The sequence below is a fragment of the Triticum dicoccoides genome, chromosome 4A, assembly GCF_002162155.2.
Source record: "Triticum dicoccoides isolate Atlit2015 ecotype Zavitan chromosome 4A, WEW_v2.0, whole genome shotgun sequence".
NCBI lineage: Eukaryota > Viridiplantae > Streptophyta > Magnoliopsida > Poales > Poaceae > Triticum > Triticum dicoccoides.
In genome coordinates, this window is record NC_041386.1 from 590462165 (window position 1) to 590534253 (window position 72089).

Genomic DNA, 72089 nt, shown 5'->3' on the forward strand with positions numbered 1-72089 from the left:
CCTAACTGTTGACTTTAAGCCTTCATAGTTACATCGTGGGATTATGAATAAGATGGTGCTAATTATATTTTGAGTGAATTTCTGGTGTGTATTATTCAGACTAGCCCTTGAACTAAATAAAGAGAAGTCGAAGATAGCATGCAGTTGCAGGAGTTGGAATTTTGTTTCTGCTGCTCCTGTCTGTCTTTGAGAAGCACCGATGCACCACCAATATAATAAGTTGTTAAACGATTCAAGAGGACTATGAACCATGGATAAATGCAACAGCAAGGTTAGTATGCATAGGCATGCAGAGGAGGCGCGCCCTGGGCGCGCCCCTGCCCCTAGTACAACACAATAAGAGTGGCACAAAGGGCGAACGCTGGCGAGAGCCACGTCCTCGTTTTTACTGTGTCGAGGTAAAAAAATAAAGCCATTGGAAGTGGAAAAGCACATCGATCCCCACATCCCACCTCCCTTTCCTCCCCAAGCACATGACCTTTCCTCTGGTCGCTGTCACTCGCCTCTCTCTCCAGCGCTCTCTCTCTCTCTCTCTCTCTCTCTCTCTCTCTCTCTCTCTCTCATCCTCTCTCCACCTCTCGGCCGCCAGCCGATTCCGGCCGTTACCGGCTGTCTTCGGCCTCGCCTAACACTCCCTCGTGTTCTCCTCCACCGCTAATGTAGTAGCGCACTATGCTGTCTTGGACGCCGGCGCAGCCCCTCGACGGCAGTGATCTTCCCACCGCCGGGCTCCACAGCCTGCTCACCCTGCCCTACCCCAGGCTCCACTATAAGAAATATGTCAACTAGTGACCTTCTGTTAGTGACCCTGGAAGAAATGGTCATAGATCTATGACCATTTCAGACCAATTGGTCAAAAGCTGTTCAGGGGGCTCCAAACCCTAAACCATTGTGACCATTTTGGCCAGAAAGGTCGTAATTTCCTTACATGAAATGGTCATAAAGCAAACATCGCTAGTCCGCTGCCTTATTTCTAGTTGTTAACGACCAATATAGATGGTCATAGCCTTGTAAATTGTGGTGGGTTGCTATGACTAGGCGCCACCTCATCAGTTTTGCCTATGTGTCATGTCCATGTGGCAGTTTTTGCCCTAGGTCGTGAAGCAACCTATATTTCTGTCATTCCCAAAATTCCCAAAAAAACTCATAAATTCTTTGGGTCATATCTTCGTCAAATATGTAAAAATCTTCCTTGCCTAGTTCAAAAATAATTCAAAAATATTCATTTTCCTATTCTGTTCAGAACAACAGTTTGTGAAGGAAGTACCACTTTGGCATGTCCAAATAGTATCCATTTTCTACAGTGCTTTCCTATGCCCAAATAACCATCCTCCACCAAATGCCAGCTCAATCCATTCATTATTTTGAGCCGAGCTTCAACATTCGTAGTTATGTCCAGTGTGGTAGTTTGCAAAGCAAGTACCACCTAGGCTCCTCCTTTTGAACTGAAAAATTGTCATGACGGTCTTCGTAGTAACTGATCATCCTCAGCCAAAACTCACGCCATTAGTCATGTACATTTCCGTACCGCTAATCAAACACTTGGCTGCTAATTCATGTTCGAGCATCGATCGGTCTCCGCGTGAGAATCTTATGTTGTAATTTTCTTCCTAGCACCTACCTGGGGAGTGCCCAACCCACTAGACATGCCTAGGCCGCCCAGAACACATGGCAACACCAGGGTCACGCGGTGACCGCGCGGCGGGCATGCGAGTTTACGCGCTCTAGAGTTGGGGCCCTCGGCCACCGCCCAAACCTCGACGTATCGCCACCAAACCATGTATTTATGATTAAATAAGTACTTATGTACCTAGAAATGATTTTTGGAAAAAAAATAAATAGCAAACTACGAGACAGCTGCAGTTCAAATTTGACCTGCTTCCAACTGAATCGGCGGGAATTTGTCTTTTTCACGAGAGGTGGATCAAAACTTTTTACACCCAACCATTTTGTCAATTGTGCATTAAATATGGACTAGTATTTTAGAAAAATGATTTGGTCCAATTTTGCAACAATTATTTGGGAGGTCCTTCACAAAAAAACCTCTTTTCGGGCACTCAGAAAATGGAAAATGAATTTTCCTTGCAAAGAAAATAAAAACTCCCTTAGGAAACATTGTTTAGAATTTCAATATGCACCCTTGTGCACAACATGAGATCATTTGAACAAACTATGCCATGAATGTGGCCATAAGATTGATCATTTGGCTTGAAAGCCATGAATCTTCACGCATGATAGCTCATTTCTGAGAACATTTTTTTAAAATAATTGTCGTATTACAAGTTTATTATTTTTCCTGGAAACTTGGTCACATATAATGACACAATGCGAAGGTTTTCCAATTTTTTGATTTTTTTTGAATTTTTTATGCCCGTTTCAAAATGCGGTCAAAACGGCGGGCTTGACCGTTCCTAGCTAGTGGTTGAATCTTGGAAATTTTTTGACGTTTCTCTGATTAAATAGATACTTATGTACCTAGAAATGATTTTTGGAAAAAATAAAGAGCAAACTATGAGACAGATGTAGTTCAAATTTGACCCGCTCCCTACTGAATCGGCAGGAATTTGTCTTTTTCACGGGAGGTGGATCGAAACTTTTGACACCCAACCATTTGGTCAACCATGCATTAAATTTGTCCTAGTATTTTAGAAAATTGATTTTGTCTAATTTTGCAACAAATATATGGTAGGTCCTTCACAAAAGAACTCATTTCGGGCACTCGGAAAATGGAAAATTGATTTTTCGTGCAAAGGAAATAAAAACTCCCTTTGTCAATATTGTTTGCAAATCCAAGATTTAAACTTGTGCAAAATATGATATCATTTGAACAAATATTTGATAGGACTTTCACAAAAAAACTCATTTTAAGCACTAAAAAATGGAATGAAATTTTTATCTTGAATCGATCACGACCAATTTATATGGTCATAAGGTAATCAAATGGTTTGCTACGTTCTGATTGGTCCATGAGCATATCACGCGGATCATGCATCAACCGCCGTAGGATGCTTCCGGATCCGACGGCAGCCCTCACCCCCTCAGCCAACCGCAACCCAACTACCCAAACCCTAACCCACACCCGCACTCCTCCTCCCTCGGCTCCTCGCCGCCGCCACCTCCTCCCCCTTCCAGATCGAGACAGAGCGAGAGCTCGCATCCTCCCTTACAGATCGCTACCGCCACCTCCCTCCGGTGGAGCTCACCGCCGTCCATGGCCTCCTCCATGCCCTCCTTTTCTCACCCCTCCCCTTCCCTCACCAGGAGGGAGAGAAGAACCCGAGGGAGGGAGATCCAACGTGATCTAGCCTCGACCTCCACTGCCTCGGCCTCGCGCCTCGCCAGAGCAGCTCTACCGTCGGCCGAAGTTGCGCAGGTCGCCATGTTCCCCCGCTCTTCTTCCTCCCTCTGTTTATCTCTTCCTTTTTTCTCTCAAGTCTCAACCCCCCTATGTACTTCTCTTTGCAAGGAGGCCGCCATGGACTTCCTCATCGAGCCGTCGCCGGAGTTCCAACTCCGCGCCGCTCGAAACCGTCTTCAACCTCCATCGGCCCTTGTTCCTCCATGCCCCGCCAAGCGCGCACCAAGCCGTCGCCGCGTCGAGCTCCACCGCCCAAGTCCGCCGTCCCGCCGCCCACCGGACCTCCCTGGCTGTCTTCCTCCACTGCATCCCATCGCTCCTCGAACGCACCAAGTCCCCCTGCATCAAGCACCGCCCTCGCCCAGACGCATCGAGCGTTGGTGCTCTTCTGCCTCATCGGGTGGATGACACCCAGCGCACTCACGCGCGTGGGGTCAAGGGCGTTGACCGCGCCCCTGCCTGGGCAGATCGCCAGCGCCTCCCGGCTCGATCCCCTGCTCTACCGCTCGCATGGTACGCTCCCTCACTCCCTCCGTCCCCTCTCCTCGAGTTGATGAGATCTGAGAGAAGCCGACGAGTGGCCGTTTGGTGCGGCACGGGACAGAGGCCATGTGCTCTGCTCAAGGACTTGTTTTAATCCTGATATATCTGATGAAATAGTACTTCTCTACTTCACTGTTCAATCAGGCAATGCAGAATCCCAGTTCCAGAATGTTTTTCAAACTATATTTGCTAGAAAAACGATCTTATATTATTTACATGGGTCAATCTCGACCATCATGATTCCTAAGCTAATAAGGTTGGTTGTGTGCTCTCCGTGCAGCAGCCTGAGCTCCGGCGAGGTTGATCTGGACAGCTCGGCAGCGTCACCGGCGGTGAGAACCCCCCTCCCTTTGCGGCTATGGACGAACTGGTTTGCGTGTTGCCTCCTGCCTTTTGTGCTCGCGTTGCGGTGGTTAGGTTAATAAAAATTGAACTAGTTAACTACTGTAAGCGATTCTGCAATTGTTTGTGGATCTGGTAGCAAGCTGTATGAACCATAGTTTAGCTGCTTTAGATAACTACTACTTAGGTTAATAACAATTAGTAGGACTTCATCATAGTTCTTCTGTAGTTCCCTTTAGCTGCTTTAGATAACCATAGGTCTTATGTAGTTGTAGCTGGACTGTTAATTTGGTACTCCATCACATCGGTGTGGGTTTTGGCAGTACGAGTGTACTGCCACAATGTCACCAGCTGGTGCAATTGCAACCAGTAGAAATGAGAATATAGTATTGGCAATTTGGCATAATATACACCTGAGTCGGATAAGACTTAGGACAATGTCCTTTGAGGCTGCAAAAGATTAGTTGCTAGTTGCTACCATGTGCGTAGGATAAGATCAGATGCTGCTGCTGCAGGATAGTTATCCTCTTCGTATGGCAATATGCTTATTTTCCTTGGTTCCAACTATGCAGCGAATTCTCTTTCAAAAAAAATGTGGCGCATGCATGAGGATCAATCCTGTTGACTGCGTGACAATCATGTTTCTCATCGTTGTAATTTTTAGTTTTGAAAAAAATACATGTTTTCTTGATCTTCTGTTAAGTCTGTTTATTTATAAATCCAACTTCCATGTTTTTTTAGAGGAAAACCTGAAGACTGACCCCCAATGTTTCCGTGCAGGTAGTAACTCTAATAGGACACTACACTTTCCAAATTCCAATGCTCACGTGTTGGTCGTTCCCAAGTTTTCACTACCCTGAGTATGTACTCTACCGTACATTTCCAAAAATTCTTCCTCTCATTCACCTGATTCATACTTGTTCAATGTGTTTCCGTGAAGTTATTAGACATACAATACTTTTGAAATACCCATACTGTAACTGACCAAAGAACTAGAAGCAAAAGACATACAGTACATCACCTTTCAAATGCTCAATACTGTAGCTGACACACTAGAGAACTAGAAGAATAACCTGCATTAGAAACACTCGCTGGGTGCTTCCCTTGCCCCTGGCAATGTCAATGAATCATAGTGGTATTGTAGGCACCGAAGAAATTGTGGCATGTTGTTTAATTTGTTTATTCATTTGTTGCAGTATGTGCACTGTTGTGGTGAAACTCTAGTGTTTCTGCAACCTACAAGTGTGTATGGGCACTGATTTCTAGAAGTATTTGAGTTGACATCTTTGTTGGTTTAGATAGTACATAAATTTTGAAGGGCGGTTGATTTGCTTCTGGTTTTTGAAATAGAGCTGACTATAGTTATGCATGAACGAGAATATGCTTGTAACTGGTGACAAATAGACCAGCTTTGCAGTTTGCCACATTGGTGATGTAAATGCTCCTAAATGATGATATCTTAGCAAGTGCTTTCTGCGATGTTTAACCTTGTTACTATCGTCCATAAGTATTGCCGTTGATTTTGATATATGAGCACTAGTGTTTCCTGCTTACAACAAGCTATGTATTGTACATGTGTCCATTTTACCTGTGTAAATAGTTTGTTTCATACCTAGTAACATGTTTCCTCATAATGAATTATTCGTGCCATGTGAATCATTGTTGCTATCCTGCTACTAATGGATACAGGGACGAAATGCACAGTTTCCTGTCAAGTAGTGTTTGTTTGGTGACAGGATGCTATTTTTTCCTTCCAAGTATAATGCTCCTTTCATGTAGTGATGATACTACATCTATTTCATTTCATGTTTATGCCTCTTCCAGAAAATGTGTTGCACCTACAATAATCAATCTAACTTATCCATTTTATTGTATAGGCCTTCGAGTAAAAGAGGCTACTGCTTGACTATAACAGCGAACACGACCAACAAGCTCCGCCAGCGCAAGGCAAGCGACGACATGCTCGGTTACCCCCACCTGTGAGTCGCGCTCCCCCTGATGGGGAACGTTGCAGAAAACAAAAAATTTCCTACTCGTTTCACCAAGATCATCTAGGAGTTCATCTAGCAACGAGTCATTGGATGCATCTACATACCTTTGTAGATCGCGCACGGAAGCGTTCAAAGAACGGTGATGATGTAGCCGTACTCGACGTGATCCAAATCACCGATGACCAAGCGCCGAACGGACGACACCTCCGCGTTCAACACACGTACGGGATGGGAGACGTCTCCTCCTTCTTGATCCAGCAAGGAGGGAGAAGAGGTTGATGAAGATCCAGCAGCACGACGGCGTGGTGGTGGATGCAGGGCGTCACAGTAGCAGGGCTTCGCCAAGACTACGAGGGAGAGACGTAACGGGGAGAGAGGGAGGCGCCAGGGGCTGGTGTCTCAAGTCCCTCCTCTCCCCCACTATATATAGGGGTGCCAAGGGGGGGGCGCCGGCCCTAGTAGATGGCATCTACTAGGGGGGGCGGCGGCCAAGGGGAGGTTTCCCTCCCCCCCAAGGCACCTAGGGGTGCCTTCCACCACATGGACTCTTCCATGGTGGAAACCCTAGGCGCATGGGCCTATAGGGGCTGGTGCCCTTGGCCCATCTAGGCCAATGCGCACCCCACCCCCTACAGCCCATGTGCCCCCCCGGGACAGGTGGCCCCACCCAGTGGGCCCACGAGACCCCTCCGGTGGTCCCGGTACAATACCGATAACCCCGAAACTTGTCCCGATGCCCGAAACTGCACTTCCTATATATAATTCTTTACCTCCGGACCATTCCGGAACTCCTCGTGACGTCCGGGATCTCATCCGGGACTCCGAACAACATTCGGGTTACTGCATATACATATCTTCACAACCCTAGCGTCACCGAACCTTAAGTGTGTAGACCCTATGGGTTCGGGAGACAAGCAGACATGACCGAGACGACTCTCAGGTTAATAACCAACAGCGGAATCTGGATACCCATGTTGGCTCCCACATGCTCCACGATGATCTCATCGGATGAACCACGATGTCGAGGATTCAATCAACCCCGTACGCAATTCCCTTTGTCAATCGATATGTTACTTGCCCAAGATTCGATCGTCGGTATCCCAATACCTCGTTCAATCTCGTTACCGGCAAGTCACTTTACTCGTACCGTAATGCATGATCCCGTGACCAGACACTTGGTCACTCTGAGCTCATTATGATGATGCATTACCGAGTGGGCCCAGTGATACCTCTCCGTCATACGGAGTGACAAATCCCAGTCTTGATCCATGTCACCCAACAGACACTTTCGGAGATACCCGTAGTCTACCTTTATAGTCACCCAGTTATGTTGTGACGTTTGGCATACCCAAAGAACTCCTACGGTATCCGGGAGTTACACGATCTCATGGTCTAAGGAAAAGATACTTGACATTGGAAAACTCTAGCAAACGAACTATACGATCTTGTGCTATGTTTGGGATTGGGTCTTGTCCATCACATCATTCTCCTAATGATGTGATCTCGTTATCAATGACATCCAATGTCCATAGTCAGGAAACCATGACTATCTGTTGATCAACGAGCTAGTCAACTAGAGGCTCACTAGGGACATGTTGGTGTCTGTTATTCACACATGTATTACGATTTCCGGATAACACAATTATAGCATGAATAAAGACAATTATCATGAACAAGGAAATATAATAATAATGCTTTTATTATTGCCTCTAGGGCATATTTCCAACAGTCTCCCACTTGCACTAGAGTCAATAATCTAGTTACATTGTGATGAATCGAACACCCATGGAATTCTGGTGTTGATCATGTTTTGCTCTAGGGAGTGGTTTAGTCAACGGATCCGCTATATTCAGGTCCGTATGTACTTTACAAATCTCTATGTCTCCATCTTGAACATTTTCACGAATGGAGTTGAAGCGACGCTTGATGTGCCTTGTCTTCTTGTGAAACCTGGGCTCCTTGGCAAGTGCAATAGCTCCAGTGTTGTCACAGAAGAGCTTGATCGGCCCCGAGGCATTGGGTATGACTCCTAGGTCGGTGATGAACTCCTTCACCCATATTGCTTCATGTGCTGCCTCCAAGGCTGCCATGTACTCCGCTTCACATGTAGATCCCGCAACAACGCTTTGCTTGCAACTGCACCAGCTTACTGCCCCACCATTCAAAACATACACGTATCCGGTTTGTGACTTAGAGTCATCCAGATCTGTGTCGAAGCTAGCGTCGACGTAACCCTTTACGACGAGCTCTTCGTCACCTCCATAAACGAGAAACATTTCCTTAGTCCTTTTCAGGTACTTTAGGATATTCTTGACCGCTGTCCAGTGTTCCTTGCTGGGATTACTTTGGTACCTGCCTACCAAACTGACGGCAAGGTTAACATCGGGTCTGGTACACAGCATGGCATACATAATAGAACCTATGGCTGATGCATAGGGGATGACGCTCATCTCTTCTATATCTTCTGCCGTGGTCGGGCATTGAGCTGAGCTCAATTTCATACCTTGTAGCACAGGCAAGAACCCCTTCTTGGATTGATCCATATTGAACTTCTTCAATATCTTATCAAGGTATGTGCTTTGTGAAAGACCTATGAGGCGCCTTGATCTATCTCTATAGATCTTGATGCCTAATATATAAGCAGCTTCTCCAAGGTCCTTCATTGAAAAACTCTTATTCAAATAGGCCTTGATGCTGTCCAAGAGTTCTATATCATTTCCCATCAAAAGTATGTCATCTACATATAGTATGAGAAATGCTAGAGATCTCCCACTCACTTTCTTGTAAACACAGGCTTCTCCATAAGTCTGTGTAAACCCAAACGCTTTGATCATCTCATCAAAGCGAATGTTCCAACTCCGAGATGCTTGCACCAGCCCATAAATCGAGCGTTGGAGCTTGCACACCTTGTCAGCATTCTTAGGATCGACAAAACCTTCCGGCTGCATCATATACAATTCTTCCTTAAGGAAACAATTAAGGAATGCCGTTTTGACGTCCATTTGCCATATTTCATAATCATAGAATGCGGCAATTGCTAACATGATTCGGGCGGACTTTAGCTTCGCTACCAGTGAGAAAGTCTCATCGTAGTCAACCCCTTGAACTTGTCGATAACCCTTAGCGACAAGTCGAGCTTTATAGATGGTCACATTTCCATCCGCGTCTGTCTTCTTCTTAAAGATCCATTTATTTTCTATGGCTCGCCGTTCAACGGGCAAGTCAGTCAAAGTCCATACTTCATTTTCATACATGGATCCTATCTCGGATTTCATGGCTTCTAGCCATTTGTCGGAATCCGGGCCCGCCATCGCTTCTTCATAGTTCGAAGGTTCACCGTTGTCTAACAACATGATTTCCAAGACAGGGTTGCCATACCACTCTGGTGTGGAACGTGTCCTTGTGGATCTTCGAATTTCAGTAGGAGCTTGATCAGAAGTATCTTGATCATTATCATTAACTTCCTCTCTAGTCGGTGCAGGCACCTCAGGAACATTTTCTTGAGTTGCGCCATTTTCCGGTTCAAGAGGTAATACTTCGTCAAGCTCTACTTTCCTCCCACTTACTTCTTTCGAGAGAAACTCTTTCTCTAGAAAGGACCCATTCTTGGCAACAAAAATCTTGCCTTCGGATCTGAGGTAGAAGGTGTACCCAATAGTTTCCTTTGGGTACCCTATGAAGACGCATTTTTCCGATTTGGGTTCGAGCTTTTCAGGTTGAAGTTTCTTGACATAAGCATCGCATCCCCAAACTTTTAGAAATGACAGCTTAGGTTTCTTCCCAAACCATAATTCATACGGTGTCGTCTCAACGGATTTCGATGGAGCCCTATTTAAAGTGAATGCGGCAGTCTCTAAAGCATAGCCCCAAAAAGATAGCGGTAAATCGGTAAGAGACATCATAGATCGCACCATATCTAGTAGAGTGCGATTACGACGTTTGGACACACCGTTACGCTGAGGTGTTCTAGGCGGCGTGAGTCGTGAAACTATTCCACATTTTCTTAAGTGTGTGCCAAACTCGTGACTCAAGTATTCTCCTCCACGATCTGATCGTAGAAACTTGATTTTCCTGTCACGTTGATTTTCAACCTCACTCTGAAATTCCTTGAACTTTTCAAAGGTTTCAGACTTGTGTTTCATTAAGTAGATATACCCATACCTACTTAAATCATCAGTGAGTGTGAGAACATAACGATAGCCACCGCGAGCCTCAACACTCATTGGACCGCACACATCAGTATGTATGATTTCCAATAAGTTGGTTGCTCGCTCCATTGTTCCTGAGAACGGAGTCTTGGTCATTTTTCCCATGAGGCATGGTTCGCACGTGTCAAATGATTCATCATCAAGAGACTCTAAAAGTCCATCTTCATGGAGCTTCTTCATGCGTTTTACACCTATGTGACCAAGGCGGCAATGCCACAAGTATGTGGGACTATCATTATCAACCTTACTTCTTTTGGTACTCACATTGTGAACATGTGTAGCATCACGTTCGAGATTCATTAAGAATAAACCATTCACCATAGGAGCATGACCATAAAACATATCTCTCATATAAATAGAACAACCATTATTCTCGGATTTAAATGAGTAGCCATCTCGAATCAAACGAGATCCCGATACAATGTTCATGCTCAAAGCTGGCACTAAATAACAATTATTAAGGTTTAAAACTAATCCTGAAGGGAGATGCAGAGGCAGCGTGCCGACGGCGATCACATTGACCTTGGAACCATTCCCGACGCGCATCGTCACCTCATCCTTTGCCAGTTTCCGCTTATTCCGCAGCCCCTGCTTTGAGTTACAAATGTGAGCAACTGCACCGGTATCAAATACCCAAGAGCTACTACGGGCACTAGTAAGGTACACATCAATTACATGTATATCACATATACCTTTTGTTTTGCCGGCCTTCTTATCCGCTAAGTACTTAGGGAAGTTCCGCTTCCAGTGACCGCTTCCCTTGCAATAAAAGCACTCAGTCTCGGGCTTGGGTCCATTCTTTGGCTTCTTCCCGGCAGCTTGCTTGCCGGGCGCGGCAACCTCCTTGCCGTCTTTCTTGAAGTTCTTTTTACCCTTGCCTTTCTTGAACTTAGTGGTTTTATTGACCATCAACACTTGATGTTCCTTCTTGACTTCTACCTCTGCTGATTTCAGCATAGCAAATACTTCAGGAATGGTCTTTTCCATCCCCTGCATATTGAAGTTCATCACAAAGCTCTTGTAGCTTGGTGGAAGCGACTGGAGGATTCTGTCAATGACCGCATCATCCGGGAGATTAACTCCCAGCTGAGTCAAGCGGTTATGCAACCCAGACATAGTGAGTATGTGCTCACTGACAGAACTATTTTCCTCCATCTTACAGCTGAAGAACTTGTCGGAGACTTGATATCTCTCGACCCGGGCATGAGATTGGAAAACCATTTTCAGCTCTTCGAACATATCATATGCTCCGTGTCTCTCAAAACGCTTTTGGAGCCCCGGCTCTAGGTTGTAAAGCATGCCGCATTGAACGAGGGAGTAGTCATCGGAACGTGCCTGCCAAGCGTTCATAACATCTTGTTCTGCAGGGAGAACGGGTGCGTCACCAAGCGGTGCTTGTAGGACATAATCTTTCTTGGCAGCTATGAGGATGATCCTCAGGTTCCGGACCCAGTCCGTATAGTTGCTGCCATCGTCTTTCAGCTTGGTTTTTCTCTAGGAACGCGTTGAAGTTGAGGACTACGTTGGCCATTTGATCTACAAGACATATTGTAAAATATTTAGACTAAGTTCATGATAATTAAGTTCAACTAATCAAATTATTAATGAACTCCCACTTAGATTAGACATCCCTCTAGTCATCTAAGTATTACATCCCTCTAGTCATCTAAGTGTCCGATCATCACGTGAGACGGACTACTCAATGTCGGTGAACATCTTCATGTTGATCGTATCTTCTATACGACTCATGCTCGACCTTTCGGTCTTCTGTGTTCCGAGGCCATGTCTGTACATGCTAGGCTCGTCAAGTCAACCTAAGTGTTTGCATGTGTAAATCTGTCTTACACCCGTTGTATGTGAACGTCTGAATAAAACACCCGATCATCACGTGGTGTTTTGAAACAGCGAACTGTCGCAACGGTGCACAGTTAGGGGGAACACTTCTTGAAATTAGTATGAGGGATCATCTTATTTACTACCGTCGTTCCAAGTAAACAAGATGCAAAACATGATAAACATCACATGCAATTAAATAATAAACGTGACATGATATGGCCAATATCACATAGCTCCTTTGGTCTCCATCTTGGGGCTCCATGATCATCTTGTCACCGGCTTGACACCATGATCTCCATCATCATGATCTCCATCATCGTGTCTCCATGAAGTTGCTCGCCAACTATTACTTCTACTACTATGGCTAACGCGTTTAGCAATAAAGTAAAGTAATTTACATGGCGTTTCTCAATGACATGCAGGTCATATAAAAGAATAAAGACAACTCCTATGGCTCCTGCCGGTTGTCATACTCATCGACATGCAAGTCGTGATTCCTATTACAATAGCATGAACATCTCATACATGACATACAGATCATTCATCATTCATCACAACTTTGGCCATATCATATCACAAACCACTTGGTGCAAAAACAAGTTAGACGTTCTCTAATTGTTGTTGCAAGTTTTACGTGGCTGAATTAGGGTTCTAGCAAGAACGTCTTCTTACCTACGTCAAAGCCACAACGTGATTTGTCAACTTCTATTTACCCTTCATAAGGACCCTGTTCATCGAATCCGCTTCAACTAAAGTAGGAGAGACAGACACCCGCCAGCCACCTTATGCAACTTGTGCATGTTAGTCGGTGGAACCGGTCTCACGTAAGCGTACGTGTAAGGTTGGTCTGGGCCGCTTCATCCCACAATACCGCTGAAGCAAGAAAAGACTAGTAACGGCAAGAAAGTTGACAAATCCACGCCCACAACTGATTGTGTTCTACTCGCGCAAGAAGAACTACGCATAAACCTGGCTCTGATACCACTGATGGGGAACGTTGCAAAAAACAAAAAATTTCCTACTCGTTTCACCAAGATCATCTAGGAGTTCATCTAGCAACGAGTCATTGGATGCATCTACATACCTTTGTAGATCGCGCACGGAAGCGTTCAAAGAACGGTGATGATGTAGTCGTACTCGACGTGATCCAAATCACCGATGACCAAGCGCCGAACGGACGGCACCTCCGCGTTCAACACACGTACGGGACGGGAGATGTCTCCTCCTTCTTGATCCAGCAAGGAGGGAGAAGAGGTTGATGAAGATCCAGCAGCACGACGGCGTGGTGGTGGATGCAGGGCGTCACAGTAGCAGGGCTTCGCCAAGACTACGAGGGAGAGACGTAACGGGGAGAGAGGGAGGCGCCAGGGGCTGGTGTCTCAAGTCCCTCCTCTCCCCCACTATATATAGGGGTGCCAAGGGGGGGCGCCGGCCCTAGTAGATGGCATCTACTAGGGGGGGCGGCGGCCAAGGGGAGGTTTCCCTCCCCCCCAAGGCACCTAGGGGTGCCTTCCACCACATGGACTCTTCCATGGTGGAAACCCTAGGCGCATGGGCCTATAGGGGCTGGTGCCCTTGGCCCATCTAGGCCAAGGCGCACCCCCTACAGCCCATGTGGCCCCCCGGGACAGGTGGCCCCACCCAGTGGGCCCACGAGACCCCTCCGGTGGTCCCGGACAATACCGATAACCCCGAAACTTGTCCCGATGCCCGAAACTGCACTTCCTATATATAATTCTTTACCTCCGGACCATTCCGGAACTCCTCATGACGTCCGGGATCTCATCCGGGACTCCGAACAACATTCGGGTTACTGCATATACATATCTTCACAACCCTAGCGTCACCGAACCTTAAGTGTGTAGACCCTACGGGTTCGGGAGACAAGCAGACATGACCGAGACGACTCTCAGGTCAATAACCAACAGCGGGATCTGGATACCCATGTTGGCTCCCACATGCTCCACGATGATCTCATCGGATGAACCACGATGTCGAGGATTCAATCAACCCCGTACGCAATTCCCTTTGTCAATCGATATGTTACTTGCCCGAGATTCGATCATCGGTATCCCAATACCTCGTTCAATCTCGTTACCGGCAAGTCACTTTACTCGTACCGTAATGCATGATCCCGTGACCAGACACTTGGTCACTCTGAGCTCATTATGATGATGCATTACCGAGTGGGCCCAGTGATACCTCTCCGTCATACGGAGTGACAAATCCCAGTCTTGATCCATGTCACCCAACAGACACTTTCGGAGATACCCGTAGTCTACCTTTATAGTCACCCAGTTACGTTGTGACGTTTGGCATACCCAAAGCACTCCTACGGTATCCGGGAGTTACACGATCTCATGGTCTAAGGAAAAGATACTTGACATTGGAAAACTCTAGCAAACGAACTATACGATCTTGTGCTATGTTTGGGATTGGGTCTTGTCCATCACATCATTCTCCTAATGATGTGATCTCGTTATCAATGACATCCAATGTCCATAGTCAGGAAACCATGACTATCTGTTGATCAACGAGCTAGTCAACTAGAGGCTCACTAGGGACATGTTGGTGTCTGTTATTCACACATGTATTACGATTTCCGGATAACACAATTATAGCATGAATAAAGACAATTATCATGAACAAGGAAATATAATAATAATGCTTTTATTATTGCCTCTAGGGCATATTTCCAACACCCCCTGCCCAGCCGCCCCTCCGTGAGTCGCTCTAGATTCGGGATCACTGCTAGATCCTCGGCACTAGAAACGATCAGATATTCAGATGATATGTTAGTTTCTGTGGTTTCTGATAGGCCCGCTGCATCTGTTGGCGTTAACCATTTCCTATGTGGTTCTGTGTGGAACCCTTCCTAATTTGTTTGCAGCCCTTCCTAATTTTTTGTTTTTGTTCTATTTGGAAATGGATGCAGCAGGTGCTCTGCTCTTGCACACGTCTGGCACCGTCTCCAGCGCGGTGGTGCTTCTTGAGGCGACCGGCGTGATGGTGGCTGTGTACGGCAGCGACCACAAGCTCTTCGGTGAGTCGGCTCCATCTTCTAGCCCTAGCTCCCTATTTTCTGCTCCTATAGCATGCTCTGTTGGTTTAGAACACTAGCAGCAGTAGCCTACCGTGTATACACACTAAACAGCAGGAGCTCAATCACCTTGTGTACACTAGCAGCTTGCTTACACACTTGTCACTTTTGCTTGTGGTAGCCATTACGTAGCTGAATCATGTCCATGTCTACTAATCATCAGTTCATAGTATTTGGCTTCTGTGTGATTGTCTACGACTATTTTATGGTGATGTGGATATCCTTTCTGATTTAAAGTTACTAATATTTTTTGTTTTGATTCTTTCTCCGGTGCGAGGAAAGCTGTGAGTAGACGTCAACGATGCCTACTTGCTTGGCTGCTACAGTGATGCATGCGCCGGTCAAGCAAGCACACATGCATATACGTACATGTTAGGATAGTAGCAGATGTGCCATAATTCCTGTGTAAGGAAATGTATTCCTGAGATGATTTTGTTATGTTATCTAAACCTGGGAGATGCGTTATGTGATGTGATATGATGGATGATCTGAATTCAACATTGAGTTTTCCTGATTTGAATATGAAACAATGTCGGATGCGTGTGTGTAACTGGATTAAAGAGGTCTTGTGCCCAAACAATTTTGTCCAAACATTTATTTCTAAATTCAAGATCTAATACTGGACAACTAATTGGGCTGAAAAAGGCTACAACCCAACAAGCATTGGTCTGTTTAAAAAGTGAAACAAAAAAAGCCTTAGAAAATAAAAAATAAATGTATTGCAAAAAAGGCCGAGGCCCCCTAATATGGAAGTATGGCCTGTGCAGAAATTGATAGAAAAAATACACTAAATTGGTTGAATTAATGGGCTCGGCCCATATGAACACCCAATTGGACCGAGCCGATTCTAATTTTTGACCTTTTCAATTGGTCACAATTTTGCCACGTCAGATTGCCACGTCGGATCCGACGTGGCCTGGGCAGATAGCCAATGACCAAACAAAAGGTCATGGGTTCAACGACCTTCTGTTTTGGTCGTAAACGTCCACGACCTTCTCTAATTTCAGTTTACGACTGTCAGCTTTTGACCATCTGTTTTTGGTCAGAAAAAGGTCGCAAATGAAAATCAATGACCTTTCAGTGACCACTAGTCAAGGTCACAAGTTGACATATTTCTTGTAGTGCTCTCTGACCGGCTCCTCCGTGCCGCCCCCGCCTAAAAGACAAGTATTTGATTGTGTTTTGGTTTGATGTGTGGAGCGCGCGCGAGGTGCTCGATTGATTGATTGTGTGCTGCGAGACTCATGGATCACGATGGTGAGTCAGGTGACGGGGTTGTCGCTTTGCACGGGTTCCTCGGGACGGTGCTCCTGTTGTTCTTGTTTTCGCTCCCGTTGATCTTTCCCATGGAGGTTGTTCGTATGACTGGAGATTGCTTCTCTTTGTGTTTTTTAGGGTAAGCTTCTCTTTGTGTTTTGATTCCTGGTGCTGCTGCCTGTGTATTTTCTGATGTGTGTTTTGTGTTGCCCAGGTTCATGTGAGGTGAGCTGGCTGTTTGTTCTCATTACCAGATCGGCAGCGGGTGTTCCTTTTAGTTTCATCCAAGTTGAGCTTCGCCTGCCATTGAGGTGTGGTTCATCCTCTCCATGTATGCATGTGCTGCTCCAGTGGTGTTTTATTAGTTATTTTTTATGGTGGGCTCATGCTCGTCACCTATTCCTTCTTATGTTGCACCGGTCGTGTGGCTTTGTTTGTGATGTAGAGCAGCGGTGTAGGTTTGATTCTGGTGTGGCGTGTTGATGGCTTAGTGCTCTGAATTTTTGCTTTTTTCTCAGGATTCCTGTGATTCGCGGCGGCGTTCATGTTCAGATTGTGGCAAAAGGGCATGGTTATGTCCTGGGAGCTCATCCCGGTGGCCAAGCGGCGGCCTTCTATGTTGGCTGTCATTTCAATGACAACGACCGTTTGCTTGTCTGCTATGGCGTCCAACACGATTTGGAGGTTAGAAGGTTGTAGATCATAGCACCCAGGAGACAACTGTTATTCATCACACATTTAGTGGTCGTCTGCAATCTCAGGGCCCCTTTGTTTTCACATTTGATTTAATGTTTCAATCTATAATCAACGAGTCTACCTTTCTGATTGCTCTATTTTTAATTGTTAAGGGAGCACCCTGTGTACACATGTATAGGCTGTAGTCCAGAGCCGTGTAAGGCCCAGGCCCATGCAACCCTCTACTTCTAGCTTCTTCCTCTCCATACAGAAACTCTGCTTTTTGTCTATCTTTCAAAATATTGAACATGGTATTAGAGCCAGCGAACCCTAGCTTCCGTCCGCCGCCGCCACACACGGAGCCGTCGTCAGCGAGGTGATTCCGGCGAGATCCTTCATCCAGCAATGTCCTCAACTTTGGTTCCTCCTGTATTCGTCGTCATCTCGTGGGAACTGCTCTCCCGTAGCTCCCCGTGCGTCTTCCCCGCTGACCTGTGGTTGGCTTCTTGCATCATCGCCGGCCTTCCAGCAAGCCGGTGCGACATCTCCGCCAAGCCGTTGCCTTCGCATCGGAGGTTTGCTGCTCTATCAAGCAGCTGCTCCTCTATCAAGCAGCAGCTGCTCTGTACGTATTGGGAACCTGCTCCCTATCAGCTGGTTTGCTTAATTCTGTTGTGCTCCAGTAACTGAAGAGGTTTCAATTGCTTGATTTGCTCTCCAGTTAGCTGTTGCCTTGTGGTGCTTTGCTAATTTGGCCTCTAAACTTGCTCCTACTCTGTTCAATCATTGGTGTGGCTGCTGGGATTAGTTTTTCCCCCTTTTGCTAGAGGTCCTTGCTGCCATGGCGAATAATGATTTTGGATTAGGAGCTGGTTCAATGTCCATAGACATCAAACTTGATGGTACAAATTACAGGGAATGGGCTTTCTTGGCTAAAACAATCTTAAGGGCAGCAGGTTTTGTCTCACACTTGTCTGATGATCCACCTAGTCCTATTGATGATGCAGCTGGGAAACCTTGGCAAAAGATTGATGATCGTGTCATGGGCGCTTTAGTTCTGGGTGTTCATCCCTCACTTAGAATGAGTCTTGAGCATCACACTTCAGCCAAAGAAATGTGGAAGTATTTTGAGCAGCGGTACATTCAGCCTAGCGGTGCTCTCCATTTTTCACTGTTGCAGAATTTACACAACACTCAGCAGCAGCAAGACATGTCCATCGAAGAATATTATGGGGCTTTTACTCGCATTACTGGTCAGCTATGTTCCATGGTTCCGAAGAGTAGTGTTGGATGTAAGTCGTGTGTGGCCAAGGAAGAATATGAGCATCAGACTCTTGTCTTTCAGTTTGTGATGGGTCTGAAACAAGACTTTGAGAACATTCACACTCAGTTGCTTAGTCGTACTCCTCCTCCTACCTTGACAGAGGCACTTGCTAGCTTGATTGCTGAGGAGACTCGATCGTCTTCGTTCCCTTGCTACCACTTCAACACCTTCTCTACACAGTGTTCTGGCTTTTCCTCAGCGGCCAAGTGCTTCTAGGGCTGCACCTTCAGGTGCTTTCTGCTCGCACTGCAAGAGGACAGGACACCAACCTGATAATTGCTTCCAGCTTCATCCAGAGCTATTAGACGAGTATCGTGCAAGAAGAGACCTGCAGCGTCGTGCAACCACCAAATCTCAGTCTCGGTCTTTGAGGCCGTCTACAGCGACTGTCATCGAGCCGCCTGCAATGAGTGCTTCTGTGTCTGCTCTCACTCAGTCTGCATCTACTTCTGCACATCCTTGGGTCTTGGACTCTAGAGCATCTTTTCATGTGACCTCTGATCGCTCACAGCTTGTGTCTTGCCAGCCTGCGCAAGATGGTGCCTCTGTTCAGACTGCCGATGGTACACCTTGTTCTGTCACTCATCGGGGTTCACTTTCCACATCAAAATTTTCTGTTTCTTCCATATCTTTTGTTCCTCAATTGTCCATGAATCTTATGTCAGTTGGTCAAATTACCGACCTGAACTGTTTTCTTGGTTTTGATCCCTCTTTTTGTTATGTGCAGGATCGTCAGAGCAAGAGGATCATTGGAACTGGCCATCGCCGTAGAGGATCCTCGTCCCTCTATGTTCTTGACTACTTACACCTTCCTTCAGCTTCCACCGCTTCCATGATTCCGTCTGCTGCATCAACAAGGAGATCCACTTTCTCGTTTTCTTTTGCCCAGTGGCACCATTGTTTAGGTCACCTATGTGGTTCTCGTTTATCCACTCTTGTTCAACAGGGTGTTTTGGGTCGTGTACCTATAGGTGCTGGTTTCCACTGTAAGGGTTGTAAGCTAGGGAAACAAATACAACTTCCGTACTCTTCCAGCACTACTCATTCTAGTCATCCTTTCGATTTAGTGCACTCTGATGTATGGGGTCCCTCTCCCTTTGTTTCCAAAGGTGGTCACAAACATTATGTTATATTTGTTGATGATCACTCCCGATATACTTGGGTATATTTTATGAAGCATCGTTCTCAATTGATTTCTATATACCAGGCTTTTGTGCGTATGATCCATACTCAATTCTCTAGTGCTATTCGTGTTTTTCATTCTGACTCTGGAGGGGAGTATCTATCTACTGCTTTTCATGAGTTTCTCTCTTCTGAGGGTACTCTCCCTCAGCTCTCATGTCCTGGTGCTCATGCTCAGAATGGTGTTGCTGAGCGTAAGCATCGCCATATTATTGAGACAGCCCGCACCCTTTTGATTTCTTCATTTGTCCCTATTCATTTCTGGGGTGAAGCTATCTCAACTGCTGTCTACCTTATAAATGTGCAACCTTCTTCTCGTCTTCAGGGAAAGTGTCCTGGTGAGGTTTTGTTCGGTTCTCCTCCCATGTATGACCATCTTCGTGTTTTCGGCTGTACTTGCTATGTTCTTCTAGCGTCTCGTGAGCGTACCAAGCTAACTGCACAATTTGTTATGTGTGTTTTCCTTGGATACAGTCTTGAGCATAAGGCTTACCGTTGTTACGATCCTTCTGCTCGCCGCATTCGCTTTTCTCGTGATGTCACTTTTGTTGAGGATCAACCCTTCTTCTATTCCGATTCAACTAGATCATCATCCTCGACCACTTTAGAGTCTACCTCCTTTCTTTCTCTTCCACCAATCTTTTCAGATGAATTTGTCTCTGGCCAGCCATCATCTGTCTTGACATCAGATCCACCTTCATCACATGTGTCATCTCCCCTTTTGCCAGTTCCAACTCCAAAATTTCTTCCATCAGCTCCACCTCTAGATAGCCTTCCTTTCCATTACAGCCGCCGCCCTCGAGTTCCATCTGATATACAGTCATCTGTTCCCTTGTCTTCTTCTCCTCCGGCCAGTACTATTGATCATTGCACTGGCGATTCCTCCCAGACAACAAGGTATGCTCTTCGTGATCGTTCCTCTCTTGAGATTCCTGACAGATACAAAGAGGACTTCTGTGTAGGGGAAGTGTATGAGCCTAGCACTTACCATGAGGCAGTTGTGTCACCTGAGTGGCAAGTGGCGATGTCTGATGAGCTTGAAGCCCTAGAGTGTACTGGTACATGGGATCTGGTACCATTACCTCCTGGGTCTGTCCCTATCACTTGCAAATGGGTGTACAAGGTGAAAACCAAGTCAGATGGTTCTGTTGAACGCTATAAGGCCCGACTAGTTGCAAGAGGTTTTCAGCAGCCCCATGGGAGAGATTATGATGAGACTTTTGCTCCAGTTGCTCATATGACTTCCGTTCGCACTTTGATTGCTGTGGCTGCGAATAGGTCATGGAAGATTTCTCAAATGGATGTGAAGAATGCCTTTCTTCATGGCGATCTGCATGAGGAAGTTTATATGCAGCCACCTCTGGGTATTGAGGTTCCACCAGGTCATGTTTGTCGCCTTCGAAAGGCTCTTTATGGGCTCAAGCAAGCCCCTCGTGCCTGGTTTGAGTGGTTCAGTTCAGTGGTTCAAGCCGTTGGTTTTTCTCCTAGTGAGCATGACCCTGCACTCTTCATTCATACATCTAAGCATGGTCGTACATTACTTCTGCTTTATGTAGATGACATGTTGATCACTGGAGATGATGTTGGGTATATTGCTTTTGTTAAAAAGAAGTTGAGTGAGCAATTCAAGATGTCAGATTTGGGGCCTCTCAGTTATTTTCTAGGAAATGAGATCGAGCACACAGATGATGGTTACTATATCTCCCAACAAAAGTATACTCAAGATTTGATTTCTCGCTCGGGTATTACCGACTCACGCACTGCTGTGACACCCATGGAGATTCATCTGCAGTTGCATCCTACTGATGGCACTCCTCTTGAGGATCCCTCTCGGTACCGTCACATTGTAGGCAGTCTGGTGTATCTTACAGTGACAAGGCCTGACATTGCTCATGCAATCCATATTCTCAGTAAATTTGTCAGTGTTCCTACCTCAGTTCATTATGGACATCTACTTCGAGTGCTTCGATATTTAAGGGGGACTGCATCCCGCCGCTTGTTCTATGCTCATTCGAGTCAGCTGCAGCTTCATGCTTATTCCGACTCCACTTGGGCAAGTGACCCAGTCGATCGTCGCTCCGTCACTGGCTATTGCATATTTCTTGGGACGTCTCTTATTGCATGGAAATCCAAGAAGCAAACTGCAGTGTCACGCTCTAGCGCTGAGGCAGAGCTTCGGGCACTTTCTACTACGACATCTGAGATTGTGTGGCTTCGTTGGCTATTGGCTGATCTTGGTGTTCCATGCCCTACACCCACAACTCTTCTTTGCGACAATACTGCTGCCATTCAGATTGCTAATGATCCAGTGAGGCATTAGCTGACCAAACACATTGGTGTGGATGCCTCCTTCACTCGATCTCATTGCCAACAATCAACTATTAATCTCCAGTATGTCCCATCAGAGCTTCAAGTTGCAGATTTCTTCACAAAGGCTCAAACTAGAGATCAGCATAGGTTTCACATTTGCAAACTCGGTGTATCAGATGCTACTGACCCACCTTGAGTTTGAGGGGGGGGGGGTGTTAAGGGAGCACCCTGTGTACACATGTATAGGCTGTAGTCCAGAGCCGTGTAAGGCCTAGGCCCATGTAACCCTCTACTTTTAACTTCTTCCTCTCCATACAGAAACTCTGCTTTTTGTCTATCTTTCACAATATTGAACATTAATCAGCTCTAAATTCTTAAGGGATCTGTCTTTCACTATGCATATGTTACAATTCATCATATGCCTAACTTTTGAATGGCATGTGCAGGTTCACCTTACTGCATGTAGAATGGTCTCAAATTGCTATGAGAATATGACGGATGGACTTGATTGTTGAAATTCAGTTCACTGCTGTAGAGTGGCTTGATGGGGACAATAAGCCCAAATGTGATGGGTAAGTCCTATTTACCGCATCTATACACTTCTATTACTTAGAAAGAAATGTTCCAGGTTTATATTTTGATCTAAGATTTAGATATTATCTTTCTTTGCCATACATGTTATGCTTAAGTTCTTAGAAACAAATTAAAAAAAAATCTTTTCATAAAGTCATAAAGGAACATAAAAACTGAAATACTTATAAGTAGCAACAGAATGACAACTAAATCTGTACGTACAATTTTGGTAATCTCTTCTATAAACAATCTGGATGATTGTTTCAGTAGGTTAAAACTCTCTCTGTTCTTATTGCTGCTGTATACAAGCTGTGACATTGCTCTGTTTTCTTTCTTGGTTGGATTTCTACAACCAGGACACACATCCTGCTACGTCCCAAAGTGTTTTTTCCTGATATAGTGATGCCGAAAGAATAAAAAAATTCAGAGTTAAGGCACATAATCTCCATGTCCGATACGGGGCTGCCTCCTTGAAATCTCGATGCATGGCTGTGCTATAAGTGTTGGCTTTGTCTGATTGCGCGCAAGATAAGAGCCTCTTCACCACCTTCAATATATTAGTGTTGGCTTTGTCTGTCACTCAAAACTATTTCATTGGCATGTCTATTAGTTTGGGTTCGTCCCTGTTTTAGGTGTTTGGTTTGAGGATTAGTTGATCGATTAGTCAAATGTATTTCTATATTGGTTTGGGTTGGTCCCTGCTTTAGTTCTTTGGCTTGAGGATTAATTACATGGATGCTTATTTCCAGGGATTATGCCTGTCATAGTTGCCGTTCTTAGATGTTTGGTTGATGTCTGTCAGGCAGAGGGGGTGAGATGGGTTGTGCATGACCTTGTGTTTTTGAAAATTGTTTACCTAAGTTGATTAGATGGTGTGTTGTTGGTCTACCAGATTCGATAGCCTACCTTGATGCCGGACCAAATAAAAAGAGGTCTCAACTCAGTTTCTTTAGATGCAGGTTCATCTCGAGTTGACCTATTATCTCGACAATAGAAGCTAGAGAAATTAATCCATTAGCATTTTCATGCATATGATTTAATCTAAATTTTAGTTGTCCTAATTTAATAACAATACTATTTATATTGCTTATATATATAATACATCTTTCAGCAATCAATAGTTCACCAACCTATTTATTGTATGCATTAATTGGATTAATAAACGACAAATGCGGGATTTTATTGAAGTCAAGTTACTAAATATTCATGATGGTATCTTTTCCCTGAACTTATCCAGAATGAACTGAGAGTCGAATACTTAAGTGGTTTAGGAAAGCTTCAAATACAATAGAAGAGGGTACACAGTAAGTACTTTGTGCAGAGGCTAGCCATCCTTGATCCCATCACCATAACATATTTTGTGTAGGATGGGATGGATGGGAGGTGCGACACAATTTTGTAAGTACAGACAGAAAAATGCAGTATGTTTGATAATTTTATCACTGTACGCTCTCTTTTCCTGTTTGCGGGTGGATTCTGAATATATTCTAGACAGAGGAATTATCACTGTACAACTGCACTTTTGCTGCTATCTTCTGCAGTATTTTCTTTTTTGTTCTTCTGCAGTATATTTTGTTACAAAGATTTAAAAAATAATATTGGTAGATATAACTTCCATTTGTTTTCCATGAACCTTGCAGTTGGCTTGCCTCTGCACTAGGGGAATGCTTGCATTAGACCATCAAAGTTAATTTCTATTACATCAGTATCCACATGTTAAATGCGTTTATAGTGATTGAACAACTCATTAATAGATGAAGCCATCGAACAGAAGGCGTTTTTTTTTACTCTCAGTTATAATGATGGAATCTTACCATGTGTGGAATTAACTTTGTATTATTTCTCTTTACTAACCTTTTAAAGGAATAATGAGAGTATCAATTTAATTGTGCAGTTTGTTGATTAGACAAATTATTGTTTTGTTCTAACCTTGTCATGGTGTGCTAAATTGTTTCTTTCTGTCTGAACATGCCTGTTCTAAGTGCCTATGTTTTTAATTATTTTGTACCTATACATAAAAATTCTAATTTTCTTACTCCTGCGGTTATGCATGACCTGCAGCTTAATCACACGGATCTTAAGCCAGAGAACATTCTCCTTGTTTCATTTAACCTCAATACAATCAGGGTTCATGATTAGAAGGTACTAAACATCTCTCCTTGTTTCATTTCACCTGATACAATCAGGGTTCAAGATTATAAGGTACTAAACTTCTAAATCAGAGCCTGGCCTAACTTTGAGATTTCCCAAAATGTATACTTTTGTATTTCGGTCATTCTTTGGAGATGATCCTTTGGTTACTTAATGCTCTTTACGGTATGAGTAAATTTCTTTTTCTTTATTTCTAAACTCAATTTTCTTTTCTCCATGAAGATTCCTATTTGCTCACCCAAGGATGGTTCTGTTTTCAAGACCTTACAAAATCTGCTCTTTTAGACATGGATATAGATGGTGATATATGCATACCCAATCTTTGCTCCTTTAGACATGTATGGATGCAAAGACAACACCCAATCTGCTCCTTTAGACATGTATGCATGCAGAGACAACACCCAATCTTTACTTCTATTTTAACTCATACTGATACAGATTTCAATAGTATAAACATGAAATTACTTCTGAAATGCCTAAATATTGATATCTGCATGCTTGTAAATTTACTTCGTGAATCATTTTTATGCTGCTACTTTTCTAATTATTGTATCTCTTTCGTCCAAAGCGTGAGTGCATTGCATTTGTACTGCTCTATCTTATTGTTATATTTGCATCTGCCATTGCTTCCATAATCTATATTTTGGCTCTGATCTGAAGCATAGCATTGCTCCGAGCGGAACTAGGGATCAAACAAGGCAGCCCAATGTGCTGAGAAAAGATAGGAGCGCACATGAACGCCTCAACAGGTGCGCCTCCAGTCTTACGAACTACCTCCATGGGAAAGATAAACCGGAGCGAAAACAAGAACAACAGGAGCACCACCCCCGAGCGAACCCATGCAAAGCGACAACTGTGTCACCTGGCCCACCATCGTGATCCATGACTCTTGCATGACACAATCAATCAGTCGAGCACCTCGCGCGCGCTCCACGACATCAAACCAAAACACAATCAAAGACTTGTTTTTTAGACGGGGTGGCATGGAGGAGCCGGTCGGAGAGCCTGGGGCAGGGGAGGGCGAGCAGGCCGTAGAGCCCGGCGGGGGGAAGGTTGTTATTTCTTGATGCATCTTCATTTGGATTTAAGTGCGCTACTGCTGGTCCTCTCTTGCGATTGCGTGCAACTTGCTTCTGACAGAGCCAAGTCATGCCCTGATGAGGTTCCTTTCTTCAGCCAAACTGAATTTTAAGCGTGCCTTTTGCATTTTGCTCGTTCAGGTGCCAGATTTCCCAGCTCAGTTATGCGGCGAACACTCATGTGCTTGGCGCTGAGGTATGTGTGTGTCTCTCGACTCTCGTTTCAGTGCTAAAATATATCAACATCTATCCAATATCTCTTGTTTGCTGTCTATCAGAGTTACCAAACTTCCTGAAGATGTGAAGAAAGAACCCGAAGACCCGAATAGCAGGTACTAACCGGCTATATGTATTATGACTGCTACACTTCAGACATCAGAGATCCTAAGTTTTAATTGATATACAACGTGTGCTTCCGTTCATGTCCAATTTGATAGTTGGAAACAGTTTTAAGGGAGGACTTCAAAGAATATTTTGCCAAATTTGTTAAGTGCGGGTAATTTGATTTTTGGCGGTCCATCTTTTTTCTTTATAATTTGTTCTCATACCATGACTAGCAATCTTTTTTTACATACTATTACTATGCGAGTGTATGACCTGTCAGATAACCTATATTTGCTGTGAGATTATTCAAGATTTAACTCTTAAGCTTACTAAAATAATAGGCAAAGAAATCAGAAGTTTTAACTCAATTTTCATAACATTTTATTCACATATACCTTCACAATTAAGTTTTGTAGTAAAGAAAATTTTAACTCCCAAGCTTGCTGGGAAAAGCATAGAAATCAGAAGTCTCAGGAGGCACACACACTGAGGCGTGCGCACCGCACAAGTATTTAAAGTTGGTAGCATGTTTCATATTTTGTGTGCTGAAATTTATGTTTCAAAACATTGTTGCAAAGTATGAAATGGGCAGTGAAATCTCAACCATGGGCCATGATATTGTTCTTCTAAAAATGCTAACACAGAAATGACCTACTGATGAAGAATTCAATGATGGATTTACGCTTCGCAAGTATGTAGAGGCGTCTCTTTCACCGATTGAGGACATTCTTCACCTCAACCTTACCTGAGAAATATGAGATCAACCGGTCGATCATATCCCTAACTTGCAAGAATACAAGAATTTTATGCCGAAGGATATATGTGCTCTCCAACTCTTTAAATTTGGCATTTTATGCTCTGCAGAATCACCAAAAGAAATACGCATGCATGAAACTTCTATGCTTGCTCTGCTTTATCAACACTCTTGTTGCTGCAGTTCTATTTCTATGTCTTGTATTTTTAACAATCAACATGCAACTATCGCTCTTTTGGACTGCATGTCTTCTCGCTGAAGTAAGAATCATGTCATACATAGACGTTAACTAATACGCTAGCTTGATTAGTGTGTATAATCCCGCCTCAAGAGGCGCCACTAGGTGGCGCCCCAACCACTAGTCCCTATCTAGGATAGGTAGGTTCTACCTACTTGTACTGTTCAGATGGATTATATGAGGGTTTTATTGTTCAATCGTAAATTTATGTTTGGCACAATAACACCTTTGGATCCTGATCCCGTACCCGATCGTAGAGTGCCTAAAGTCGCTTCCACCAACCAAATCTAAACTAGTATGGCCTCCTTTTCCTTGTGCTTATTGTAGTGTTGCTTTCGCCAAAATCTAAGCTATAAGTGTTAGGGAAACTCCAACGCAAACCTCCAAACTATTCCCGGTTGTCCGTTCGGGCCAAAACGGATGGATGGATCGGCCCAACGCGCGGCTGCATCCGCATTTTTTCCCGTTTGGTATACGTCCCGTCCCATTTCCGACACAAACATGAGCCCGGTTTGCATCCACATGGACGTGGAATGGACGGGCACGCGCTTGCTCGTCGCTTGTCTCAGGGACGCGTGGCGACCGTCCACCTACGACCACTGCCCAAAGTAAATGTGCTCACACTGCGGGCCCCGGTTGTTAGTCACACAATGCTTGGTCGTCGTCCTCCTTAAATTGGAAGCCATGGACCGGCCAGTCCACAGCTTCCACTTCCTAGCCGGCCTATCTCCTCTAGCCTGCACCGCCTGCCCCGCCAGCTTTTGAGATCGCGCCAACGGCGGCCGGGCATCGGTACAGGCCGTACATCCACGTCGACGTCTGCTAGCGCTACTGGGAGACGGCGACGCCATTGCCGTGGGGAGATGTCCACCTGCTGAACAACTGGCATCTCTCCGCCAACCATGTGCCCATCCCTCCAGTGCCCGTGAGCGGCGCGCCCGCCGCCTGGAGATGAACTGATGATGCGCCCGCCTGCCATCGGATCTGCTGGACGACGTTGTAGATGCGCCGCTGTGGGATATGTGGCTCCGCGACGAGCATGACCTGCGGCGGCAATCTTTTTTTGTCAGTCGTCCTCCGAGCCCGCGCCACCCGCGTCCTCCTCGTGCTGACAGCCCTCCCCAAATGCGGGGCCGTAGGCGTGTGCACGGCATCACGCCAATGCCTTCTCCGTCTCCGTCCCTGCCACCGACGCCGCCCATGACCGAGAGGAGGAGGCCCATCTCATGAGGCGTATCATGGAGGACTCCATGAACACGTGCGACGAGCGGTAACGGCATGGCCTAGAAACCACGCTGGCCCTCTCCGCGGCCGGCGATTTGGCCATCCCGGAGCTGGACCTCGACGTCAAGGAGGAGGTGCAGGAGGAGGTCTTGGAGGAGCCGCCCGTCGCCGCGTGGAACCCTCGTCTGGTGGGCCAGCGGTGGAGCTGCTCATGCACGGCGCCGGAGATGGCCGACTCGGTGGGTGTCGGCCCATGGTCAGCCACGCCGCCGCGGTCACCAGAGCAGGAGTAGGAGCCACGGGAGGAGGTAGTGCAGGCGCCGCCGGCGCCTCCAGTCTGCCAGGGGCCACCAGCCTACCTTTGGCAGCCACCTTCGTACGCCGATCTCACTCGAGACGATGACTAGGAGGAGTAAACAGCGGCCATGGGGGCATAGAAGACGAAGGCGGCCATGAAGCGGCCATTATCTTTTTTCTATGTTTTATTTTTTTTTATGTTTATGTGCTGAACTTGGGTAATGTGGACGTTTGAATGTTTAAATTTATGTTTTAAGTTATTTTTAATATGTTTTTGTTTTTTTGGTTTAAATTCAAGTCCGACGAGGCAGGCCGTTTGAGGTGCGGTTGGCCCGTTGAACGCACCGACCGCCGGAAGTACAACTGCAAGCGGACGAATGTGTCCGTTTTCCTGTCCCAAACAAACGAAAAGCGGATGAAAGAAATGTCCGTTTAGGATCGTGCGTTGGAGTTGCCCTTAGCTTGGGCTTGTGTCGCAATCACGAAAATCTAAACTTTACGCTCTGCCTCTGCTCTGCTCCTACCCCCTATAAATATATCTCATCTGATGCAGAAGTGAGCCTCTTCAACCAACCCAACAAACTAAAGCCCGACGATGGCCATCATCAAGCAGTCGCTCATTGTCCTAGTGCTGCTCATATGCGGAGCAGGCGGCTCCACCACACCGGCGCCGGCGCCGGAGCCGGCGCTGCTGACGCAGGATAATCTGTGTGTCGGCATAAGGTCAGTACCTACTTTTCTACAGTTCATTCATTTCAGAGAGGGCACGTGAAAAGTAAGTACTGACACAGGATAATCTGTGTGTCGCATAAAGCACTACCAACGAAGAGATGGTCTGCGTCGCCGACGGCGCACTGGCGTGCTTCGCCGAAAATGTAGTCACCGACGAGCTTACCTTCACGCCATGCTTCGTCACCGCCGCCGGCGAATGCTTGGCCAAGGATAAGGAGGAGCCCAGCAAGAACCACTGCATCGGCCTAGAGATCAGCGACCTGAAATGCCTTGGAGATAGCGCCTGGACCTGCTACAACAGCTTCACCGGGTACATCCCTCCCGCCTTCATCGCGTGCTTCCAAGGCAGAGCCCCCATGTGCACCCCACAGTGATCGTTGTCAGGATTTTCATTCCATCACCTACACCATGATCAACTGCTTGCTTGCCGACAATAAAAGGGTTTGTCTGTGTGTGTGTGTGTGTGATTTAGTATGTGGTAGTAGTAATATGGTATGGTTGTGCCATATTTCTCGGATTTTTGTTTTGATGATTGATGATGATTTCGCTGGAAAAAGAAAATAGAGTGAGAAGCATTGAGCCTTCCTTGTACTGATCTCATCAGAAGGAAGTTGGAAATGGAAAACAAAAGAATGGTTGGTTGTATAAGCACGGGATTGATTGATTGATTGCTGCGTGCTTTTATTCCATTCTCAACTTGTACTGTAGCGCATTAATTGATGTGCACTCCGTATTCCCTATGTTCCTAAATATTCACTCGGTCCCTAAATATAAGTATTTTTAGAGATTCCAATGCGGACTACACACGGAGCAAAATGAGTGAATCTATATTTTAAAATATGTCTATATATATCCGTATGTAGTTCGTATTGCAATCTCTAAAAAAACTTATATTTAGGAGTGGAGAGAGTAGGAGCATAAGACTTATATTTCAAATGTTCAAATATAGCGGTAGTTGTACTTAAATAAGTTCAAATATTACGCTCAAATATTATTGCCCTCTTTAACCGCCCATGAATGCTCGATCAGATTTTCCTTGGGTTGCTCATGAGTTGCTCAATGCCAGATACGTTGATGTCTTTTAACAAATTTTTTAAGTGTGGTCGGATTCTGATCAAGAAGATTGATAGGATCACCCACGTTCTCAAATTCAAGACTTACGGCAGCGACGTCATCCTCATCCTCGACGATCATGTTGTGCATAATCACACAACAGGCCTTCACCTCCCACAAGGTCTCTGCATCCCATTATTTAGTTGGTCCATGAACAACTGCAAAACGTGCCGGCAGGACTTCAAATGCCTTCTCAACATCCTTTCTAGCCGCTTCTTGTCTTTGGACAAAGGGAGCCTTTTTCTGGCCAACTGGGTTAGAGATGGTGTTGACAAAGGTAGCACACGGAGGGCAGATACTGTCAATCAGACAATAACCCATGTTGTACTCATGTCCATTGACAGTATAGTGGCAAAGAGGAGTTTTTCCTCCAATTAGCCTCACAAACAATGGTGATCGATGTAGAATATTGATGTCGTTGTGAGATCCGAGTATGCCAAAGAAAACATGACAAATCCAAAGTTCATGTAATGCAACAGCTTCAAGAATGATGGTGGACTTCTTAACATGGCCCTGATATTGCCCTTGTAGAACTTTTGGGCAGTTCTTTAATTTCCAATGCATGCAGTTAAGAGATCCGAGCAAATCTGGCCACCCACTTGCTTCCGATATTGCTAAGAGCCTCTCGGTGTCTGCGCCATTTGGTTCTCTCAGGTATAGAGGTCCAAACACCAAGACCACGACAGTTGCAAACCTGACCATTGCATCTCCGCATGTGCTCTCAGACATCAGTAGATACTCGTCCCACGAATCAGCGGTCGTGCCATATGCAAGCATCCGTGGTGCAGCCATGCGCTTCTGATAACCAGAAAATCCAATCCTTCCCACGGTGTCTTTCTTCAAGATGAAGTAGTCATCAAAGAACCGGACCCCATGGTACGATCGAAGAAAATTTTGTGCACCCGAAACCGGCGGCGGAAATTGTCAGCGAAGAGGGCATTGGGGGGCAAAGTATCCAGACATCAATGTCAAATGGTCGCACGCCCTATTGCGGTTGAGCACTCGATGATCCTTAATCAATCCCTTGAAATTGAGAACATGCTCTTCCGCACGCTCCTCTTCTCCAAGGACAGTCTGCATCATCGCCATCTCATCCGTGTAGCTCTTCTTGTCTGACAAGCCGTCTGACGACTCAACATAGTGCTCATATATGTACTATGTATCTGAATCCATTGCTTCAAAGAAGAAGGGACAAAAAAATTAGCTCAGCCAATTCAACGGACATTTGCCGGGCATGGTGAGCAGCGTAGGAGCGGATGGTACCTGAGTGGTGGTCGGAGGAAAGGCTCGTCCCGACAATAGAGAATAACCGGCTTGGATCCCGGGTGTACAGCTGGAGGTGACGGGCATGTCGGGTACCAGCAGGGGTGTGCAATGGTGGTGGAGTGACGGCAAAGGCAAGCGACAAAAAGGCAACGAGAGAAAATGGAAGGATGGAGGCGTGGTGTCTGAGAGGGATTTTTGATGGGCTAGGTGTCAGAGTCCTACGTGTCTGCTCTCCGAAAAAGTACGTCCGGACCGCTCGGCCGATCGATACATGCTCGTGTAGGGTGTCATAACACGTCTGGCAGACCGCACAATCCGGACGGTTTGAGGGTTCACTTTGGAGATACCCTAAAGAAGACGATCCGACTGTATGCGGGCGGTTTGAGTGTCCTTTTTGGAGATGCCCTAAAAAAGAACTGATTTCAGTCAATAAGCGGTTAAGATAATTCCAACATGTTACGCAACTTGCAATGTTTGAACAGGTTCTATGACTCGAAAACACAGATGCTGCGGCACCTATCAAGTTAAGTTGTAGTTTCCAGTTTAAGGAAAAACATCGGTAGGGCAAGTACGAAAACTATAAGGGAGCAACACAGACCTTGGCAAGAACATACATCCATGTTTCGATTCAACCGGAACTATTTGGGAACAATGATTTTTACACCCTCATCATTCTCGATGGGAACACAAAGAGAATATATCTCATTATGGTATAACTAACGAGCAAAAGATGAGTGTTATTAATCTATAATCTATACTTACTAATAAAAGCAATAGGTATTTTTAATCCGTTTTCTTATTTTATAGAAAACCCCCTAATGTTTTTGACATTAAATCCGCAATACATATTAAATGTTTTTTAAAATACTCATATCTTTTAAACCGTAACTCCAAATTTAACATGTTATATATGGAATTTGACTAGAAAAATATGTAGAATCTGAATATGATGTTATTTTTCCTGTTAACAATTTTAAAAATACTATTTAGGCTGTAATGTTAATCAACAATGCATTATCCGTCTTTTTTCATACTGGTACAAGTTCAGATTGTGGATGAACATCTCAGCAAAATCAGGATTGAACATGAAATTGAAGATAAATTTGCTAGAGACACCCAAAAAATAAGGATATGCATGACAAGAAATAAAAGAAGGACCCAATAAAGATGGGATGTCCGCTATAAAAGAAATAAAAGGGAAAATGCGGAGGAGGTCCGATAAAGATGAGATGTTGCGCTATTCTCCTATATATAAGAAGAAAAAAGAGAGGAGATGCATGAAAAAAAGGTAAAAAGGAGGCATGCATGACAAAAAATAAAATAAAAGACAAGTTTGATAAGATATAAATAGTGATGAAACAGAGACCAATACCTATGACATGTATGGCAAGAAATAGTGATGAAATAGGGGCGCAAGTACCTGCGTCCACACGAGACCATACAAAAAATGTTCTTTTCCAGACAAAAAAAAAATCTCCTTTTATGATTAAAAAATCATGTATCTTTTAACAACTCTTCATGTATTTAAGAAATATGCATGTGAAAAAAGTGTTCAAGAGTTACCCTAAGTTGGTGATTCTTGAACTTGACATGAATAAATGCATGATCTTACCCGTTTCTTTGTATGGATTAAATCTACATGCAAGCCATGTTGAAATAGAACACATGTAACATGTAGAATCTTAAACTGCGCTTTTATAGGTTAAGACCATCTTTGTTTGGGCCGTAGCTACAAGTTCTCAGATAATAGATTTTTTTTATAAATTAAGAGTGTGTGGTTTTTTTTCTCCCGTTGCAATGCACGGATCTTTTTGCTAGTCTAATAAAAAACCAACTAACCCATCTAATCTACTGAAAGGAAACAAGATCCAAGATTAAACTTGGGGTTCGAAGATCAAAGGGCTAGGCCGGCGTATGTCGATGAGGTTCTCTAGGGCAGGGATCGGAGGCTGCAGACAAGATCGGGATGAACTGATGGGCAAAACACAAGGAAATAGCCAGCAGCGGACCGAAGATGGCCGTGGGTGGTGTCAGTGTCCTTGTGCTTCCCGACTGGATCATACCAGCGCCATGCATGTGCACTGCATTGGCCAGCAGTGAAGAGGGCAAGACCACGATGGCAAATTAAGATCAAATGGAACGCACATAGCACATGCCATTGATACGAGTCAGGGGTATGAAGATGGATGCTTGGCACGTCACACGGCCGCGTCAGTCATGGATTGCTCAACTGGTTTGGGCAAAAAGGTTTCGCTCGCTCACTAGAGCAAAGGAACATGGAGGAGACTGAGGTCGACGGGTCCGGTCCGGTCCTTTTTATAGATAGATAGATAGATAGACGATGCAAGCTAGTCTTGGAATTTCGGTTCACACAAGAAACAGCCCCACGATGCATGGCTTGGCTAGCTTATTAATGGTTCACACAAGAAACAGCCCCACGATGGCTTGGCTTGGCTTGGCTACAAGAAACAGCACCACCAACAGCCAAAAGAAGCTGGTCCTTAGGCGCCATATTCTTTTGGAGATCCCGGAAATAATGAATGGTCCAACACTCCTATGTCGGAAACAGATATACACATATAAGGGAATCCATGATTTCCCACGCACGTACTCCCTACGTAAAAAAAATATAAGAGCGTAACGCAGTAAACAAAACACAAAAAATAAATTTCTTTACTGTAGGAGTATTATGCAAGGTTGGGAATAAATAAATCCCCAACACATAGCCAAGTCGTTTTTCCTTTCTGTAGCATAACAACACATATCTAGCAAAAAAATTGACTAGTAGAGGGTCTGCACTTGTAGCATAATGGAGATGGAAAGTTCAATTATACATGAAGTGATCCAATTGCAGAACATTTCAGAAAAACAAAATAAAATGGGAAAAATAGTTTATAGTTGCGATTGGTTTACAAGGAATCATATGTCTTGGGTGACCAGAGCTATAGTGCTCCTTAACTCCAGTGAGATATGCAGCCAAATACAATCAATAAGAAACTGATCTTGTGTTTCAGAAGAAGAAAAAAATTGGTCCTCCAAGTTGTAATCAACCATCCATAGCAAAATATTTGCTCTTAGACAAAAAGTTACACGTCATCACTAACTTGCGATCCGGTAGGCTGTTCGATCCAAATAGCAATGGCGTAGATTTTTAACCCGCAAAAAAAAAAAGCAATGGCATAGATTTTTAGTGACATGCCACCAGTAATGATATAGTGGTGACATACCAAATATGCCAATGCCACCACTATTAAAAAAATAGTGATGACGTGGATTGAAAATGAGGCGCCACCAACTAAATTTGTGGCTAGCCCTTTTTTCCCCTAGTGCATCACCTCACCCTCCTAAACAACCTCAAGGAGACGTTCGCCAACCTGCGCGAGTACCAGATTAACCTGAACCCGGAGAAGTACGTGTTCGGCGTGCCACCTGGCCAGCTCCGTGGCTTCCTCGTCTCAGAGCGTGGCATCGAGGCCAACCCCGAGAAGATTAAGGCGATCGAGCGCGTGCGCAAGCCAGCTTGACTGCGCGAAGCTCAGAAGTTCACCGATTGCATGGCCTCTCTCAGCCGGTTGGGCGAGAGGGCTTTGCCCTTGTACCAGCTGATGAAGAAGACGACCGCGTTCAACTGGACCCCGCAGGCGGACGAAGCCTTTCGTGACCTCAAGTGCATGCTCTCCATCGCACATGTCCTAGCCGCGCCGGCAGGGAAGGAGCCCATGCTAATGTACATTGCGGCCACCACCCGCGTGGTCAGCGTGGTGCTAGTGGTGGAGCGCCCGGAGGAGGCAAGGCGCAGCCGGTCTAGCGGCCCGTGTACTATGATACTATCTGAGCGAGATGCTCTCCCTCTCCAAGCAAAATTACCCCCACTACTAGAAGATATGCTACGGTGTGTATCTGGCCTCCAACAAGCTGAAGCAGTACTTCTAGGAGCACTCATCACCGTGGTGAGCATGGCTCCTCTCGGAGAGATCATCGGCCGCCGGGACGCCACTGGCCGGGTCACCATGTGGGCCATCGAGCTGGCTGCCCACACGATTTTCTACGAACCTCGCACGGCTGTCAAATCCCAGGCGCTGGCTGATTTCCTCGTCGACTGGCCTAAACCTTCCAACCCAGCCGGCTCCGGCCCGTGGAAGCCGCCATCCTGGCGGTGGTGGAGGCACCATCCTGCGCATAACCAATTCTCACTTTCCTCCTGAGCGGCGACCTTCTTCATGCGTGATGGGCTAATATGACACATTAGCTTAGAAGATGCTAACTGAACAGGCTGCGCGATCCGAGCTGTTCATTTTGCTTTTAGAGACCTCCAATATGTGCATGCTTGCAGCCACTCGATTCTCTTTAATTACTTTCATTCCTGGCGGGGTGCGGTGACATTTTGATAACTAATAAATGTGTACGTGCAATGCATGTTAATATGAAAGTTATATTAGGTAGGATACCAATTCACCTTATTGCATGTTTATATTTGATAGAAAATTAGTTACACATTAATTATGTGGTTAGCACAAACATTGATATTTTTATGATATTAATTGCATGTTAAACATGTTGAGTGGTTTGATGTTTAAGATTAATTGGATCTGCCCCTTTGGTCTTTTTATATTTTGATGATAAAAATGAAAATGATGATTGGTTTGATGCCAAAAATTGACATGTCAATATTCTACAATTTTGTCAACCTAACATATTTGATTCTGACAGTGATATCCTCAGCCTATCAGGGTTCAAGTCCTGGTGCATTTTTCGGTGATGCGCGTTCCGTGGGAGGAGACGTTCTCGTCAACTACGAGGCGCCTATGGTATCAAGATCATATGCCGACTCAGTCTCTCGGAGGTGCTCATAGGGATATGGTGTGCATATGTGCGTTCATAGGGATGAATATATGTACGTATATATATGAGCGTTGTGTTCAATTTATCATTTTTGGCAATTTTGTCAACCTAATATAAAGTTATCAACTTATGGCAAGTCTTGCAATTGCCAACACGTGCGAACCAACCTGTGGTTGGATGGTTAGAGGGACTGTGGTATCCCAGCCCACCATGGTTTAAGTCCTGGTGCTCGCATTTATTCCTGGATTTATTTCAGGATTTCCAGCGATGCGCATTCAGTGGGAGGAGATATTCCCGTCGACGACGAGGTCCCTTCGGTGACTTCGTAAATTTCAAGATGTTATGCCGGCTTAGTCTTTCGGAGGTGCTCATAGAGGTAGGGTGTGCGTGTATGCGTTCATAGGGATGAATGTATGCGCGTGTATATGAGCGCTTACGTTTGTACTATGTTCAAAAAAATAATTTGCCAACACGTTGGCTAGCCAAATTTTGGTTGTAAATCAATTACCCTGGGCGTATTTATGTCAACACACAAATGCAGATCGATGTGCTAAATAATCGCGTGATATTTTTGGCTTGCAGGTAAGCTCGTACACAGCTATCCTCTTTTTCAAATTAACCGAGAAAACCCCCCAAAAAACATCACGTTGATTTCACCCATTAATTTACAGCATGTATAAATACACACAAGATTGGTTGCTTACCACGATAGTTCGTTGAGACACATCGTTCCTAGCGCTCTTCTTCGATCAAATCAGGAGAGTGTGCCACAGCTGATCATATTGGTGGTACTACCAACCATGGTATGTGTAGGTTTCATCAGCTTAATATCTCAAAAGTATATATGCATGTGTAAATTTTGTTCCGATCAGCTGTGTATGTATACTCTTGATTGAAAACGGCAGAGGACTGCAGCACAACATGTCTCCTTCGTGCTGCTGCTGCTCCTTGTGTCAATGGCCGCAGTTAGATCGACCGCCGGAGTGCAGCAAGGACAATGGTACAGCGTCATGGATTTCCATGCAGCTGGGGACGGCGCGACGAGTGATGTCGAGGTAACAATTGGAACACCATAACCTTTATCTATGATTCTGAAATCGTTATCATGTATGTTGCCCATCAGATTCAGATAGTTAATCTTTTGCTTATTTGTGCGCTGGAAGGCGTTCGAGGAGACATGGAAAGTAGCCTGCAGCAGCCACAGCAGCGAGGTGATCATGTACGTACATCCCCGCAGGAAAGGAAAGACATTCTTGCTGAACCAGACGAGGTTCAACGGACCCTGCAAGTCGCCCATCACCGTACAGGTCGGTTGACTTGACGATCGGTCCACTCTGAATAGTCTATCTTTTAATTGTGTAGTACTCCCTTCATAAAGAAATATAAGAGCATACTGGAATTGAGGTTAGTGTTTGTGCAGCTGGAGGGCGACGTGGTGGCGCCAAACTCCTTCTATTTAAAGCCATCAGACGTCCTGACCTTCTATGGCGTCGACAACCTGACGGTGAATGGGAGCGGCCAGATAGACGGGCGAGGCGCCCAGTGGTGGGATTGCTGCAACCAAAAGGTAATTAAGCCCCAAATATATAGAGTATAGCTGTTGCTTCTTCAATATATATATTTATCTCCATATATTTGCAACAATCTGATCTGATATCTCTCTCGTATTGACAAAAATGCAATGACCGGCCAAGGGTATGTAAGCGTGCACTTACAGACACACAATACTTCCTCCCATTGTCCAACTAAAATAGAGATCCCTCTCATAGTCGCTGTCGTTCGCGCACTGCAACAATCTACGGGTGACCAACATACGCCTCAAGGACGGCGCCGAAAAGAACATGATCATGTACGAGTGCACGCAGGTGCAGGTGCACAACGTCTCCATCACGGCGCCGGGCGACAGCCCCAACACGGACGGGATCAATATGGGCTCCTCCAACCATGTAAACATCTCGTCTTGCTCTATGCACACCGGTATGTACGGATCGACAACCACCCTCCTTCCTTCAGATGGTACTAGTATATATTGCACTCTGTCTGGCCTCGAACGTAGGTATTTTGTGCATGCAGGTGATGATTGTGTGTCGATTCTATCAGGAACCACCAATGTTAACGTCACCAACACCACCTGCGGGCCTGGTCATGGCATCAGGTATACAAACAAACATACATACATACATACCACACCCATGCGTATATTGTACTCCCTCCGTCCTATAATGTAAAATATTTTTTGACGGTAGTATACATTGACCGTAAAAAAGTCTTATATTATAGGACGGAGAGGGAGTAGTATATTAATGCACGCACGTGCATGCTCATAACCTTCTCTAGTGAGTAGCATACGTTGACCTTTTTGTATTCTGTATCTACGTATGTAGTGTGGGAAGTCTTGGAGGTGTTGCTGACGGCCCAACGCTGGTGGAAAAAATTACAGTGTCCAACTGCAGCTTCTTCAATACCACGACCGGTGTGAGGATCAAATCGTGGCAGGTAACATGCATCTACTGATGGTAGGCAGGTAACATGCATCTACTGATGGTCGATCCGTTTCTGTACATGTATGACTTCTTTCTTCTATAATGCAAAGGCAGAGCTTCTATTGTTCACGTCAAAAAACAAGCATCTACTAGTACGTACATGGTTGTGCCTTGCATGTGTTTAAAGATATAGTTACTGACGGTGGCATGCATACACATGCATGTTCCATGTACATATCATAGGTTACCTGCAAACCATATATAGTAGGTATATATATCCCCTAATATATACATATGGTATGATTCAATGGATACAGGGATGGCAAGGCACTAGCAACCAGATTCCTTTTCATCAAACTCAGAATGACTGCCGTCCGGTTGCCTATCGATATCGACCAGTTCTATTGCTCCCAAGGAAACTGTCCACCACAGGTGAGGGATCCTGTCCGCACCACCACTTGATCAATGGTTGCCTTAAAGAAAGAAGGGAACAATTTCTGAAATTGAACGAAACCTTGTATATTGCTTTTGCCTTTGCAGGATGGTGGTGTGGCCATAACAGACGCTCGATTCATCGACATCCAGGGGACGTCCTCAGAACGAGAGGCCATCAAGATCATGTGCAGCAAGAGTGTGCCATGCCACGACATCTACCTCAAAAACGTCAACCTCTCTTGGGCCAACCACATTGCCCCGGCACAAGCTATTGTTCAGAATGCCCATGGAAGCGTCACGGGAACGGTGAAGCCACAAACACAGTTTGCTGGCAATTGATCACAAGTCGTTAATGGACATATACGTCATCAAAATGTAACATCTTAAATATAAGTAGATATCCACCATTACATTTGACACGGAAATATACAATATTTAATAAACTAATTAATCTAAGGAGTCCTGGAAAACACCTCATTGGACACATCAGAGTGGGCAAACTCGGTGTCGGCTGGAGCAGCTGGGGCCCAAGAGGCGACTGGTGTGGCAGTGACGATCTTGGCTTTCTCGTTGGCATAGAAGCGTGCGTGGCCGCATCTCATCCTACCCACCTTCTTCTATTGGGCAGGCCGATCAAGGGTGGCACAGGTTTTGCATGCCGCGCCTTGGATCGGGCCTTGTGACAGGCCGCGAGCGCCTCCTCCTCTCCTTTGCACGGGGGATGGGACCACGCGACCCCGAGACGGAAGTGACAACGCCTGATGAGATCAAGGAAAAGATCAATGAACTTGAGAAAGTCTCCAAACCATGTGCAAATACAATTGGTCCAGAGATTGATTTTTATTGGATGATGAGCAAAGATCTCGAAGCCAAGGTGAATAGTCTCTACAGTAAGATGGATACCCTCTTTGATTTTACCACCAAGCTCTTTGCAGAAACCAACCTTCTTACGAAGTTGGCCACCGAGCAATAACGAGGAATCTCTGTGATGTGTCATTTCAAATGTATCGGTCTCGCACGCAACGTGAAGAAGGCGGAGGAATCCAAGGAAGCTAAGGAGGAAGGAACCTCGGCCAGACCCAACACCCGGTCTAAGGGCTGTGGACTTTTCTTGGCCACGCATCGGCGTTGAAGATGCCCTAGGTTCTCTTTGCTGGTCCGGCCTGCCATGCGTGACAAATGCATGCATGCAAAGTCTGACAGCTGTGGACCTTTCTTGGCCACGCATCGCAGCAACAAGGACCAACGATACGTGCCTGCAGAGTTCAAGTTCACCCCTACCTCTTCTTCAGCCAACCAGTGACTTGAGACTTGACTTGCAAACACACTCATTTCAGATTTTTCAGGCATGCGCGGACTGACCAGACCACTTACGAGGAGAGCCACGTACCGGTTTGACACCGTGCGTGCAGTTTTGTGCCTAGATCGGACAAATTAAGCTACACCAACTCGAGTTGACGATGCACCTAGCTACTAGCTAGGTTGATGAATGGTGAACGTGAGCAGCGTCTGGTCCGGTGTGTGACGCAACAGCTGCGATTTGGGACTCGGCTAGCGGCCGCTGCATGCATGTCCTGTCACGATTTCACCAGCACACGATCCACGAGACTGCATGCGCCTGGCTTTGGACTTGAGCGAGCTCCAGATGACTTGGCTACGGCGGCCGGACGAGATTGCATGCGTTTTTGCATGCGTACGTATTTGGCTACGGGTCAAATCAAGTCGGCGTGACGCGACTCTTCATCTATTGCTCCTCTATAGTCCACTAGCTAGCTGTAGCTAGGCCTCACTACCTAAGTGCCTGACTTGCTTTGCTTAAAGTTTGACTGCTGCTTTGGTTCTACTCTTCATCTCACAGTTTGCACTACCCAGCTGGTAAGTACGTACTAGATTACCTAGCTAATCAGAACGAATTTTGCGTCATGATCAGTTAGGATTCACCAGAACTCGTCAAGAAGCAACCTATAGCTGCCGTCTCCCCTAAAAAGTTAAGGTTTCCTTGCCTCCTGTCGGCGCCGCCGTCAGTTCGTCTGTCTCCGGTGGCCTTAATTAGGGCCATAAGAGCAGAGTGGATCCCGGCCCTTGCCGTGAGAGGGGCTCCATTTTTAGATATTTCTTCAAGTTTTGTTAGGGTTTGTGTCATATTCAAAAAAACAGGACGACGGCGGCTCCCTGAAGATGAAATAAAATTCTCCCCGTCTAGTCCTCGTTTCGGTGGTGCTTGCAGCATCGTCGGTGGGTGTATGGAGGTGTGTCTCCGGAGGATACGTTCATAGTTGTCGGTTTGGATACGTTCATAGTTGCCGGTTCTCCCCCATTGACGTTGTTGCCCGTTCTGAGACCATCCACATTTGCACGTGCCTGCGGCACCGCCTAATAATTATTTTCTAAGTGGGAATAAAACGTCTTTGAAATGGGTTGAAAGTTGACGTGTGGTCTTAATATATTGTAGATACACCGTTTGTCAAATTTCATCGCATTTAGAGGTCGTTTGATATCCGAATTGTTAAACTATAGCGGCACTACATAGCTAGTGAGCAAGTACAGGGATTGATCACCGAAATACATATTCTGTTGCATAATTAGGCCCCTTGTATTTCTATGATTATTAAGTTTCGTGACCTGCTTGCAAGCTAATCGATCTTGTGGCATATCCTCTTGAACTCCGCAAGGTGGTCGTCGAAGAGGGCCACGTAGGCCTCCATGCTGCCGTCGCCCAGGGTGGACGGCACCAGGAACAGGCTGCCCTCCATGGGGTAGTACGTCGGCATGACGCGGAAGGGCCCGCCGCCGCCGAAATTCAGGCCGTGGAAGTTGATCCCCAGCCACGCGTCCACCTCCAGGTCCGGGCACAGCACCGCCTGCTCGCTGTTCGCCGTTGAGACCAGCCCCTCAGCCTCCACAACGCCGGAGGAGGCAAGGTCCACGAAGGACCGGAAGTAGGCGTCGTCCACGTCCGCCACGGCGCGGTAGACGAGCTCCGCCGCGTGGCCCACCGGCCGGGACATGAGGTCGCCGGCGTCCGTGCGCGGGAACGCCCACAGGACCACGTTGCCGAAGTAGTCGCGCGGCATGGGCGGGCGCATGCGCGTCCGGCCGTTCACGGAGATGCGGACCTTGGTCGTCACGTCGGCGCCCAGGCCGCGCGCCGCGGTGATCGCGCGCCAGAGGTGCGCCACCACGCTCTGGAACGTCGTGTAGCCGCGCCGCGATGGCGGGAGCCCCGACGAGGCCCGCGCCTTGAGCCGCGCCACGAAATCCTTGCTCAGGTGCATCATGTGCACCTTCACCTTGTCGTGCCCCGCCACGCCAAAGCCGATCTCCTCCTTCTCGTCCATCGTGTTTGGTGCCGGCGCCCTGTACTCCACCTCCCGATGCGGGAACTCCACGAGCGGCGGCTCGCGCGGCGCGAACCGGGTGCCGCGGTCGCAGACCGGGAGCGGCGACACCGGGAGCTGCCGCGTAGCGAGGCCCCACGCCGCCAGGAAGTTGGCCGTGGCCTGCCCGTCGGCGATCTGGTGGTGCCCCGCGAAGCCCACGGCCAGCGACCCACAGGAGAAGCGAGTCAGCTGCACCTGCACCAGCTCCACAGGGCCGTCGTCGATCCTCGGGTGCAGCCGCCTCACCTCAGGCGACGGCCCGGACGGCACGGACACCGCCATGGGCGCGTCCACCTTGGCCTCCACAAAGCGCGCCCCGGCGTCGTTCAGCAGCACCGACCGGCGCCCGTCGGGACCGTCGCCGATCTGCCCGGCCCACTCCTGGTACACGGCGAGCGCCTTGGCCAGGCCCAGCTCGACCTCGCTGTTGGGCGGGTTCGGCGGCCGGAACGCGAAGATGATGGCGACGTGCTCCCCGTACGTCACCTTGTCGAACACGGAAAGCGGCACCCACTGCGCACGCTCCGGCGCCTCGCCGTCCTCGTACAGCGGCTTGACGATCTTGGAGCTCTCGATCTTAACCTTCATGCTGGTGCTTACACTGTCAGCCTGTCGAGATCTCTGTTTGATTTTGCTTGCACCAATGTGCATGCATGCATGACGTACGTACTCTGATCTGAGTCCGAGTGAGGAGCGTACGTGCTTCACTCCTTTGAGTCCGTGTCACTGGCTAGCTGTAGTAGCTTACAACAGAGACGATATGCTATATATGGAAGCAAGGCCAGGCTATGTAGCCTCTTTTTTGCGGACAAAAATGTGAACGTAGAACGGAAAATTGAGACGCGTATGTATCCCGTACTTACGTAGAGACATTGCTTTTGAAGACATGATCGAACTGGCCCAGCTCGATCGTCTACGTACGTCTTCGGAGTTTCACATGTTGATCTGATTAAACGTCTGGCTAATTAGTTTAATTCGATATCTCAAGTCTCAACCATATATATACTGTATTTCGCGTGCGCCATTCTCTCATTAGTTAGTTAGCTTCTCGATCGGCGACTCTCGCCTGTTTGCTTACCGCAGCAGACAACGATAGAGTTTAGTGCAGGAAATTACGTACTTTACGTAAATTTCATCTGGTGCATGCCATTGTTAACTCTCGCCAGGTAGCTTAGTACATCTCGTTCGTGGGAACGGAGTGTCCGAGGTTGGCTAGCTTGTCTTGTCTGAAAGAGTGGCGGCGTTCCGGAGTTTTCCAGGGAAACAACGATGCGATGGTGCATTGCATGCATGCCGCTGCCAGACACACACACGATCTAAAAATCGAATTCTAGTGCTAGCTAGTGCAGCAAACTGTGAGAGCATGCATGCATGCATGCATGCATGGATTCGATACGGTTACGTAGTACTAGACTACTAGTACGTACGGCCGGAGCAGCAGTCAAATTTTAAGCAAACAAGTCAAGCATTGAGGCAGTGAGGAGTTGATCGAGGATATATATACTACTCCCTCCGTTCATAAATATTTGTCTTTCTAGACATTTCAACAAATAACTACATACGAAAAAAAAAATGAATCTACATTCTAAAATATGTCTACATACATCCGTATGTGGTAGTCATTTGAAATGTCTAGAAAGACAAATATTTAGAAACGGAGGGAGTATACAGGAACAAGAAGATGAAGAGTCGCGTCGCGCCGACTTGATTTGACCTGTAGCCAAATACGTTTCTGCCAAACATTTTCTATACTTCTATACTATTATTAAAAGAGCAAACATAAACTCCTCTAAAACCACACAACAAACTGTACACGAATTAATCAGGACCCTTCGATTAAATAAAGTTAAACACATCCTACTGTCCATATTACACCGATGGTTAGCTAACCAGATCAACGTCTCAGATCGAATGTTCTGCCAAGCAGACGCTATGGTCTGTGAATCGTACGCGCTCGGCAATCCTCGATCCCCACGGCCCACCCCGCCTAATTTGCGGAAAGCAATTAGTCCGTGATCTCCCTCACACGATCCCCTTAATTGTGGAAACAACCGGATATTTTCCTTCTTTCTCTCCACCTCTTTCTTCCAAAAAGAAAATTGCTCCCTTCCCTTGCCCGCTCACCTCTCCCCACGCCCCGTCGCCTGTAGGTTGTTTGCCGCCGCCCCACGCGACGCAGGAGGGGATCTCCCATGCTTCCGTCTTCTCTCATCCCCACGACAAGCGCGCGGCAGAGGGCGGAAATGGCGACCACCATCTCTCTCCTCTCCCTCGCCCCGCTCCGACTCACCCACAGCCGCATCAACCATCTCCGTGCCCGGTGGGGGCATGGGGAGTAGGCTGCTCTTGGTGCTCGACCGGGCGCTCACCGACGAGCAAGACTATCACGAGCGCGCCCAGGTGCAGCACAAGGGCATGGAGGCGGACGTCCTGCTGCTGCCTTGGTCTCCACCCCATCGTCGTTGTCTTTCCCCTTCCTCCTCTGGCCGACATCTTGTTGTTGTGTCCACCACGTCCGGTCTTCGTCCGGCCATCCAATCTCCTCCTTCCCTATGAGGTATGCATGAGCAGCTAGATAGGTTGTTTCTTTCTCATCCACCGCGGCATCAATTCTCTGTCTTGTTAAATCAAATCTATCAATTCCACTAGGGTATGGATGGGGCCTTCACACGATTTCTTGGCCAGATCACCCCCTGGGTGTATTGTCCATGGCAGGATCATGCATGTTGTTGTGCTCCTTGATTCCATTTTCTGGATGATATGTGTACGATTGGTGCGCTATCTTATCTTGTGTGGTTACAAATTCAGGTTCTTTTACAATGGATGATGTATGATAGCTTGGTGTTTTTTATTATGGTAATAATAATTAATTAGTACTATGCATCTGAATACCCTTGTGCATACAATTGTTGTATATTTGCAGAATTTGATAGATAGATTATAACTGCTGCTCTTTGTAGATTTTGTACGAAGGAGAGAAGTCGAACCATGGGGAAGATAAAGGCGGCCGCTAAGCCACCCCCTAGGAACCGGATGCACAAATGCGATACGGTCTTTTCCTGCCTATTCTGCAGTCATGGGAGCAGCGCTGAATGTCGGATGATAGTACCATCTTCACGTATTTTTACTGTTAGTTGGTTTATACTAGATGGTTATCTATCCATTCAACATTGTAACATGCCTTCATTTTTCTTCAATGATACAAATTAAGAACTTGATTGGTGAGGCTAATTGTCAAATCTGCCAGGAAAGCTTCAGCGCCACTGCAAAATGGTATGTCCAAATCATACATAAAACTGCATACTGTACCTCCTAACATGGAAGTAGATGCCGTACTGATTGGCTCTCATCTAGAAAATTCCACACCAGGCATCTCATTTGGCTTTGTTCCATCTCAACCTAATTGATTGCAACTCTGGGAACAGAGTATAGCTTATGTATAAATTTCGTACAACCATGTCCATTTCATATACTCTTGGTGGCTTAGTCATTCTAATCAACTATATTACTCCCTCCGTTCCAAATTTCTCATCGTGGTTTTACTCACCGTGGTTTGAACTAAAACCACGATGAGTAATTTGGAACGGAGGGAGTATAATACAGCATAACTGAGGTAGTAACTCATGCAGGGTTATATACGGATTCGGTTGCCATTAAATGATGTCTGTAAGATGGAAATCAATAAATAGCGTCCATGCCATTATCTCCCCATATACACTTGCACTGAACACCAAATATGGCTGCTACTTTGATTCAGAACGGGTCTTGCCTAATTCTCTTGATCAAAGCATTGTACTACACTGCTACCCTGCGTGAAAACAAAAACTTAGATTTTGTACATTTCCTTTGCTATTTCTCAGTTCTCAAAATCCTGGTTTTTGTTTGATTAACCGGTGAGGCAAAGCTTATGCTTCCATTTCAAAATCATAGTTTTTTTGTTTTCAAAATCATAGAAAATCCATGGCATCTCTCACAAAGTCACAATGCTTGTGTGTTCGATGATTTGAAACAAATAGAACACTTTTTGGTCACAGGAGCACCCCTCCGCCTATTGTTCTTAGCACAATCAAAAATAAGGCAAAGCGTTTGGGTCACTGCGGGTGCCAAAAAATTAGGGACAATAACATGAAAGAGTAACTTTTTGGTTATAAGTGTGTCTATTTTAACACAAACTCTGTTATCTTCTCAGTTAATCGATATGGCGAAGCTTATGCCTCCTTTTGAAAAAAAATAAAAATTAACTGTTAGAGATATTACCATAATGCTATTTGATTACTATTATGGATATGTGATCATTGACTCTTTGCCTTTTGTACATTTGATGATATATTTCAATTGCATTGCATAACTTTATTTTACGATAAATACCAAGGTGCAAATTCCTGGCTCCGCCACTGCCTGCATTCATGAAAATTTATGAATGGGACAATCTTTTGTTCTGGTGTATCAAATGTCTTTGAACATCCATGCATTGAGACTGAAATGAATGCAATGATAGTTGGCATTCACGCTTCAGGTATGAGATCAGCTCAATAATTTCCAATTAGGTATCTTTCTTTGAACAAAGGGGTGGATAGGAGAACACGGTTTGAACCCCTCTGTAGAATGAAATTTTTTCATGATACATAGTTCACAATTTTCATAACTTAAATACAAGTAGGTTCCAGTTGCGATTCCAATGTATAATCCGATTAGTTTTTACTCATGTTGCTTTGTCATCCTCTTTGCAAGCATGTGATTTGATTCCGCATATTTATTTGACATGTCCGGTTGTATTTGGTAACCTATATTTTAGTATATGTACATTTAATGTTGTGATTGTATCTCCATGAAGAATTGTCAATTTCACGTGACATATTATCTTGGAAATGTTATATATGTGTGAGGTTTGGCATGCTATTGGAAATTAAAATAAAGGGTCTTGAAATTGTGTCCTTCAGTTTTACCTTATTGATGTTTTGTTTTTAATGAACATTAGTCGAGATGTGCATAGAAGAAACATGAATGTTAGCATCTTGTTACAGCATAGTTACTTTATGGGATATGATTAAGTAACTAATGTAAGACATGAAAATACGCGTCTACTCTTGCAGTCTGTTTCCTTGTATAAAATTTAATGCAAAATTTAATGCTTCAACAAGTTCATATGCTAAATATCTTTTTTTATTACTTTGTGATATAATGTATGGACATATTATCTGTTGGTAACTATCGGGAACATCGTTTCATGTATGGCAGCAGGGAAGGATAAATTTGAAGCTTTGCAGATTGTATGCCTGGGTGAGAGTGAGGAGGATAGCTGACTCTACATTGTGTAAATTATTGTGTATCCAAAGAAGTAGGAAGGATGCATTCCATGCCCTTAATGCATGGGTGAGCGAGTTAGGAGGAAAACACATTGTACATTTTTGAATTTGTGGTGTATCGAGGTCCTGAAGTTCATGCAACTATTCTACGGTATTTTCGTTGGTAAATTTGTTTCTCACACATCTTGTTTGCCTCTTTAAATTGTTTGAAATAGCCTATGATATATTTGATCTTCACATTTTTAGCACTTTATTTACTCTTGATCGACCATCTTGACATTGTTTGATTGCATTCCTTTGAACCTTCTTGACCATCTTACATCTCATAATATATAAGACAATGTGCATATGATATAGTGAACAACTATTGTGATCCTTTATATGTTATCTAAATGCGGATTTTTGACAGTTCATGTATGTGCATGATGCTTGGATAGTGCGCACTAGGTAGGGCTTGCGTTTGGTACTGATTTAGTATACCCCATAGAAGTAAGATGAGATACACATTTTGTTGTATCAACAAAGGATAAATCATCAAGATGTCAGCTCAATGAGTACAAAAATCATTGCACATCATGCTTGTAGATATACGAGGACTGAAACTATGAGCTTAGAAATTAAAATTCTGAATTATACGTGCGTTGCACGTGCACGCTTACTAGTCACAGCAAGGTCTCCCCTCGCCGAGTCCCAAATCGCAGCTGTTGCGTCACACACCGGACCAGACGCTGCACACATGCGCATTGTCAACTCTGGTTGGTGTAGCTTTGTCCGAGCTGGGCACAAAACAGAATGCATGGTGTCAAAGAATTGGGGCCACGACCGCCACCTGTACGTATCCACTATGCACCACGTGCAGCTTACTCATGCGTCGTCTCGTCAGTGCGCGCATGCATGCCTGAAAATCTGAATCAAGTGTGTGTGCAGGTCAAGTCTCAAGTGACTGGTTCGCTGAAGAAGAGGCATGCATGGGTGGTGAACTTGGACTCTCGTACTACTCCCTCCATTCCAAATTACTCGTCGCAGAAATGAATGTATCTAGAACAGCGTTGGTCGTTGTTGCTGCGATGCATGCGTGGCCAAGAAAGGTCCACAGCCCTGAGACTTTGCATGCGCTTGTTTGACAGGCAAGGCAGGGCAGGCGGCTGGGGCGAGCAAAGGGCATCTCCACGTATCTGGACGTTTTTTACTGTCCAAAACGGCGTCGTAAATCTGGGAATTCACGCAAACCTAATGCAAATTTAGAGGAGGTTTGCGGGAGGATGGAGCGGGCACGTGGTGCGCCTCATGCCTCCGATCGTTATACTAGCTCTGTTGAACATTAACCCAACAGACACGTGGGACTCAGTTTGGAACTTAACCTGTCCAGCCAAGTTGCACGTGGGACTCTGTCGTGCTATTTTGACGAACAAACATTTGAAGATAAACCCGAGCCGCCCTGCGTGCAACTTGGCCCGAATACAACAAGACACCTACTATTTGAATGCAAGGCTGACGTGGAGGTTTGGAAGCTCCTTGGGATCGATGAGATCATCAAAAAGGCCTTGCTAGTCGACAAGGCAGGTGAAGTGACTTTGGAGCATCTGTTGTGCATTCCTGAGCAAGATGTCCAAGTGCTTGCTTGGGCTACCAAAGTTGAAAGAAACAGTGGCGACACCGATGACAGCCTGCTACTTGTGGTATGAGCACTGTAAGTTGACACACAGAGAAGGAACACGAAATGCTACTGAAATTAAGATGGCAGTGAGATGTTTGGCAGCTAACTATATTATCTCATACAGTCCTAAGGCCGAAGTGAGATCAGCCGCTTGGTTGAAACAAAGATATGACTACGTTAAGGTAAACATTGATGCAGGTTTTGATGTGGACACGCTCCAGGAACGGTTCATACGAGACCATCATGAAAAGTTCATTGCAGCTGCAAATAAAAAGATTGATTTTTGCTTTGACTCATTCACGACGAAGGCAGTTGCAGTGAGGTTTTGAATGAACCTGACACGTATAGTTGGATGCAGTAAGATCGAGGGGAAAATATCTGGTGCTACCGGCTCTTAGGTGCTACCGTGAAACGGGCATCCGAGAGCCATTGGATCTCATATCCGACGACATCTAAGAAGCTATTGTATCTGCGCGTAATTTTCAAACTAGGATGACGTTGTTTGACCGAAAACTACCAAAAATTTCTGGAGTGTTTGAGAAAAAAAAACTACTAGTTTAGGGGTCGGCGTCCCACAAAACTACCACTTTTAAAATTTTGACCGAAAACTACCGAAAATTTCTTAATCTGTCCCTAGAAACTACCAGTTTCGGTTGATGATCGTTTAGACTATTTAAACAGAAAACTGACAGGACTGGCCCGGGCGTTTGAGGCTCGTTTAAGGCGCCCGTCTGGGTCGAAATTTCGTGGCCGATCAGTAACCGGCTTGTCCGCCCGGGCGTTAGAAGCAGGTTTGGGGCACCCGGCTGTAGATGCTCTTAGGGAATCTCCATGGCGGTGCCATAAAACACCCGCAACCGTTTGAACGGACGCATCGGGACGTTTTTTTACTATCCAAAGCGGTGTAAAATGTCGGATGCGTTTGCGTGTCCGAATTCCCATAAACCGAATGCAAAGTTAGAGGATGTTTGCGGGAGTATGGACCGGGCATGTGGTGCGCCTCATGCCTCCGATTGTTATACTAGCTCGGTTGAACATTAACCCAACAGACACGTGGGACTCTGTTTAAGGAAATATAGCTCGGACTAAAATCCATCCAAACAGCTTCTTCTATACATAGCAATTTTTTGTCTTTTTTGCCACAAATATGTTTTCTGGTATTCTTTTCATGAAATTTCACACGAAAGTAGATTGGAGACCCAAGTTTGATATCCCTAAATCCCCTTTTCTTTTCTTGGTATTTTTTTCAACTTAACATTCATATAGGGGCTGGAGCACCCCGGTGCTACAAAACCTCTTCCCGCTGTAGATGCTCTAATAAATTTCATAGGTTGCATATATGCTCTTCTCAATGGGTAGTAATTACTGTAAAATTATGGAGTAAAAGATGGAATTAACTGATGAGCCTAAAGGTGTTGGAAGGAGTAGGACAGGACAGCATCACATCTGTTGTTTATCACTCCCTAATTCCAAGTTTAGAGGGTGGTTTGATAATTCTGATGAGTGTTGTTAAGCCTGCACACGTGTTCCTATCCTATGTAGTCATATATCTCTTATAAATGCAAATACCTGAGGCAATAGTGGGCAGAAAAGAGTTGGCTGCCTCTGCTGTAGGTGGGAACGTCTTGTGGGCCCTATGTGCATATGGACACCACCATCGCCATCCCTCCACCTTTCAACTTTTCGTCGCATCTCTTTATTTTAACCATCCGTCCGACATAATCAATCAATAGTCAGAGACTCATAGTAACTGGTTCCTCAGGCCACCACCAGCGCCATTGATTGTCTTTGCAACGGTGTGTGTCTGCTCCTTGTGATTTCAAAAGTAAAAAAAATAAAAAATTGTTAGGTCCACATATATACTAGTGTTGAACAGAATCAAAGAAAAACAAATTTACCTCCTAGCCTCCTACTCCCTCCGTTCCAAATTACTCGTCGCAGAAATGGATGTATTTAGAACTAAAATACATATAGATACATCGATACTTGCGACAAGTAATTCGGAACGGAAGGAGTACAAAAGTTGGAGAATAACACTGTTGCTAATGAGTGAGAGAGAGGGGGGGGGGATATGTCGGTGGTCTGTAGCTAAAATCGACCCTTCAATCATAGTTCACTCACCAGAAAAGAAAATGCAGTCACAACACACGCGATCCCTTGATTTGGAATGAACTTGCCACCTTTTTACCATATATCTTAGTGACCCTACCACTGATTTGGAAGCAACCTACCAGTCTTCAGACCAAAAGTAGACAAGAGCACATGCAGGTAACTTTTAGGCGATGCCGAGCTCCTTTCCTCGACCCTCCTACTGCTCCATCTTGTAAGCAGACATGGAAGCAGCAGCAGACGAGGAGAGGCCCCTGCTACATCTGCAACCGCTGCTTAATCAGGTATACTGTCTTACACTCCACTTCTCTTCTTCTCTTACTCCTTGTCAGTCCTCCGCGAGAGATTTACAGTTTCAATTTTCCAAACTGGATGTCCTGGTACTGTGATGTAGGATGTAGGTTCAGAATACACCAGCGATGGATCTGTTGACATCAACAATCAGCCTGCTCTGAAGCACAACACAGGCAATTGGAGGGCGTGCTACATGATTTTAGGTACCAGACAAGAGCGATTCACTCATGCAAACTGCTCCTGTTTTTTCTCTTCTTCTCTTTTTGCTGCTGACCCCCTCAACGCATCTTAGGCGTCGAGTTTTGCGAATGCGTCGCCTTCTTTGCAATCGCGTCCAACTTGGTGACCTACCTCACCACGGTGCTCCACGAAAGCAAGGTCGCCGCCGCGCGGGATGTCTCTGCCTGGGTTGGCGCATGCTTCCTCGCGCCACTTATTGGGGCCTTCTTGGCTGACACATATCTGGGAAGATACTGTATGATGGTTGTTTCCCTTCCGGTCTACACCATTGTAAGTACGGCTAGCACAACACAGCTAACCCACCAGATCTCTGTAATGATAATTGTGACTCTCAACACTGCAAATTTGACAGGGGATGCTCGTGCTCACGGTCTCAGCATCAGTCCCGACATCCTACTACCATGGTGATGTTCATCATGCTGTGGTGGTGTACCTAGGACTTTATCTTGCCGGGCTTGGGAGCGCTGGCATCAAACCCTGCGCGTCGGCCTTCGGCGCCGACCAGTTCGACAGCGGGGACCTGACAGAGCTGGAGAAGAAGGGCTCCTTCTTCAACTGGTACTACTTCCTGCTCAATCTCGGCTCCCTTCTGTCGAGCACACTGCTTGTTTGGCTGCAGGACAATGGTTGGTGGGGGCTCAGTTTCGCGATCCCAACGGTGCTCATGGCTTTGGGCCTAGCAGTGTTTGTTGGTGGCTCCAGAGTGTACAGGTTCAGGAAACTGAGAGCAAGCCCATTCACGAGCATCTGTCAGGTGCTTGTTGCGGCCGTCAGGAAGTGGCATGTGCAACTGCCAGATGATATATCGTCCTTGTACGAGCCGACCAGTTCGTTATCAGCACCTGAATCAAGTCACAATATTCAGCATACGAATCAATTCAGGTACTTCAATTATTGCATTACTAAAATCAACCCATAGTCTAAATTTGACATTTAGAAACAAGTTATTTCATTGAGCTATGGCATCTTTTTGTGCAATTGTGAGGTGTGACATCTTTTTTGCAAGCACAAAAGATATCAGAAAATGAGTAGGGCGTTTTGGTGACCGAGCACCATGGAGCCCTTTATTTTTGAAAAATTCAAAATTCAAACTTTTTGACTTCAAAAAATTCTGAAAATAAATATGCAACTATACACGGATGAAATGTATGTGCATGTAAAAATTCAAGATGAAATACTTCGAAATGCGACCTACACAAAAAAGACAAATTTCTGAACTTTGAGAATGAATAGTAACATGTGTTAAAAAGCCTCAGATTTGTCTTTTTTGCACAGCCTTCATTTCAACGTATTTCGTCCTAAAAATTTACACACATGTGTGTTATGCCTCCATGTATATCTGTAATTTTTTTCAGATTTTTTTGAATTGTAAAAATATGAATTTTCATGAATTTTGTGTTTTTCAAAAACCGGCCTCCATGGAGGCCGAGCTCCAAAAGGCATTTTCGTCAGAAAATTTGCTACAAAACGATATCTAGAAACTGCATCTATGAGTAAACTTAAAGTGCGAGACCTTACCTCTTATATATAAGTTATAATTATGTGATTGCATTCTTCAGGTTTCTAGACAAGGCTGCCGCGGTGCTGCCCCCGTTAGACAAGACATGCACGGCGTTGCCGATGTGTTCATGGAGTCTCTGCACAGTGACCCAAGTTGAGGAGCTGAAGATACTGCTACGGATGTTACCCGTCTGGGCGTCATTCGTGATCTTCTACTCAGTCGCTGGGCAGAGCGCATCGACATTTATCGAGCAGGGGATGGTCATGGACAACCACGTCGGCCAGTTCGCAATCCCACCTGCCTCCCTCTCTATTGTCAGCGTGTTCAGCGTCCTTATTGGGGTTTTCATCTACGAATCCGTGCTAGTGCCACTCGTGCGGCGTTATACCGGCAAGGCGAAGGGCTTCTCGCAGACGCAGCGCCTTGGAATTGGCTTTGCACTGTCCATGCTGACCATGGTGTACTCAGCAATGCTTGAGATGAAAAGGCTGGCCATCGCGCAAGCCAGTGGCCTGGCAGACCAGAATGTGCCTGTGCCAGTGAGCATTCTGTGGCAAGTTCCTGCATATGTAATGCAAGGTACAGCTGGGGTTTTCGCAGGAATCGGAATGGTGGAGTTCTTCTACGATGAGGCCCCTTACACCATGAAGAGCCTTTGTGCAGCATTCTCGCAGCTTGCAGTTGCGTCCGCGGCTTACTTCAACGCACTCGTATTTAGTGTTGTTGCGGTGGCCACGAAGCACGGTGGTGCGCCTGGATGGATCCCGGATAATCTGAATGAAGGGCACTTGGACTATTTCTTCTGGATGATGGCTGCTCTTAGCTTACTGAATCTGGCGCAATTTGTGCACTACTCCATGAGGCATAGAGAGAAGACAACTTCTTGACACAAAATGGTGGACACTGGACAGAAGCTTATTGACTTTCCTACCATATCACAACAAAGATGGCTTCTATGCAGTATCTGTGGATGGCGCACAGCATTATCCATCAGAATGATAGATAATAAACTGAAACTTCAATTTTTATCATTGTATATATGGTTTTACTTCCGCCTATTCTCTGTACTTAGCAGCCAACTTCAAACCAAGAGAAGAATTTGAGACAAAATTAAATAAGTTCTTTGGTGTGGGCGGATGAGCTGGTTATGCCCCCACAACTTCAAGAGATCATTTGATGCAAATCAGAGTATGGTTAACTGATGAGATCATTCAAAGTGGTATTTTTCATGCAAAAAATAAAGGACCCCAAGTGGTTTTCTTTTAATAAAGATGATCCAGTTAGGGGGTTGTTGTGATAGAATATTCTGATCGTCTTTAAGGTTACTTTCATAGTCAATTGTACCAGGACAGTAGACTGAAGCTCACGAACAGGGAGGCATACTGGCCTGGATCCCCTACCTAGAACCTCTGATTCCCCTGTAATCTGAAACCTTACCACTTGTACCCCCCCTATGCAGTGGGATTTTTCTGCTGCTTTGCAGGTATGAGAAATATATTCAGGTAGGGCTTCTCGTCCGCTTATAATCTAGTAGGACAATAATTCGAGAATGTAATCTGGTACCCCTCCGATTCATATTAATCGTTAACTTTGTACTAAACCAGCGACAATTAATATGGATCGGAGGGAGCAATAAAATTGTTCTGTGCACTTCTCTGGAACTATAAACTGTAGGTATGGCTGCAGAGTTATTTGCACAAAACACAAACCTTGTAAAAAAATCTGTTGGGTTCCAAAACTACCATTAAGAAAAATGACAATTTCAGGATTTTTCTAATGAGCATATACGAGTCCTGCAGTTACCTGAGCCTCAGGTGCAACTTCTTCCAAGCATCTCAAGCGTCAGTCCGTGCGTAGGCAAATCGCCGAACACGTTGGGCGCGTTCCGTGGAAAGGGCAAAAGTAACCTGCTGGCTGCTGCCGAGAGGCGCGATGCGGCGGCGGTGATGCTCATCCAGCGACAGCAGCATGTGGCGGCTGCGGCGAAGGCCGTTGCAACGAGCGCTCCTCCACGAGGGTGGCGGCGGCGGCGGTCTGGCACGCACGCTCTCGCCATGGCGAGTGCGGAGGCCGCACGGCCGGCTTGGGCCTCTGTACGAGCACAACTGTGTCCACACGGATACAGTAATGGCTTTTTTTTCTCCCTCATCATGTAAGACGTTTTTTGGCACTAGTACACTGTCAAAAAACATCTTACATTATACTCTCTCCGTTCCGAATTATTTGTCTTGGACTTGTTTAGATACGGATGTATCTAGACTCATTTTAGTGCTAGATATTTCCGTATCTAGACAAATCTAAGACAAGTACTTTGGAACGGAGCGAGTAGGACGGAGGAGGGAGTATTATGGAGCATAAATTCATATTTATTGTAAAACAAAATGTAAAAAAAAGTAGAACAAACTGTAGACAACTCATCATGTTTATTTAAAAAATACGAAAATGATAAATCTCGAACGTTCATATTTTAAGCATGACCATCCGATCGTTTTTTATGACAATTTTAGTTCACGCGAGATTGATAAACATGACAATATTTCTGCCAAAAAACAAACTACGACAAAGTTGTCATGTTTTAACAAGTAAAGCCGCCACCTCGTGTCAACTTGCTGTCACATCCCTATAAATTCTTTGCAAATAGTTGTATCTTTATCCATGCATCATGTTAAATTCAAAGAAAATTGAGTCGACGGAATTTTCAGAAGCCTCGGAAAATATTAAATAAAGGGCAAGGACCCTGAAATTGCATTGAATGAATCCAAAATGCCTTAAAAACAGTTCTGAGAATTTTGGCAGGACTATATATCTAACCAAAATTATTTAGGCCCTGTTTGTTTAGACTTTTGCTTCTGTTTTTGCAGCTTTTCCACTTTGGCTAAAAAGCCATAAAAGCTCTAAGTAGATGCTTTTAGAGCTTTTTTGGCTTTTGATGAATCAATATAACAATATTTAGCTTCAAAAGCCATAAGAGCTATAAAAGCACCTATTTAGGAGCTTTTATGGTTTTTTGGTCAAAGTGAAAAAGGTACAAAAGCATAAGCAAAAGCTCAAACAAACAGGGGCAGTATTGGGCGCCGGTGCGCCGGCCCAACATTTCGGCCGGTCGCCTAGCACCCATCGGATTGGCACCATCTGAACCGCTTAGGCCCTATCTTCTTCGTCCAATCTGAAAACGATTCCCGCGGGTGAAGCTTCCTTCCCACGCGCATGACAGAAGACGCCTGAAAATCACCTCGTGTCCTCCAGCTTGTAGCACCTTGGGGCTCACCTTTCGTAGCAAACGACGGCACACGACCCCGTCGCCGGCCGCTTGGAGCACCGCTGCTCGCCACGCCCACACCCAAGGTCGTCGCCGCAAAAAACGTGGAGGCCGTCGATGTATCTTATCTGTCCATCGCTGTCATTGGAAGAACTTGTCCAATAGCCTCACAGCTCCACCTCCCAAAATCCTTGTAGCTCCACCTCCCATGACGAGCCCCCGTCGAAGCAATCATCGACGCCAGTCATGGCGAAAAACGGCGATGGATGCAGCAAAATGTTGTCACCGCCGTCACAGGTTGGGATCATCATCATTAATGGTTGCAGCATATGTCAACGCGGGTCATAGCAAAAAAAGACGATGGATGCAACAAAAATGGCATCTGCCGTTGCAGGTCAAAGCTGTGACATGAATGGTTGAAGCTTTTTCCATTGTCGTATGTAGCTTTTGTCACCAACAGTTGCAGCTTTCTTCGTCACCCATAATTTGCGATATCTATTGTTGGAACTTATTTCGTCGCCGGTTGAAGCTTTTCTCGTCGCTGGTTGAAGCCTTTATCATCGCCGGTTGAAGCTTTCGTGTTTGCGTAGTGCCAACACCCCCAAAAATTGGTTCCATCAATTGAAGCTTTTGGTGACGCTGGTTGTAACTTGCTCGATCACCCTATGCAGCTTTAATGTTTTGAGCAATGGCTAACCGCATATTTTGGTCGTCTTCTTCTTTTTTTGAAAAATCACCGGGGGGAGCTCCCCACCTGAATACATTTCTCAATTTTGTAACCAAACGTTTGTCTGATTACAAAGGTGAATTACATAAGCATGTGTAGACGTGATGAGAGATAGGAGCGCCATGAGGAGGCGACCTGTTTATGCTCTGGCTTCTTGATCCGGTGCGTCCAGAGTATGAGGTTGTCGATGATTCGCTTGAGGGTGAAGATGTTGTGGTGACTCTATTGCTTGAAAGTCATAGCGTTCGTGGAATCCCAAATATTCCACAGTATGATGAGGAGGACGGAGTGCCAAATTAGCACATCCACCTGGGGAGGGAGATGGCAGTCCCAAAGGTCGTCGATGGTGTCGGTTGCAGCACCATGGAGGGGTAGCTTTTAGGTTTCATGGGGGAGAGGAGATGCTTGCAGCGGAGGGGGAGGAGGTGCTTGTGCAAGCAGCAAGGGGGCACGCCCTTAACGCTGGCGAACTCGTAGCGCGGGAGGCGAGATGGAATCAGCAGGAGGCGAGAGGAAGAAGAAGCGGAGCAGAAAGAAGAATAAAAACGTGAAAAGGACGTCTAGCTTAAGGCTCACTGATAACCCACAAGTATAGGGTATCGCAACAGTTTTCGAGGGTAGAGTATTCAACCCAAATTTATTGATTCGACACAAGGGGAGCCAAAGAATATTCTCAAGTATTAGCAGCTGAGCTGTCAATTCAACCACACCTAGAAACTTAATATCTGCAGCAAAGTATTTAGTAGCAAAGTAATATGATAGTAGTGGTAATGGTAGCAAAAGATAATAGTAGCAAAAGTAGTGTTTTTGGTATTTTGTAGTGATGATAGCAATAGCAACGGAAAAGTAAAAAAGCGAAGAACAATATATGGAAAGCTCGTAGGCAATGAATCAGTGATGGAGAATTATGACGGATGCGGTTCATCATGTAACAGTCATAACCTAGGGTGACACAGAACTAGCTCCAATTCATCACTGTAATGTAGGCATGTATTCCGAATATAGTCATACGTGCTTATGAAAAAGAACTTGCATGACATCTTTTGTCCTACCCTCCCGTGGCAGCGGGGTCCTAACGGAAACTAAGGGATATTAAGGGCTCCTTTTAATAGAGTACCGGACCAAAGCATTAACACATAGTGAATACATGAACTCCTCAAACTACGGTCATCACCGGTAAGTATCCCGATTATTGTCACTTCGGGGTTAACGGATCATAACACATAATAGGTGACTATAGACTTGCAAGATAGGATCAAGAACTCTCATATATTGATGAAAACATAATAGGTTCAGATCTGAAATCATGGCACCCGGGCCCTAGTGACAAGCATTAAGCATAGCAAAGACATAGCAATATCAATCTCAAAACATAGTGGATACAAGGGATCAAACCCTAACAAAACTAACTCGATTACATGATAAATCTGATCCAACCCATCACCGTCCAGCAAGCCTACGATGGAATTACTATGCACGGCGGTGAGCATCATGAAATTGGTGATGGAGGATGGTTGATGATGACGATGGCGACAGATTCCCCTCTCCGGAGCCCCGAACGGACTCCAGATCAGCCCTCCCGAGAGGTTTTAGGGCTTGGCAGCGGCTCCGTATCGTAAAACACGATGGATCCTTCTCCTTTATTTTCCCCCGAAAGCAAATATATAGAGTTGGAGTCGCGGTCGGAGGAGCTCCAGGGGGCCCACGAGGTAGGGGCGCGCCCCCACCCTCGTGGCTAGGGTGTGGGCCCCCTGGTCTTCATCTTATGTAAGGATATTTTATTATTTCAAAAAAGACGTTCCGTGAAGTTTCAGGTCATTCCGAGAACTTTTGTTTCTGCACATAAATAACACCATGGTAATTCTGCTGAAAATAGCGTCAGTCCGGGTTAGTTCCATTCAAATCATGCAAGTTAGAGTCCAAAACAAGGGCAAAAGTGTTTGGAAAAGTAGATACGACAAAGACGTATCAACTTCCCCAAGCTTAAACCTTTGCTTGTCCTCAAACAATTCAGTTGATAAACTGAAAGTGACAAAGAAAAACTTTTACAAACTCTGTTTGCTCTTGTTGTTGTAAATATGTAAAGCCAGCATTCAAGTTTTCAGCAAAGATTATGAACTAACCATATTCACAACAACGCATAGGTCTCATGTTTACTCATATCAATGGCATAATCAACTAGCGAGCAATAATAATAAATCTCGGATGACAACACTTTCTCAAAACAATCATAATATGATATAACAAGATGGTATCTCGCTAGCCCTTTCTGAGACCGCAAAACATAAATGCAGAGCACCTTTAAAGATCAAGGACTGACTAGACATTGTAATTCATGGTAAAAGAGATCCAGTCAAGTCATACTCAATGTAAACTAACAGTAATGAATGCAAATGGCAGCGGTGCTCTCCAACTGGTGCTTTTTAATAAGAGGATGATGACTCAACATGAAAGTAAATAGATAGGCCCTTCTCAGAGGGAAACAGGGATTTGTAGAGGTGCCAGAGCTAGCTCAGTTTTGAAATAGAGGTGAATAATATTTTGAACGGTATACTTTCATTGTCAACATAACAACCAAGAGATGGCGATATCTTCCCTGCTACACACATTATTGTTGGAAATATGCCCTAGAGGCAATAATAAAAGCATTATTATTATATTTCCTTGTTCATGATAATTGTCTTTATTCATGCTATAATTGTGTTATCCGGAAATCGTAATACATGTGTGAATAACAGACACCAACATGTCCCTAGTAAGCCTCTAGTTGACTAGCTCGTTGATCAACAGATAGTCATGGTTTCCTGACTATGGACATTGGATGTCATTGATAACGAGATCACATCATTAGGAGAATGATGTGATGGACAAGACCCAATCCTAAACATAGCATAAAGATCGTATAGTTCGTTTGCTAGAGTTTTTCCAATGTCAAGTATCTTTTCCTTAGACCATGAGATCGTGTAACTCCCGGATACCGTAGGAGTGCTTTGGGTATACCAAACGTCACAACGTAACTGGGTGACTATAAAGGTAGACTATGGGTATCTCCGAAAGTATCTGTTGGGTTGACACGGATCAAGACTGGAATTTGTCACTCCGTATGACGGAGAGGTATCACTGGGCCCACTTAGTAATGCATCATCACAATGAGCTCAAAGTAACCAAGTGTCTGGTCACGGGAGCATGCATTACGGTACGAGTAAAGTGACTTGCCGGTAATGAGATTGAACGAGGTATTGGGATACCGACGATCGAATCTCGGGCAAGTAACATATCGATTGACAAAGGGAATTGCATACGGGGTTGCTTGAATCCTCGACATCGTGGTTCATCCGATGAGATCATCATGGAGCATGTGGGAGCCAACATGGGTATCCATATCCCGCTGTTGGTTATTGACCGGAGAGTCGTCTCGGTCATGTCTGCCTGTCTCCCGAACCCGTAGGGTCTACACACTTAAGGTTCAGTGAAGCTAGGGTTGTGAAGATATGTATATGCAGTAACCCGAATGTTTTTCGGAGTCCCGGATGAGATCCCGGATGTCACGAGGAGTTCCGGAATGGTCCGGAGGTAAAGAATTATATATAGGAAGTGCTATTTCGGCCATCAGGACAAGTTTCGGGGTCACCGGTATTGTACCGGGACCACCGGAAGGGTCCCGGGGGTCCACCGGGTGGGGCCACCTGCCCCGGGGGCCACATGGGCTGTAGGGGGTGCGCCTTGGCCTATATGGGCCAAGGGCACCAGCCCCAAAAGGGCCCATGCGCCTAGGGTTTGAGGGAAACCCTAAAAGGGGGCGCCCCCTTGCTTGGGGGGCAAGCCCCCCACCCCTTGGCCGCCGCCCCCCTAGGAGATCCTAGGGCCGGCTCCCCCCCTAGACACCCCTATATATAGTGGGGGAGATGGAGGACATCACACCTCAGCCTTTTGGCGCCTCCCTCTCCCCTGTTACATCTCTCTCTCGTAGTATAGGCGAAGCCCTGCTACTGTGACGCCCTGCATCCACCACCACGCCGTCGTGCTGTTGGATCTTCATCAACTTCTCCTTTCCCCTTGCTGGATCAAGAAGAAGGAGACGTTACGCTGACCGTACGTGTGTTGAATGCGGAGGTACCGTCCGTTCGGTGCTAGGATCTCCGGTGATTTGGATCACGTCGTGTTCGACTACCTCATCCCAGTTCTTTGAACGCTTCCGCTTGCGATCTGCAAAGGTATGTAGATGCATCCAATCACTCATTGCTAGATGAACTCATAGATGGATCTTGGTGAAGCCGTAGGAAAATTTTTGTTTTCTGCAACGTTTCCCAACAGTGGTATCAGAGCTAGGTCTATGCGTAGTTCTTCTTGCGCGAGTAGAACACAATTTGTTGTGGGCGTAGATGTTGTCAACTTTCTTGCCGCTACTAGTCTTATCTTGCTTCAACGGTATTGTGGGATGAAGCGGCCCGGACCAACCTTACACGTATGCTTACGTGAGACCGGTTCCACCGACTAACATGCACTAGTTGGATAAGGTGGCTGGCGGGTGTCTGTCTCTCCTACTTTAGTTGGAGCGGATTCGATGAAAAGGGTCCTTATGAAGGGTAAATAGAAGTTGACAAATCACGTTGTGGCTTTCACGTAGGTAAGAAAACGTTCTTGCTAGAGTGCGTCTAACTTGTTTTTGCAGCAAGTGCTTTGTGATATGATATGGCCAAAGTTGTGATGAATGATGAATGATCTATATATGATGTATGAGTTGTTCATGCTATTGTAATAGGAATCACGACTTGCATGTCGATGAGTATGACAACCGGCAGGAGCCATAGGAGTTGTCTTTATTTTTGTATGACCTGCATGTCATTGAGAAACGCCATGTAAATTACTTTACTTTATTGCTAAACGCATTAGCCATAGTAGTAGAAGTAATAGTTGGCGAGCAACTTCATGGAGACACGATGATGGAGATCATGATGATGGAGATCATGGTGTCAAGCCGGTGACAAGATGATCATGGAGCCCCAAGATGGAGATCAAAGGAGCTATGTGATATTGGCCATATCATGTCATGTTTATTATTTGATTGCATGTGATGTTTATCATGTTTTGCATCTTGTTTACTTAGAACGACAGTAGTAAAAAAGATGATCCCTCATAATAATTTCAAGAAGTGTTCCCCCTAACTGTGCACCGTTGCGACAGTTCGTTGTTTCAATGCACCACATGATGATCGGGCGTTTGATCCAAACGTTCACATACAACGGGTGTAAGACAGATTTACACATGCAAACACTTATGTTGACTTGATGAGCCTAGCATGTACAGACATGGCCTTGGAACACAGAAGACCGAAAGGTCGAGCATGAGTCGTATAGAAGATATGATCAACATGAAGATGTTCACCGACGTTGACTAGTCCGTCTCACGTGATGATCAGACACGGCCTAGTTGACTCGGATCATGTTATACTTAGATGACTAGAAGAGGGATGTCTATCTAAGTGGGAGTTCATTGAATAATTTGATTAGATGAACTTAATTATCATGAACTTAGTCTAAAATATTTACAATATGTCTTTTAGATCAAATGGCCAACGTAGTCCTCAACTTCAACGTGTTCCTAGAGAAAACCAAGCTGAAAGACGATGGCAGCAACTATACGGACTGGGTCCAGAACCTGAGGATCATCCTCATAGCTGCCAAGAAAGATTATGTCCTACAAGCACCGCTAGTCCCACAGAACCAAGACGTTATGAATGCTTGGCAGACACGTGCTGATGACTACTCCCTCATTCAGTGCGGCATGCTTTACAGTTTAGAGCCGGGGCTCCAAAAGCGTTTTGAGAGACATGGAGCATATGAGATGTTCGAAGAGCTGAAAATGGTTTTTCAAGCTCATGCCCGGGTCGAGAGATATGAAGTCTCCGACAAATTCTTTAGCTATAAGATGGAGGAAAATAGTTCTGTCAGTGAGCACATACTCACTATGTCTGGGTTACATAACCGCTTGACTCAGCTGGGAGTTAATCTCCCGGATGATGCGGTCATTGACAGAATCCTCCAGTCGCTTCCACCAAGCTACAAGAGCTTTGTGATGAACTTCAATATGCAGGGGATGGAAAAGACCATTCCTGAGGTATTTGCAATGCTGAAATCAGCAGAGGTAGAAGTCAAGAAGGAACATCAAGTGTTGATGGTCAATAAAACCACTAAGTTCAAGAAGGGCAAGGGTAAAAAGAACTTTAAGAAGGACGGCAAGGGAGTTGCCGCGCCCGGCAAGCAAGCTGCTAGGAAGAAGCCAAAGAATGGACCCAAGCCCGAGACTGAGTGCTTTTATTGCAAGGGAAGTGGTCACTGGAAGCGGAACTGCCCTAAATACTTAGCAGACAAGAAGGCCGGCAAAACAAAAGGTATATATGATATACATGTAATTGATGTGTACCTTACTAGTACCCGTAGTAGCTCCTGGGTATTTGATACCGATGCAGTTGCTCACATTTGTAACTCAAAGCAGGGGCTGCGGAATAAGCGGAGACTGGCAAAGAACGAGGTGACGATGTGCGTCGGGAATGGTTCCAAGGTCAATGTGATCGCCGTCGGCACGCTACCTCTATATTTGCCTTCGGGATTAGTTTTAAACCTTAATAATTGTTATTTAGTGCCAGCTTTGAGCATGAACATTGTATCGGGATCTCGTTTAATTCGAGATGGCTACTCATTTAAATCCGAGAATAATGGTTGTTCTATTTATATGAGAGATATGTTTTATGGTCATGCTCCTATGGTGAATGGTTTATTCTTAATGAATCTCGAGCGTAACGCTACACATATTCATAGTGTGAGTACCAAAAGATGTAAGGTTGATAATGATAGTCCCACATATTTGTGGCACTACCGCCTTGGTCACATAGGTGTCAAACGCATGAAGAAGCTCCATGCTGATGGACTTTTAGAGTCTCTTGATTATGAATCATTTGACACGTGCGAACCATGCCTCATGGGTAAAATGACCAAGACTCCGTTCTCAGGAACAATGGAGCGAGCAACCAACTTATTGGAAATCATACATACTGATGTGTGCGGTCCAATGAGCGTTGAGGCTCGCGGTGGCTATCGTTATGTTCTCACCCTCACTGATGACTTGAGTAGATATGGGTATATCTACTTAATGAAACACAAGTCTGAAACCTTTGAAAAGTTCAAGGAATTTCAGAGTGAGGTTGAGAATCAACGTGACAGGAAGATCAAGTTTCTACGATCAGATCGTGGAGGAGAATACTTGAGTCACGAATTTGGCACACACTTAAGAAAATGTGGAATAGTTTCACAACTCACGCCGCCTGGAACACCTCAGCGTAATGGTGTGTCCGAACATCGTAATCGCACTTTATTAGATATGGTGCGATCTATGATGTCTCTTACCAATTTACCGCTATCTTTTTGGGGCTATGCTTTAGAGACTGCCGCATTCACTTTAAATAGGGCTCCATCGAAATCCGTTGAGATGACACCGTATGAATTATGGTTTGGGAAGAAACCTAAGCTGTCGTTTCTAAAAGTTTGGGGATGTGATGCTTATGTCAAGAAACTTCAACCTGAAAAGCTCGAACCCAAGTCGGAAAAATGCGTCTTCATAGGATACCCTAAAGAAACTGTTGGGTATACCTTCTACCTCAGATCCGCAGGCAAGATCTTTGTTGCCAAGAATGGATTCTTTCTAGAGAAAGAGTTTCTCTCGAAAGAAGTAAGTGGGAGGAAAGTAGAACTTGATGAAGTATTACCTCTTGAACCGGAAAATGGCGCAACTCAAGAAAATGTTCCTGAGGTGCCTGCACCGACTAGAGAGGAAGTTAATGATAATGATCAAGATACTTCTGATCAAGCTCCTACTGAAATTCGAAGGTCCACAAGGACACGTTCCGCACCAGAGTGGTACGGCAACCCTGTCTTGGAAATCATGTTGTTAGACAACGGTGAACCTTGGAACTATGAAGAAGCGATGGCGGGCCTGGATTCCGACAAATGGCTAGAAGCCATGAAATCCGAGATAGGATCCATTTATGAAAACGAAGTATGGACTTTGACTGACTTGCCCGTTAAACAGCGAGCCATAGAAAATAAATGGATCTTTAAGAAGAAGACAAACGTGGATGGTAATGTGACCATCTATAAAGCTCAGCTTGTCGCTAAGGGTTATCGACAAGTTCAAGGTGTTGACTACGATGAGACTTTCTCACCGGTAGCGAAGCTAAAGTCCGTCCGAATCATGTTAGCAATTGCCGCATTTTACGATTATCAGATATGGAAAATGGACGTCAAAACGGCATTCCTTAATGGTTTCCTTAAGGAAGAATTGTATGTGATACAGCCGGAAGGTTTTGTCGATCCTAAGAATGCTAACAAAGTGTGCAAGCTCCAATGCTCGATTTATGGGTTGGTGCAAGCATCTCGGAGTTGGAACATTCGCTTTGATGAGATGATCAAAGCGTTTGGGTTTACGCAGACTTACGGAGAAGCCTGCGTTTACAAGAAAGTGAGTGGGAGCTCTGTAGCATTTCTCATATTATATGTAGATGACATACTTTTGATGGGAAATGATATAGAACTCTTGGACAGCATCAAGGCCTACTTGAATAAGAGTTTTTCAATGAAGGACCTTGGAGAAGCTGCTTATGTATTAGGCATCAAGATCTATAGAGATAGATCAAGACGTCTCATAGGTCTTTCACAAAGCACATAACTTGATAAGATATTGAAGAAGTTCAATATGGATCAGTCTAAGAAGGGGTTCTTGCCTGTGTTACAAGGTATGAAATTGAGCTCAGCTCAATGTCCGACCACGGCAGAAGATATAGAAGAGATGAGTGTCATCCCCTATGCCTCAGCCATAGGTTCTATTATGTATGCCATGCTGTGTACCAGACCTGATGTAAACCTTGCCGTAAGTTTGGTAGGAAGGTAACAAAGTAATCCCGGCAAGGAACACTGGACAGCGGTCAAGAATATCCTGAAGTACCTGAAAAGGACTAAGGAAATGTTTCTCGTTTATGGAGGTGACGAAGAGCTCGTCGTAAAGGGTTACGTCGACGCTAGCTTCGACACAGATCTGGATGACTCTAAGTCACAAACCGGATACGTGTATATTTTGAATGGTGGGGCAGTAAGCTGGTGCAGTTGCAAGCAGAGCGTCATGGCGGGATCTACATGTGAAGCGGAGTACATGGCAGCCTCGGAGGCAGCACATGAAGCAATATGGGTGAAGGAGTTCATCACCGACCTAGGAGTCATACCCAATGCGTCGGGGCCAATCAAACTCTTTTGTGATAACACTGGAGCTATTGCACTTGCCAAGGAGCCCAGGTTTCACAAGAAGACAAGGCACATCAAGCGTCGCTTCAACTCCATTCGTGAAAATGTTCAAGATGGAGACATAGAGATTTGTAAAGTACATACGGACCTGAATGTAGCAGATCCGTTGACTACACCTCTCCCTAGGGCAAAACATGATCAACACCAGAATTCCATGGGTGTTCGATTCATCACAATGTAACTAGATTATTGACTCTAGTGCAAGTGGGAGACTGTTGGAAATATGCCCTAGAGGCAATAATAAAAGCATTATTATTATATTTCCTTGTTCATGATAATTGTCTTTATTCATGCTAAAATTCTGTTATCCGGAAATCATAATACATGTGTGAATAACAGACACCAACATGTCCCTAGTAAGCCTCTAGTTGACTAGCTCGTTGATCAACAGATAGTCATGGTTTCCTGACTATGGACATTGGATGTCATTGATAACGAGATCACATCATTAGGAGAATGATGTGATGGACAAGACCCAATCCTAAACATAGCATAAAGATCATATAGTTTGTTTGCTAGAGTTTTTCCAATGTCAAGTATCTTTTCCTTAGACCATGAGATCGTGTAACGCCCGGATACCGTAGGAGTGCTTTGGGTATACCAAAGTCACAACTTAATTGGGTGACTATAAAGGTAGACTACGGGTATCTCCGAAAGTATCTGTTGGGTTGACACGGATCAAGACTGGGATTTGTCACTCCGTATGACGGAGAGGTATCACTGGGCCCACTCAGTAATGCATCATCACAATGAGCTCAAAGTAACCAAGTGTCTGGTCACGGGATCATGCATTACGGTATGAGTAAAGTGACTTGCCGGTAACGAGATTGAACGAGGTATTGGGATACCGACGATCGAATCTCGGGCAAGTAACATATCAATTGACAAAGGGAATTGCATACGGGGTTGCTTGAATCCTCGACATCGTGGTTCATCCGATGATATCATCGTGGAGCATGTGGGAGCCAACATGGGTATCCAGATCCTGCTGTTGGTTATTGACCGGAGAGTCGTCTCGGTCATGTCTGCCTGTCTCCCGAACCCGTAGGGTCTACACACTTAAGGTTCGGTGACGCTAGGGTTGTGAAGATATGTATATGCAGTAACCCGAATGTTGTTTGGAGTCCTGGATGAGATCCCGGACGTCACGAGGAGTTCCGGAATGGTCCGGAGGTAAAGAATTATATATAGGAAGTGCTATTTCGGCCATCGGGACAAGTTTCGGGGTCACCGGTATTGTACCGGGACCACCGGAAGGGTCCCGGGGGTCCACCGGGTGGGGCCACCTGCCCCGGGGGCCACATGGGCTGTAGGGGGTGCGCCTTGGCCTATATGGGCCAAGGGGACCAGCCCCAAAAGGGCCCATGCGCCTAGGGTTTGGGGGAAAGCCTAAAGGGGGGCGCCCCCTTGCTTGGGGGGCAAGCCCCCCACCCCTTGGCCGCTGCCCCCCCTAGGAGATTGGATCTCCTAGGGCCGGCTCCCCCCCTAGACACCCCTATATATAGTGGGGGAGATGGTGGACATCACACCTCAGCCTTTTGGCGCCTCCCTCTCCCCTGTTACATCTCTCTCTCGTAGTATAGGCGAAGCCCTGCTACTGTGACGCCCTGCATCCACCACCACGCCGTCGTGCTGTTGGATCTTCATCAACTTCTCCTTTCCCCTTGCTGGATCAAGAAGAAGGAGACGTTACGCTGACCGTACATGTGTTGAACGCGGAGGTACCGTTCGGTGCTAGGATCTCTGGTGATTTGGATCACGTCGTGTTCGACTACCTCATCCCCGTTCTTTGAACGCTTCCGCTCGCGATCTGCAAAGGTATGTAGATGCATCCGATCACTCGTTGCTAGATGAACTCATAGATGGATCTTGGTGAAGCTGTAGGAAAATTTTTGTTTTCTGCAACGTTCCCCAACAATGGTATCAGAGCTAGGTCTATGCGTAGTTCTTCTTGCGCGAGTAGAACACAATTTGTTGTGGGCGTAGATGTTGTCAACTTTCTTGCCGCTACTAGTCTTATCTTGCTTCAACGGTATTGTGGGATGAAGCGGCCCGGACCAACCTTACACGTATGCTTACGTGAGACCGGTTCCACCGACTAACATGCACTAGTTGCATAAGGTGGCTGGCGGGTGTCTGTCTCTCCTACTTTAGTTGGAGCGGATTCGATGAAAAGGGTCCTTATGAAGGGTAAATAGAAGTTGACAAATCACGTTGTGGCTTTCACGTAGGTAAGAAAACGTTCTTGCTAGAACCCTAATTCAGCCACGTAAAACTTGCAACAACAATTAGAGGACGTCTAACTTGTTTTTGCAGCAAGTGCTTTGTGATATGATATGGCCAAAGTTGTGATGAATGATGAATGATCTATATATGATGTATGAGTTGTTCATGCTATTGTAATAGGAATCACGACTTGCATGTCGATGAGTATGACAACCGACAGGAGCCATAGGAGTTGTCTTTATTTTTGTATGACCTGCGTGTCATTGAGAAACGCCATGTAAATTACTTTACTTTATTTCTAAACGCGTTAGCCATAGTAGTAGAAGTAATAGTTGGCGAGCAACTTCATGGAGACACGATGATGGAGATCATGATGATGGAGATCATGGTGTCAAGCCGGTGACAAGATGATCATGGAGCCCCAAGATGGAGATCAAAGGAGCTATGTGATATTGTCCATATCATGTCACATTTATTATTTGATTGCATGTGATGTTTATCATGTTTTGCATCTTGTTTACTTAGAACGACGGTAGTAAATAAGATGATCCCTCATAATAATTTCAAGAAGTGTTCCCGCTAACTGTGCACCGTTGCGACAGTTCGTTGTTTCAATGCACCACGTGATGATCGGGTGTTTGATCCAAACGTTCAAATACAACGGGTGTAAGACAGATTTACACATGCAAACACTTAGGTTGACTTGACGAGCCTAGCATGTACAGACACGGCCTCGGAACACAGAAGACCAAAAGGTCGAGCATGAGTCGTATAGAAGATATGATCAACATGAAGATGTTCACCGACGTTGACTAGTCCGTCTCACGTGATGATCGGACACGGCCTAGTTGACTCGGATCATGTTATACTTAGATGACTAGAAGAGGGATGTCTATCTAAGTGGGAGTTCATTGAATAATTTGATTAGATGAACTTAATTATCATGAACTTAGTCTAAAATATTTACAATATGTCTTGTAGATCAAATGGCCAACGTAGTCCTCAACTTCAACGTGTTCCTAGAGAAAACCAAGCTGAAAGACGATGGCAGCAACTATACGGACTGGGTCCGGAACCTGAGGATAATCCTCATAGCTGCCAAGAAAGATTATGTCCTACAAGCACCGCTAGGTGACCCGCCTGTCCCACAGAACCAAGACGTTATGAACGCTTGGCAGACACGTGCTGATGACTACTCCCTTGTTCAGTGCGGCATGCTTTACAGTTTAGAGCCGGGGCTCCAAAAGCATTTTGAGAGACATGGAGCATATGAGATGTTCGAAGAGCTGAAAATGGTTTTTCAAGCTCATGCCCGGGTCGAGAGATATGAAGTCTCCGACAAATTCTTTAGCTGTAACATGGAGGAAAATAGTTCTGTCAGTGAGCACATACTCACTATGTCTGGGTTACATAACCGCTTGACTCAGCTGGGAGTTAATCTCCCGGATGATGCGGTCATTGACAGAATCCTCCAGTCGCTTCCACCAAGCTACAAGAGCTTAGTGATGAACTTCAATATGCAGGGGATGGAAAAGACCATTCCTGAGGTATTTGCAATGCTGAAATCAGCAGAGGTAGAAGTCAAGAAGGAACATCAAGTGTTGATGGTCAATAAAACCACTAAGTTCAAGAAGGGCAAGGGTAAAATGAACTTCAAGAAGGATGGCAAGGGAGTTGCCGCGCCCGGCAAGCAACCTGCTGGGAAGAAGCCAAAGAATGGACCCAAGCCCGAGACTGAGTGCTTTTATTGCTAGGGAAGTGGTCACTGGAAGCGGAACTGCCCCAAATACTTAGCAGACAAGAAGGCCGGCAAAACAAAAGGTATATATGATATACATGTAATTGATGTGTACCTTACTAGTACCCGTAGTAGCTCCTGGGTATTTGATACCGGTGCAGTTGCTCACATTTGTAACTCAAAGTAGGGGCTGCGGAATAAGCGGAGACTGGCAAAGAACGAGGTGACGATGCGCGTCGGGAATGGTTCCAAGGTCAATGTGATCGCCGTCGGCACGCTACCTCTATATTTGCCTTCGGGATTAGTTTTAAACCTTAATAATTGTTATTTAGTGCCAGCTTTGAGCATGAACATTGTATCGGGATCTCGTTTAATTCGAGATGGCTACTCATTTAAATCCGAGAATAATGGTTGTTCTATTTATATGAGAGATATGTTTTATTGTCATGCTCCTATGGTGAATGGTTTATTCTTAATGAATCTCGAGCGTAACGCTACACATATTCATAGTGTGAGTACCAAAAGATGTAAGGTTGATAATGATAGTCCCACATATTTGTGGCACTGCCGCCTTGGTCACATAGGTGTCAAACGCATGAAGAAGCTCCATGCTGATGGACTTTTAGAGTCTCTTGATTATGAATCATTTGACACGTGCGAACCAT

At 45.4% G+C, this 72089-nt stretch overlaps 2 protein-coding genes, 1 long non-coding RNA gene and 1 pseudogene across 4 annotated transcripts in view; all 4 read left to right on the forward strand.

The window, feature by feature from the left end:
- LOC119289237 overlaps nt 1–73 on the forward strand; it is a 1404-nt gene extending 1331 nt beyond the window's left edge. Inside the window, exon 3 of the long non-coding RNA XR_005141465.1 lies at nt 1–73. This exon is cut by the window's left edge and continues 261 nt beyond it. This is a non-coding gene — a long non-coding RNA (uncharacterized LOC119289237).
- Nucleotides 74–29348: 29275 nt separating this feature from the next.
- On the forward strand, nt 29349–30166 carry LOC119289238. Its single transcript, XM_037568602.1, has 2 exons — nt 29349–29489; nt 29581–30166. Exons 1-2 carry the CDS (start codon nt 29362–29364, stop codon nt 29870–29872), a joined length of 420 nt encoding a protein of 139 aa, XP_037424499.1. The 5' UTR covers nt 29349–29361; the 3' UTR covers nt 29873–30166.
- A 7563-nt stretch (nt 30167–37729) lies between these two features.
- LOC119283719 lies at nt 37730–39976 on the forward strand (annotated as a pseudogene).
- A 12315-nt stretch (nt 39977–52291) lies between these two features.
- Nucleotides 52292–55239, forward strand: LOC119287060 (protein NRT1/ PTR FAMILY 8.3-like). 2 transcript variants are annotated; one of them, XM_037566555.1, is made up of 5 exons: nt 52292–52373; nt 52484–52586; nt 52676–52893; nt 52976–53505; nt 54183–55239. In XM_037566555.1, exons 1-5 carry the CDS (start codon nt 52314–52316, stop codon nt 55009–55011), a joined length of 1740 nt encoding a protein of 579 aa, XP_037422452.1. In that variant the 5' UTR covers nt 52292–52313; the 3' UTR covers nt 55012–55239. The 2 variants fall into 2 exon arrangements, with proteins under 2 accessions (XP_037422452.1, XP_037422453.1); XM_037566556.1 differs by having other exon boundaries at nt 52310–52373; nt 52491–52586.
- The last annotated feature ends 16850 nt before the right edge of the window (nt 55240–72089 follow it).

What these genes read in the sequence shown, in the direction of transcription:
- LOC119289238 (XM_037568602.1), top strand. Translation starts at nt 29,362, where the DNA reads ATGGCCATCATCAAGCAGTCGCTCATTGTCCTAGTGCTGCTCATATGC. An exon ending in AATCTGTGTGTCGGCATAAG is followed by an intron (nt 29,490 to 29,580) that starts GTCAGTACCTAC and finishes TGTCGCATAAAG; the next exon opens with CACTACCAACGAAGAGATGG.
- LOC119287060 (XM_037566555.1), top strand. Translation starts at nt 52,314, where the DNA reads ATGGAAGCAGCAGCAGACGAGGAGAGGCCCCTGCTACATCTGCAACCG. An exon ending in TGCAACCGCTGCTTAATCAG is followed by an intron (nt 52,374 to 52,483) that starts GTATACTGTCTT and finishes ACTGTGATGTAG; the next exon opens with GATGTAGGTTCAGAATACAC. An exon ending in GGCGTGCTACATGATTTTAG is followed by an intron (nt 52,587 to 52,675) that starts GTACCAGACAAG and finishes AACGCATCTTAG; the next exon opens with GCGTCGAGTTTTGCGAATGC.